Source organism: Mastigoproctus giganteus, chromosome 13 (assembly GCF_048544385.1).
Source record: "Mastigoproctus giganteus isolate SK-2022 chromosome 13, ASM4854438v1, whole genome shotgun sequence".
Lineage (NCBI taxonomy): Eukaryota > Metazoa > Arthropoda > Arachnida > Uropygi > Thelyphonidae > Mastigoproctus > Mastigoproctus giganteus.
The window spans coordinates 32,160,272-32,221,706 of NC_143587.1; the positions used below are offsets into that span (position 1 = coordinate 32,160,272).

The 61,435-nt window shown below is 37.2% G+C and overlaps 1 protein-coding gene across 1 annotated transcript; it reads left to right on the plus strand.

Moving 5' to 3' along the window:
- The first annotated feature begins 5,273 nt into the window (after positions 1-5,273).
- LOC150075926 (ubiquitin-conjugating enzyme E2-24 kDa-like) lies at positions 5,274-58,463 on the plus strand. Its single transcript, XM_090388031.1, has 6 exons — positions 5,274-5,311; positions 5,783-5,959; positions 6,432-6,482; positions 42,952-43,084; positions 53,089-53,236; positions 58,157-58,463. Exons 2-6 carry the CDS (start codon positions 5,805-5,807, stop codon positions 58,252-58,254), a joined length of 585 nt encoding a protein of 194 aa, XP_090244157.1. The 5' UTR covers positions 5,274-5,311; positions 5,783-5,804; the 3' UTR covers positions 58,255-58,463.
- Positions 58,464-61,435: the final 2,972 nt, after the last annotated feature.

Genomic DNA, 61,435 nt, shown 5'->3' on the forward strand with positions numbered 1-61,435 from the left:
CCATCCACTCGGTGGAGCTGAAACCGTGACTCATCGGAAAAGGCCAACAGTGTTAGTATTGCTGTGCAAACTGATGGCGTTGTTTGCAATGAACGGCCGCCAACATGGGTACTGTCACCAAGCGTCTGCTCTGGAGCTCAATGCGCAACAGGGTTCGCTGCACTGTCGTCTTGGAGACTTTTCAAATGGTCCAACGGTTCATTTGGATGTCCAGTTGAGCAATAGTAGCGCGCCGATTAGACCTGACCAACCGTTTCAGCCGACGTTCACCTCTTAGATTAATGGCACATGGGGCTCCACATCTGGCACGTCGGGTCGTCAAAACCGTCCAGTCTTGTTACATTTTCACCACTGCAACACGTGAGCATTTCACAACGTCCACTATTTCGGAAATGCTGGTACTGCTGGCCCGATAGCCGATGATCATGCCCTTTTCCAGGTCTGATAGGTCGCGTGCTTTTCCCATGACAGAGGCTGTTACTGTGTTCACGGATGCTGAACATCAAGCCTTATATACTTGCGGTGTGTGAACTTGACACGTTTGCTGTATGATTCGCTAGCCGTGTGTGATGTCTGCATTGGGGGGGGGGGGGGTCATAATATTGTGACTGGACTCTGTATATTAGCAAGATTCACGAACAGCCACAGAAAGACGTAAGTCTCGTAATCCATATTTCTTCAATGAGCGATCTGACAGAATACGTGCGAAAGAAAAGCTGTCGTTTTTATGAGAAAGCGAATTCAATTCAAGTCACGTTATTTATTTTTTTTATGAAAAACATGCTACGTGATATATCTGTAAATCTCCTTCGCCTCCTTGTGTCCTGAGTGGTTAAGAGCGAGAGTGCAATAGCATGCGTTCTTTGAGAGGACCAGGGTTCAAGTCCGTGACAGCTAAATACGATTAACGTTTGTATTGATGATTTATTGTAAACTCCACTGACCCGGTGGTTGAGCCGGAGTATAAACAAGAACATTTTAACAGTTTTAGCTGCCCACCCATGCAGTGGTGTATCTAAGTATCACTGTAGGGGGGGGGGGAGGCACGGCGACCAGATACAGATATCATCGTAAGGGGGGCATGGCAACCAGGCCTTAGAGTTTTTTTTTAGAACTCATCCTGCATCATTTTTCTTTAATTTCAAAATTTTGGTTAAGGGGACATATCCCCCCTCTGCTCACCCCTGAATATGCCCCTGCACCCATGATATTTAATTTGTGAATAGATCCTAATATTCCCTCATGTGTACTACAATTGATATACTCACCGTCCTCTCCATACCGGGTGGAAAAGACCTGAGTTGGAATCCAGTCAATGACTTGAGGAATTTTTATTGGCCTTTTCCACAAAATGGCTGAGTTAGTCTCAAGCGAGGGTAGCATGATTTTTCTCCTGGAAACTCGAGTTTTTCGTCCAGCAAACAGCAAATCGACCACAGAACACACGCAATTTACAGACATAATATATACGGCACAATATAGCCTAAGTTGCTGATGCACCTAAAACCCTACAGTAACAACAACAGACCCTAATGTGACATGTGGGGAGAGGTGAAGGTCCTTCAGTTAGCTGATTAGTAGAATTAATTTTAGAGGCAAGCTAAAATCATGAAAACTGAACAACAACAACAAAAATGTTAATGAACAGTAATTTTAATTTGAGAGTATATATAAAAAAAAAAAAACACTATTATATTAGGCACATGAATATTTCAATTCATATACCATGCTGTATGTCTTATGTCTGTTGATTGCATGAGTTCTATGGTCGATTTATCGGTTTTCTCGACGAAAAACCTCAGTTTCTTGGGGAAAATGATATTTATGCCTGAGACAAGCAAACTCAGCCACCGATGCGAAAAAAATCCAATAAAGTTCCTTGCGTCATAGTAGTAGTGGAATGTGATGCAAGAAAGCAGTGTATGAGCTTATGCAGCTTCAGTCAAAAAAAAAAAAAAATTCACACAACCATTCCCTCTAAATGTTTGCACAGTTCCTCCATAAATTTATGTAACCTATCAACTACCACAACAACAGATGGAAGTTTGTTGTTGTTCAGTAATTAACCACCCGCTGGCTAAAGGCAAATTTCCGCACATCTATTCTTCATCTGTCTTTCCTTAATTTGAATTAATGACCCCTTAGGTTCGTAATCTGAACAAGTAGAAGAAGCTCATCAGAATACAGCGTGCTAAACCCATTCAAGATCTTATACATCTCAATCAGATCACCGCGCAGGTGCCTAGTTTCCAGCCATTGCAATTCGCAGAACTTAAGCCTCTCGTCATAAGAGGATCCCTTCATCCCCCTCACCAACCTTGTTGCCCTTCTCTGTACACGCTCAAGCAAATCTACATCCTTCCTAAAATGAGGCCTCTAGACCTGTACGCAGTACTGAAGGCGTAGACTGACCATTGCCTTATACAGAGGGACAATCACCTCCTTTTCCCTGCTAGCAAAATTCCTATATATCATTGACAAAACACCATGACCTGCCCTGGCAGCCTCTCTGCATTGCTCAGAAAACTTCATATCTGACTGCACAATTACTCCCAGGTCTTTTTCATTTTCTACCACCCTAAGGGTAGTACCACACAGTTGGTACGTTTCTCTGGGGTTAATTCTACCCATACGCAGTACTTTGCATTTGTCAAGATTAAACTTCAGTTGCCACTTCTTAGCCCATCTGCCCAAATTTTCTAGATCCTGTTGCAGTAGCACACTGCCATTACTGTCATTAACAACCCTGCCAACCTTTGTATCATCTGCAAACTTAGACAATAAGCCTGACATACCTTCATCAATATCATTGATAAATATACAAAACAACAGTGCACTGAACACCGAACCCTGTGGGACTCCACTAATAACATTAGTCCACGAAGAGTAGCACCCATTGATTACTACCCTCTGTCTTCTCCCACTCAACCATCTTTTTATCAATTGTAGCAATTTACCCTTAATACCATTCTGCTCCAATTTGTACAGTAGTCTTCCATGCGCAACAGTGTCAAAAGCTTTCCTGAAATCGAAGTATATGATATCAAAATTATTTTTTGCATCCAGTTCCTTTGTAACCACATCATAATATCCAATCAAATTTGTCAGACAAGAATTTCTCTTAACAAGCCCATGCTGTGTCTGAATTATTGCTGCAGTCTTGTCTAGATGATCCTGCAATGCATCGTTAACCAGTGACTCCATTACTTTACCCGGAACAGAAGTTAAACTAACTAGTCTGTAATTACTCGAGTCACCCTTCGATCCCCTCTTTTGAATTGGGGATACATTTGCACATTTCCAGTCCGTGGGGACCTCTCCTGAGTCCAAGGATACTCTCATAATTATGGCTAAGGGTTTGCTTACTTCCTTTGCAGCCTCTTTTAATATAACTGGATAGATCCCATCCACCCCAGGTGCTTTTCTTATGTTTAACTTCAACAATTTCTCCTCCACTTTGCTCTCAGTTATTACAAAATCATTAAGCACCCTGCTACAATTTGATAACCTTGTGGCATTTTCAAACCTTAATAACTCCTCATGTGTGAATGTAGATGCAAAATACTCATTCAGTTTGTTTGCTCTCTGAGCAGGATCATCAACAGTCGAACCATCGATATCAAGTGGACCAATCAGATTCATCCCCTTCCTTTTAGAGTTTATATAAGTAAAGAAATCCTTGCTGTTTTTCTTAGCATCCTTTTCCAAAGATTTCTTGTAATCTGCCTTCGCCTGCCTAACCTCCTTTGTGACATGATTACAGACTAGCTTATATCTGCCATAGGCTTCTGTCCCCTGATAATTTATATGCATCCCATGCATTTTTCTTCTCTATTACGAGTCTCATTAGTTCATTTGATAACCATTTAGGCCTAAACCTTGAACAATATTTCTTAATAGGTATGAAACTTTAAGGAAGCAAAAACCCTTTCCTTTACCCCTGATGGTAATTATATCTTTAAGGAAATCCGACATCAGTACACTGTGATCACTGCCACATAGTCGTTCCTTTATCTGCAAATTCTTAATACACGAATGATCACTGCTGATAACCAGATCAAGGGTATTACAATCTCTGGTTGCCGCTGGAACATGCTGCTGCAGAAAACAATCATCCAATAAATCCACAAAAGTCTTACTAGTGGGCGAGTGATCAACCCACACGTTCCAGTCAATATCTGGGAAGTTAAAATCCCCCATTATAAGACATTATGATTTACTAGCCCACTCTATTTCTCTGTACAATTGTTCATTATACTCATTCGAGTCATCCGCGGGATTCAAACCAGGGCCGTTTCCACCCTGTTTGGGAGGACGATGACGATAACACTGTGCTACCAGTGCAGACTAGCTGAGAGAGTATACGTTTCCAAGATAAATTATTTTATCGTCAGTTAGGATAAAAAGTTTGCCAATGCTGGAACTGAAAAATATTAGCAAAAGGAAACGCCAATATTTAGCAAATTTTTTTTGTCAAAAATTTACACAGTACATGCAAGCACACACAAGTTCTGATTGGTTCTGACATTTGGATACCAGCTTAATTATTGATGTGCTTGCAGTAGTGTAATGACTACCTTGGCATTTGGAGGTACTTTTTTGAAAGTTGAACAACTAGAATTCTTTGAGCTTAATTTTAAAAAAACAGAAAGAAACCCAGTAAACTGGTCAACTGGAACAGCATTTAGTCCAGTTCAAGACTGTTCTTGCCTTACATAGTGTCAATTACTAAATTAAGTGCCGATATTTCTGAATTATGGTTTAAAATTGTATCACTGGGGTACAGGAGGAGATATGGAAATTCTTTCTTACAAAATAAAAGAACTCACAAAATGCTAAAAACTGTTATTAGATCATACACAAAAATAATATGCAACCATTCTAGTTGAAATACTAAAATGAAAAATGCGGTATTATATATATAATGTTACTCACTTATTGTAAGTTACTTAAGACAATATCTTTAACTGCATTACAGCACTGGATGAATAATGATTGTACAGTATTTAGAAATAAGTAATTCAATGAATCATAAATTGAATGCTGGGAAATTTATTAGAAAATCTCAATCCCTTCTTTCATTACTCAGAGATTTTATATTTCAGATTTACTTTTCTATAGACTCTCTAAAACATATATCAATTTATTAACACGTTATCAAGACTCTTTGTTAAAAACAATCAACAAGAGAGGTATCGTTATGACATTGTAACCGTAACCGCAGCTCCGTCGGTGACATCCCCCACATTCACCTTGACGGGGAGGGAGGGAACTCATCAGCAGGAACAGCCTTCGAACGGAAGCTTGATAGGTACTTGGGCTGGGAGATGATATTTTAGTTCATAAATTTAAAAGATTTTAGAGATAATAGGCTAAGTTGTTGTTTGTATTTCGTTAAAGAAGGTTTAATTATGCTTGTTCGCAATTCAAATTGTTTAAATAATACGTATTATTAGTGGAATTGATAGTCATATGATATATGTCTTTGTTGGGTGACTAGTGAATCCATCACTAACGAGACTAGTCCAGCGCGCCTCGCTCTATTCTAGGCCACGCGCTTTGAACCTTGAGATTGAGAACTAGGAAGGATAACGACATAACGTTGTTATTTACTTTTTATTTATTTTTTATCAGAAAACTGTTTACCTTTTTTTTTCTGTTTTGGTTCAGTTGTATAATGTACTTAGTTGCATATTTATGATATGGCTGCAAGACTCTTCAAGTAACAGTTTATCATTTTTAAAGTTACTTTTGCATAAATGTACTTCCCTTTTGTTGGCAGGCGTTTGGTCCGAAATCGGGTTATGTCGGGCGACCGCTCCCAGGCAGGACCTTCTGGCGCTAATAACCGAGGTCGGAGCACTAGTACGACGAACGCAAATCCGGAGCGCGAGAAAGAACACAAGGACGCAAAACCAAATCCTAAAATGTCCAAAGCGTTAAGCACAAGTGCTAAAAGGTAACTGTATCTTCATAACCAGTTATTTCAAATTACTTCCCTTGTTATCATTAACATTTTAATAATTTCTGACAAATCTGAAACAGCTAATTGCACTTTATTTTATTAAATAAATCTTAGACATAAATTTGGAAAAATTATGTCTAGCATAAATGCGAAGTGTACAAACTAGTTTACAGAAAAAAAAAGAGTATAATTGAATTATTTTAGAATAATCATATTTAATTAATCTTGGTAGTTATGCTTTGACTTAAATAGTAAATTTTATTTTTATTTTTTTCTTTCATGATTGAAAAATCATTAAAGAATGTAATGGGTGAGTTCTGCTTAGTAGAAAACAACCAAAGTATGATAATCTTCTTGCAAACTGTGCAACTTTCAAAATTATTACTTATTTAAATGCTATTGTAAATTATTGATTAGAACCCAAGTTATTGAACGTAAAAGTAGTAGTAATTTTGTTCTTCCATAGAATACAAAAAGAACTAGCTGAAATTACATTGGATCCACCACCGAACTGTAGGTAAGTTAAATAATATCTATACTCATTACTATTTAGCCTTTCATTCAAGTATGGTTTGAACTTAACATGCTGTTAATCTTTCTGAGAAGTAACCTTGTTTATACAAACAGGAAACTGATGTTCACTGTGTAACTATACTATATCTATACTATACAAAAGTATATGGATATGAGAAATCTTATCAACCCTTTGTCCAGCAGCATGTCAAGGAAGTTTGGCACCCAGGAAAAGATCTTGTTGCACTATTCCCTATCCTATCCCCATCATATCCAAACTTACATTTAGCATTATATCTGCACTTAGTTCCCTATCCCCATCATATCCAAACTTACATTTAGCATTATATCTGCACTTAGTTTACATTTGTAGATGTGAGAGTTGTTAATATGTAAAACTATGACAGGAAGAGAAAATTTTTCTGTTATAAAGATAGTTCACATTTATCTTTTGTCAGTTAATTTGAATTTACTATTTTCCTTAGTTATATGAAGTAGAAACTTAAATATTCTGTCCTATCTTCTTTTTCCTAAAAATTAACTAAAGAAGGGTGGAGAGTGCAGGAATTAGTTTCATGCTTAATCCCTGAAACATTAGATTTGGGTAGGAATAACATGTAACTAATTCCCACACACAGGTTAAGCTTTTTTCTTTTTGGCCAGTGCAGCAAAAGCCTGTGGCTTCCTTCCATTATATGCCTATTACTATTACAATTTATTTTGAGGAGATAGATGACAGAAAAATAAAATTTGACTATACAGAATTTCCACAGAGTAAATTACTGGAAACTAGATGTTAAAAAAATCCACTAATTCAAATTTCTGTATAATTAATATCAATAAGATAAATTTTTTGTAAACAGTTACATTTGCAGCGGGAATAAATGAACATTTTTCTTCTGGGATTAATAGTAATATTGGCATGTGATGCAAGAAAGCAAGCGTATGAGCTTATGTAGCATCAGCCAAAAATAAAAAATAAATAAATAATAATAATAAAAATAAAAAAAATTCACATAACCATTCCCTCTAAAAGTTTGTCTAGTTCCTCCTTGAATTTATTTAAGCTATCAACTTCCACAACGATAGACGGAAGTTTGTTCCAGCAGTTAACCACCTGCTGGCTGAAGGCAAATTTTCGCACATCTATTCTACAACTGTCTTTCCTCAATTTGAATTTATGCCCACTTAGGTTCATAATCTGAACAAGTGGAAGAATCCCATCAGAATTCAGCATGCTCAACCCATTCAAGGCCTTATACACCTCAATCAGATCACCTCGCAGGTGCCTAGTCTCCATCTGCTGCAATTTGCGGAACTTAAGCCTCTCTTCGTAAGAGGATCCCTTCATTCCCTTCACCAATCTTGTTGCCCTTCTCTGTACACACTCAAGCAATCCACATCCTTTCTAAAATGAAGCCTCAAGGCATGGCCTGACCATTGCCTTTTACAAAGGGATAATCACCTCCTTTTCCCTGCTAGAAAAATTCCTGTATATCATTGACAAAACCCCATGACCTGCTCTTGCAGCCTGTCTGCATTGCTCAGAAAACTTCATATCTGACTGCACAATTACTCCCATATCTTTTTCATTTTCTACCACCCTAAGTGTAGTACCACACAGTTGATACATTCCTCTGGGGTTACTTCTACCCATATGCAGTACTTCTCATTTATCAATGTTAAACTTCAGTTGCCACTTCTCAGCCCATCTGCCCAAATTTTCTAGATTCTGTTGCAGTAGCACACTGCCATTACTGTCATTAACAACCCTGCCAACCTTTGTATCATCTGCAAACTTCGACGCTACGCCTGATATACCTTCATCAATATCATTGATAAATATACAAAACAACAGTGGGCCCAACATCGAACCCTGTGGGACTCCACTAATAACATTAGTCCACGAAGAGCAGCATCCATTACCATCCTCTGTCTTCTCCCACTCAACCACCCTTTTATCCATAGTAGCAATTTACCCTTAATACCATTCTACTCCAATTTGTACAGTAGTCTTCCATTTGCAACAGTGTCAAAAGCGTTCCTGAAATCTAAGTATATGATATTAAAATTATTTTTTGCATCCAGTTCCTTTGTATCCACATCATAGTATCCAATCAAATTTGCCAGACAAGACTTTCCCTTAACAAACCCATGCTGTGTCTGAATTGTTGCTGCAGTCTTGTCTAGATGATCCTGCAATGCATCTTTAATCAGTGACTCCATTATTTTACCTGGAACAGAAGTTAAACTAACTGGTCTGTAATTACTCTTGGGCTGTTAGAATTCTCTTAAGTGCCCACATTCTCCTGTTCATTCAGTGATGAAATATTGTGTGGTATTTACTTATTTTTTTAAATGAGAGAGAGAGATAGACTAATGCTAGCTTGCAGACATGATAGCTTGCTTGCCCTCATGGGTAGCACATCTGGTATAATCATCATACTCCCCACACTGGGTGGAAAAGACTACAGAATGAATCCCAATGACACGAAGAATTTTTATGGGCCTTTTTTGCAATGTGGCTGCATTATTGTTATCATCAGCCATATGGTGCAAGGAAGCCCGAGGCTTATGCTGCACCAGCCGAAGGGGGAAAAAAAAAACCAGAGAGTGTGTGTGTGTCAGTCACCAAGAAGGAGATACTCTGTGTGTGCCAAGCCCATACTCACCAGATGTGAGCCCCTGGGGTTAAATTTAGTCGATCTCAGGTGAGGGTAGTGGGTTTTTCCTCACGAAAACTTCCCCCCCCCTCATCAAATAGCAAATTGACCACAGAATATGCAGACATATATATATAGCACAATATGGCCTAAGTTGCTAATGTGCCTAAAATCCTACAACAAACAAACATAGCTTGCTTGTATGAATGTTGCACATTTGAGTGTTCAAACCAAGACCTGTCCTTAGGTGATTGTAACAGGTGCAATGCACTTGGGTCCTGGACTGAAAAGGGCCCCTAGTCCCAATAAACTTTTGTCAAAATGATTGGGGGCCCAATCAATCCAGGCAGGAACAACATTAATTCTTGCATCTAGGCTCTCTGAGCTCTAGGACTGGCCTAGTTCAAACTGCTATTAAAAATACACAGCCCATTATATTTTTAACTAAGTATTATATGTGGCTGCATGATAACAAGGTTGTTAAGGCTTCTCTTGACATGTAGCTATACTGGAACATAAGGATGAATTCGTTCTTTTTAATTGAAAAACATTGACATGTAGCTATACTGGAACATAAGGATGAATTCGTTCTTTTTAATTGAAAAACATTGCAGTAATTCCAACATTTGCACTTTATACAGCAGCTCACACTCGTGCTTAACACTACTCTTTTAAACCTGATATTATCAAGAGTAGGCCTTTTAAATGGAATGCTAATCAGGATAATACATGCAGAAGGCAGTTAGCACATATATGCGACATTAGCAATGCATATGAAGAACTAGAATGGCATTCTGGTATCCATACTGAGCCTTTATCAAGAGTTAAAATGTTTGTACAGTGTCCACATAAAGTATATAGTTGTACTCTTCAAGCACTACACTACATGGCGCCTCTGTAGCCAGGTGGGCGGGAGCAGCAGTGCGTAGCACACGCTTCTTGATTAGACTGGGGTTCGAGCCAGTGACCACCAAATACAGAGGATGCAGAAAGGTCAGGGAATGACCACCACATATCTCTGGAGCAATATGGCCTTAGTTGCTAATGCTCCTAAAAACCAAATGACAAACACTACACTACATGCCATTGCTGTTCTTTATTCTAAATACAGTGAGAATTTGTGATTTCCTCACTAAATTTTCACTGCCTCTATTCAAAATATTGGATTGCATACAGAGATTTTATGATTTCAGCAGCATCCTGAAGCATAATGTTGATTGTTTCATGTGTATCAGGATTGTAGTCAAGCAACAGTGTCCTGAGAAAACTATACCACATTGTGATTTCCTATGTCACATGTGAATTAACCTTTTTGAGGGTCAGTTCCAATATTAAGTAAACCATAGATCAATCAACTCTAGTGCCCTAGTGGTATGAATCTGTCAGCCATCCTTGGCCTGTTTGTTTTCAATATAGGGGGTGTAAGATCTTGCAATCTATGGCATATATTATTAACTGCCTAGAATCTTCCTAGAAACTCCTACTAGAATCTGCTCAAGGAAGCTGGAATGGCTTCTGGCTACTTAAATAAGTAAACACTGTACAGGAAGTCCTCATTGTTGCATTAATTCATTGCCTCTTGTCTATCATGTACACACCATGATCTCTCATATTGCTGTTAAATTGGTTTATTTTGTGTATTTATTGAAAATTTTTCAAAATTTATAAATTTCATTACAATCTTAAAGTTACTTTTAATTAAATATTTTCAAGAATAACTGAAAAATAAAAAGCTTAAAATTCTTCAAATCTTCAGATGTTTTAACACCATTCTTACAGTTATTAATGAAATTAATAGAAGTTCTTAAAGAAATTTACATATGCATGTAAAGCAAGAATTTGGTAAAATTGATAGTGAAGAAGCTTTAAATTTTTTGTTACAAAGAGAAAGAAAAGCAAATAAAACAACCAAAAATTAGTTTTTTCTTTAAGAATAATGAGACTGCAGTATCCAAGTCCTTGCAGAAATAGTGGTGACGTTTTTGTTTAATTATAGCTTATATTACACATAGTTTATACTAAGAAGAAAAACAGTTGGCAACTCGAGAACATGAATTATGATGGAGGGAGGGTCAAGAAATGCACAGAGTGAGGAGGGGGAGTTGAGCTGGCAATTGTTTTTTTCCTTAATATTTTTATAGTTTATTAAAAATGATAAATGTAATGTTAAGGAACACTGTTTTTTATTTACGTAAATTTTGTTTTTGCCTTTGGAACATATCATTCGTGCAATTCATGTCATATGCAAGTCAATACTTGTGGAGGTTGATTGGCCCCTTGTTGTTCGTTGCAATCCTAGGAACACAACTATGATGAACAACAAGGACTTCCTATACACCATTTCTCTAAGTAGCCAAAATTCCAGTAAATATATATATATATATATATATACAGTAAAACCTTATAATTGTGACAGTCGAAAATCTGAAATTCTCAAATATCCAGCACACTTTTTGAAAATTTTATATTTAAAAAAAAAAAAAAATGTACTTCAAGTGTTATCAGCTATTGTAATTTCTATACGACCATCAGGACATGACTATAGCTTCCTGAATCTACACATTTTCTGATTTCTGCCAAACTTTGTGTCGGATGTAATGCTAGAAATAATTTCCGCATATTTGTTATATACAGGCTGGCCTCGATTAACGTGATTAATTCTTCCTGTGAGTGCATCGTCACTAGTAGCCTCGTCAGCTCAGTCTGCTGACGAGGCTACTAGTGACGGTCGTGTTCCAAGCCGCTAAGTGGATTTTTCTTATTTATTGATTTGAAATTATTGTTTTTCTAAAACTTTTGATTTAAATTTAGTAGTATAACATTATTTTGTGATTTTTTGATTAATTTGGTGTATTTATTCTTTACTCGGCCTTGTAAAAGTATCGGTAAGGGTTTCCACGTGTTCGTAACTACCGCTACCGTTATTAACTTTCCCGCCATTGTGATACCGTACTAGATATACCGTAGGTTATATACCGTACTAGATAGCGTTAGTTGAACTTTGTTAGCAGTTAAATTGTACGTTTAAATAAATACATATAACGACTTAGATTACAAACGTAATATAATTAATAACATAACATAATTAATTAATAAATTAATAGAATCATGACTCAGACCAGAGCAGCAAAGCAAAAGGCTCAAGCTAATGAAAGTGCTGTGGCTCAGAGCAGAACTGAGGGGGACAGTTGTCCTCTGACTCACAGCCTTATAAAATGCACTGTTTGCTTGATGTTTGCAGAGCAATCGGGTACGGGACATGATACTGCCAAGGGGGATGTCTTTGTGTGTGCGCGATGCAAGGAGTGTATCGATATCAGGCAACAACTCGGCGTTCTTTTGGGCCTATATGAGAGCTTGAAGGACAGGGTGGATGCCCTCGAAGAAACTAAATTGAGGGGCCCATCAAGCTCTCAGCTGCCCACATCAACGCCAGAGCTTGCACTTGGGCATCGCGTGACACAGAGACAACCCCCAAGGCAGAATGCGCTGGTCCCGAAGGAACTAGTAGTTGTTGGTGACTCTATTGTCAGGGAAACGGGGAACATGCTTTGTAAAAAAGATAGGTGGAACAGGACCAGGGTATGTCTGCCAGGGGCAAAGGTTGATGACGTTGTAGAGCGAATATCACCTTTTAAGGGCACAAAAGGTGATATAGTTGTGCACGTTGGCACTAATAATATTAAGAGTAGGAGACCGGCAGAATTACTTAACAAGTACAGGTCACTGTTGAACAAAAGCCAAGAATTAGGGTTGAATTTGAAAGTGTCTGCAATTCTGCCCAGACACGATAGGAGGGAGTATATGATGAGAGCCTTGTCGATCAATTCGGCCCTGGAAAGATTGTGCAAGGCTCAAGGGGTAGAATTTTTTTCAGCCTGGACTGTACTTGTTAACAGGAGAGATTGCTTCTACAGGGATGGGATACACTTAAATAGAAAGGGTGCAAGAATATTTGCTGATGCTATCGAGGCAGTGTTAGGTGGGTCGGAAAACTGCTAGCTTGGGGGGAGACAAAGACCAATAGATTGACAGTAGCCACTGGCAGAGGTGAAAGAGATTCTTGCACTGCTTCTATTAGAATGAGCAGAAGCCTGAAAAACAAGATGCATGGTATTTCAGAGACTGCTGGGAGCCATTGTGGTACAAGTAAACATATGGGTTGTGTTAGGGTAGCTAAGAATAGAAACAGGTGCAGGTATACTTGCGTGTACACCAATGCTAGGAGTTTAGTAAATAAATTTGATGAATTTCAGGTATTGCTCAAAACATCAAAGGCAGATATTGTTGGGGTTTTAGAGACGTGGTGTCACACAGATATAAGGGATGCGGAACTGCAATTTGGGGAGTACAACGTCTACAGAAAGGATAGACAGGATAGGAAGGGGGGAGGTGTTATGCTATTAGTTAAGAAACACATAAAAACCAAGGAAGTGAAGCCAGTCGACATCGCTGGACAGTGCAGTGTGGAGTCAGTTTGGTGTGACATAAACATTGGGAGATCAAAATTGAGAGTAGGAGTGTGCTATAGGCCTAATGACTCTGATGAGTATAATAAGGAACTGTACAGGGAAATAGAGTGGGCCAGTAAATCAGAGTGTCTTATAATGGGAGATTTTAATTTCCCAGATATTGACTGGAATTTGGGGGCTGGATACTCACACACTAGCAGGGCTTTTGTGGATTTATTGGATGATTGTTTTCTACATCAGCATGTTCTGGAGGCAACTAGAGGGAGTAATACTCTTGATTTGATTATCAGCAGTGATTCTTCATGCATTAAGAATCTGCAGATAAATGAACCACTAGGTGGCAGTGATCACAGTGTGCTGAAGTGGGATTTACTCAAAGAGGTAACTACCATTAGGGGTAAAGGGAAGGGAAGGGTTATTGCTTCCGTAAAGGCGACTACGATGGACTGAGACAGTATTTAAATTCTATACAGTGGGTCCAACTGATGATGTTACCAACAGCAAATTCAAAATGGGAAGCATTCAAAGAACTTATCTTGGAAGCTACTAGGCTTTACATACCAACTAAGAAATATTATTCAAGGTTTAGGCCAAAATGGATGTCAGATGAACTAAGGAGGCATATGGCAGAGAAGAAAAATGCATGGGATACTTACAAATTAACACATGACACAGAAGCCTATGATAGATACAAGTTGATATGCAACCAAGTTACAAAGGAGGTTAGGCAGGCGAAGGCAGATTACGAGAAATCCTTGGCAAGGGATGCAAAGAAAAACAGCAAAGAGTTCTTTACTTATGTAAACTCTAGAAGGAAAGGGATGAATCAGATTGGTCCACTTGATATTGATGGGTCAAGTGTTGATGATCCTGCTCAGGTGGCTAACAAACTAAATGAATATTTTGCATCGACATTCACACATGAGGAGTTATTCAGCGAGGGGAATGCCAGAGGTGTATTCATCTCTAGCAGTAAGTTACAGAATCTTGAAATAACTGGGAGTAAAGTGGAGGAGAAACTGTTGAAGATAAACACAAGAAAGGCACCCGGGGTGGATGGGATCTATCCAGTTATATTAAAGGAGGCAGCAAAGGAAGTAAGCAAACCCTTAGCCATAATTATGAGAGCTTCCTTGGACTCAGGGGAGGTACCCATAGACTGGAAATGTGCAAATGTGACCCCAATTCACAAAGGAGGATCAAAGGCTGACACAAGTAATTATAGACCTGTGAGCTTGACTTCTGTTCCAGGAAAATTAATGGAGGCACTGGTTAAAGACGCACTGCAGGATCATTTAGACAAGACTTCAGTTATAGCTCAGACACAGCATGGTTTTGTTAAGGGGAAGTCTTGCCTGACCAACTTGATTGGATACTATGATGCAGTCACAAAAGAACTGGATGCAGGGAATAACTTTGATATTATATACTTGGATCTTAGAAAGGCTTTTGATACTGTTGCACATGGAAGACTGCTACACAAATTGGAGCAGTGTGACATTGGAGGCAAATTGCTGCTATGGATAAAGGGGTGGTTGAGGGGGAGAAGACAGAGAGTGGTAATCAATGGACACTGCTCATCGTGGACTGATGTTATTAGTGGAGTCCCTCAGGGCTCAGTGTTGGGTCCATTATTGTTTTCTGTATTTATAAATGATATTGATGATGGTATATCGGGATTAATGTCCAAGTTTGCAGACGATACAAAGGTTGGCAGGGTTGTCAAGGACACTACTGACACTATGCTTCTGCAACAGGATCTGGAAAGGTTGAGCAGATGGGCTGAGAGGTGGCAAATGAAGTTTAACATTGACAAATGTAAAGTACTACACATGGGAAACAGCAACCCCAGGCGCCTCCGTAGCCAGGTGGGAAGGAGCAGCAGTGCGTAGCACACGCTTCTTGATTAGACCGGGGTTCGAGCCCGTCACCACCAAATACGGAGGATGCGGAAAGGTTAAGGAATGACCACCGCATATCCTGGAGCAATATGGCCTTAGTTGCTAATGCTCCTAAAAACCAAACAACAACAACAGCAACCCCAGAGCAACGTATCAACTCTATGGTACAACACTGACAGTGGTAGAGAATGAAAGGGACTTGGGGGTGGTTGTGCAGGCAGATATGAAGTGAGGTGATTATTCCATTGTATAAGGCGATGGTCAGGCCACACCTAGAGTACTGCATACAGGTCTGGAGGCCTCATTTCAAGAAGGATGTAGAGCTGCTGGAACGAGTACAGAGAAGGGCAACAAGATTAGTGAATGGAACAAAGGGGTGCTCTTACGAAGAAAGGCTTAAGTTTTGCAAATTACAGTGTCTGGAGACTAGGCACCAGCGAGGTGATCTGATAGAGGTGTATAAAGCCTTGAATGGTTTAAGCATGCTCAATGCTGATGGGATTCTTCCTCTAGCTCAGAATAATCACCTGAGAGGGCATAAATTCAAATTGAGGAAAGACAGATGTAGGATAGACGTGCGGAAATTTGCCTTTAGCCAGCGGGTGGTTGGTTGGTGGAACAGACTTCCATCCCTTGTGGTGGAGGTTGATAGCCTAAATAAGTTTAAGGCTCAGCTGGACAGGTATTTTGTACGAACAGAGGGGTGAAGTGGAAGTGGTTTTTTTTTTTTTTTTTTTTTTGGCTGATGCTGCATAAGCTTGCTTTCTTGCATCAAATGCCTCTACTAATGCTAATGCATTGCACAGAACGAAAACGTGTTAATTGAATATAATAAATAGGAAAAATTATAATTGGTCCTTGACCTTCTAGAATGTCCATAAAGAATTTTAAAAATACCTTTTAAATAACTTTTTAACTGTATACAATGTAAAAGATAGTGAAAATAATTATGGAATTAAATGTTTATTGCATAAAACAGCGGTTCCCAAACTGTGCGCTGCAGAATATTTTAAATTTTCAAGGGAAACAGTAATACTCGACATCTGTCGGACACTGTGCGAACTATTAGCTCGAGGTAGTTCACGGTTTCAACATTTCCTATTAAGTTGTTTGGACCTAACTAAACAGAACTGTTAGGTATTTCTTTTGGTCTAGGTGCCCTGTGAAAAAATTACTGAAACACTAAGGGCCCCATGAACCAAGAATGTTTGGTAACCTCTGACATAAAATACACAATGAAGAAATGACTGTTGCAGAAATATTTGAACAGTGTTGACTTTCTCTTTTCATCAATCAATTTCCAATAGCCGACAACAATCTTCCCTGGGCCCTGGCGAAATAAATATCGCAGAGAACCTGATACCTTTTGTTTGAGGTTCTCTGCAATACGAAAGATTTCATCTAGTTCTTTTACTGTTATCTCCTTCGCTGTAACATTTTCATCAGGCTCATTTAAAAATTTGAATTTTTAAATGCAAGTCTGCATTGACTTTATTAGCGGGAGACAAACAAGCAACATGTCTTCTTCCGCTGGTTGATGAAACACACTGAGGCAGGCAGCAGGCAAACATTTTGTTTATTGCCTGTCCGACATGCGGTAAGGTTAACGTGCAATTCAGATCTTTTCAACTATCGCATAAAAAAAAAAAAAAAAAGATCGCATTAACTGGAAATTTGCATGAGGAAAGGTGGTATCATTTTTTTCAAATAGCAGTAACTGAAAAGTGTTAATTGAATTCGCGTTATGTGAGGCCTGGCTATATATATTTCTGAGTTGTGAAATTTGCAATTAATTATGACATATTGCTCACTTTGAAAAACCTTTCTATACCTGATGATGCTTGCAGGATGTACTGTTTGAGAGGCAGTATATGTTGGGTAGAGTTAGGAACAACTGACAAGTGGAGTTTGGTAAAAATGCCCCCTAGGTTGGGATTGAATAACATCAATAAATTGTTGATATGGAGTTGAATTTTTAAAATACTAGTCAATCACATGAGAGCAAGAGTTTATTCACATTAAAAGGCGTGCTACTTAAGGAAACTATAGCAGAGTTTCTCACATTTGTATATAATTTATAGTTGCCACTACAACTATAAATTATATACAAAATTATATACAAATTATATACACGATTTCCAAAGTTTTACTTTGGAAATCGTGTTACTAAATATATTTTATAGCAGAAATGCATACTAGAGCCATATGGCCTGCTATACATAGTAAATATATAGATAAATACATGCTGATACCAGAGCATTACAGCTGCTGTCATAAACTAGCTCAGTACTCTGTAGTGGCTGTAAGGGTCTAGGCTAGTGGCGGGTGACATCTTTCTTTTCGAATTTTTTTGATGGTCATAACAATCGATTGATAATGACAACTATGTAGTGTTATTACCGATTGTGTAGTGTCAACTATGTACTAAATTAAAAAAATCATTCACAAATCTTTATTTTTAAATTTAATTCTAAATAAATTTATTTATATACGTGTAGTAATAATATTTAATGATACATTTTTTTAAATATAATTTTTAATAATGAATTGTAAGGATTTTTCATGGCTTCCTTGATGCTGAATTTCTTTAGAAAGGTTTACTAAATCTTGTTGGTATTTTGTTACTTTTAACTGCACACACTTCTTGTCTCTTGTTAACCTGCTTCGTAATGGATTTAACATTTCATTTGAAAAATATTTTTGTCTGCGCATATAGGAAGAACCAAATGCAGATAAAATGGAAATTGAAATCATTTTTTTCATACAGCAAAATTTTGCTGGAAGTGAAGCCCAACATTCAGATATTACTTTTAATTTTTTTCTAATTCATGGTGCAATTCTTTGAATTTAGTTATCCACAAAGCTGAACTTGAATTTTGTTAATTCCATCTGCAAATTTTTTAAAATGAATTAAAATGTTCGGCTGTGGGTCAGGCAAATCATGCTGGCATGTCACTGTCTGACCCACAGGTCATAGGTTGACGACCATTTGTCTAGGCTCTTGTAACATTATTGTGAAATTGTTTGAATTTGTTTATTTATATTTTTAATATTTTTATTTTGTTGCTCAGGAAATTTTATCAAGGTGATAATTTATAGAACTATACTATAATATTATTGTTGCAGTGTCTTCATCACTAGCAATTGTGCAGCAGTTCTCTGCAATATTATTTTAACTATTTGAATAGACAATTTTCTAAGTCTTAATGTATCTGGATTTATGAGGTTCATAAATCTGGAAACATTGAGACTGCTCTATGCAGTTATGGTTGGATGGGCAACTGTACAATGCAAATATTTAGTGTTTATTTTTCAATTTTTAAGAGCAATATGCTCTATAAACATAAGTTGCATTAAATGTAATTTCAAGGGTTACAGCTAGCTGAGGATTGTTTATATGGGTTAAGTGGCGGAAACTTTAAATCGGCCATTTATTGATATTGTAGGTCTCGCTAACCATCTTCAGTCTTAATTTATAAAAAAATATTAATTTAATAGTTAATATTAGTAAAGGCCAGAAGATGCAGGTAGCCAAGCTTTGTTTCACTGGACAAAGAAAAAAAAAGTGCCCTGCTCTTTGCTAAAAGATGTTGAATGTAGCTGTTAGCCTCAACCACTTAGTGATGAGGTACTATATTCTAGTGGTTGACAACATACTCTCTACACACAAATTTCCCAAGTTCCAGTCTGTTAGTTTCCCCTAATATTTTGTATTTATGACCACCAGTTTTTGTCCTATTTAGTGATCCTCATAAATAGTTATGAGATTCATTAAAAGTAAATAAGGCACCTGGAGTTGATAGGATGTGTACAATTATTTAAAAGAAGCAGCAAAAGAGGCAAAAACCCCTAGACATAATTATGCAGGCACTCTTGGATTCAGGGGAGGTGCTTGTAGATGGAGATGTACAAATGTCTCCCCAGTTTCAGCCATCACCCTTTAACCTCCCCCAGAGGGCAGGTCAAAGGGTGAAGTGTGTAATTCTGTAAGCTTTACTTCTGTTCCAAGTCAAATAATGGAGTCACTGGTTAAAGAATAATGCAGTTATACAGCAATCACAGCATGGATTTTTTAAGGAGCAATATTGTCAGATCAATCTGATTTGATATTATTATAAGGTAGTAACAAAGGAACTGGATGTAAAAAAGAAGTTTTGATATCATATGCTTAATTTCAGAAAACCTTTTGAAATACTGTTCCACATGAAGAACTGCTGTACAGATTACAGCAGTAACATTAATGGCAAGTTACTGTTATGGATAAAGGGATGGTTGTGTGGGAGAAGACAGAGTGGTTATCAGTGGGCACTGCTTTTCTTGGACTAATGTTATTAGTGGACTGTCCCAAGTGCTGGGCCCATTGTTGTTTTCAATATATTTATTAATGAAGGCATATCAGGCTGAATGTCTTAAGTTTGCAGTGGAACAAAGGTTGGCAGGATTTTAATGGCAGTAGTCAGGGTATGCTACTGCATCAAGATCTAAAAATTTATGTAGATGGGTTGAGTAGTGGCAATTGAAGTCTGACAAATGCAAGGTACTGTATATGAGCAGCAGTAACCCCATATTATGTACACTGAAAGGATAAAATTCATGGAATATCTGGTTCCTGGGCAATGCGGCGCTGTCACCCCTCTCGCTAGCGGACGAACCCACCACAGGTATATAGGTACACTGCAACACTCCATTCACGTAGACGGTAATTCGATGTCAGTATGGATAAACATTGTGAGTTAACAAACTTTGAAAAAGGGATGATAGTGGGTTGCTACTACTTCCGTGATAGCAACGCATGGGTTGCTATCACGGAAGTGGTACAGAAATTGCACTATCCCCATTCAACAGTATCAAAAGTGTATCAGGAATATGCCATTGCTGGAATAACATCTTATCGTGGAGAAAGGTGGTGGATGAACTTGTGCTGGAATAACATCTTATTGTGGACAGTGCTGTGGGTGGAGAAAGGTGGTGGATGAACTTGGCCGTCGACGTCAGTCTCGCATTGTTTCAGCAACTGGAGAGCGACAGTGGCACAAATCACCACTGACTTCAAGGGAGGAGCCAGAAACATCTCTGTCAAGACCATCAGGCGATCATTAGCCACAATAGGTTATGGGAGCTGCCGAGTCACCAGTCCCATTACTAATGCCATGACACAACTCTATGCCTCAACTGAGTGAAAGAACATTGGCACTGGGCTTTGGATGATTGGAGGTGGATCTCCTGGTTCAATGAGTCATGTTTATGGTTATTTCAAGCAGATGGAAGGGCATGTGTCTGGCGGAAACCGCACGAAGCTATGCACCCATCATGTCAACGAGAAACTGTTCAGGCAGTTGGACGGTTGGTAGTGGTTTGGGGCGTGTTCAACTGGCACATGTTGGGACCTCTGGTATGTCTAGATGCATTGCATCTGAATGGTCCAGGTTGTGTCCATCCTTGCAGACTATCTGCATCCCTTCAGGGTCATCGTGCACCTACAGAGCCGTGGTGACTAGAACATGATTTGAAGAGCATTCCACTGATTTTACCACCATGGAATGGCCTCCTGTTCACCGGACATGAACCCTGTGGAGTATCTTTGGGATGCTGTGGAAAGGCCCGTTCGAGCTCTGGATGCTCCTCCCAGGAATGCGATGGAATTATGGATAGCGGTGCAGCAAGCATGGATGGAAATACCTGTGGAATACTTTCGTGAACTAGTGGACTCAATGCCTCACCATGTGACTTCCCTTATCCAGGCGAAAGGTGGGCCTACCCATTACTAGGTAGGTATCCCATGATTTCTGTCCACTCAGTGTATCTGTGCGGTACCACACACAAAGTAGTAGTAGTAGAGAATGAAAATTGTTCAGTCTCATATGAAGTTCTCCGAGCCTTCAGACAGCATGGGATAAAGAGATAATTATTCTGCTGTGTAAAGCAATGGTAAGGCCACATCTTGACTACTGTTCACTGGTCTGAAAATTCCATTTTAGGAAGGATGAGGATCTGTTGGAACAGGTGCAGAGAAAAGCAGTGAGATTTTTGAGAGGAACAAAACAGTACTCTTACCAAGAAAAACTTCAATTCTATAAATTGCAGCGTCTGGTAACTAGATACCTGTAAAATGATCTGATCGAGGTATTTAAGAGTTTGAATGGATTGAGAAGCTAGGCATCCTTAAGCTAACTGAGACAGTGCACATGTGGGAGCACAAATTTAAATCATGGTAGGATAGATGTGCAGAAATTTGCTTTTAACCAGAGGGAAGCTGATTTTTGCGGAAGTGGTTAGTTTGAATAAATTTATGGAAGAATTAGACATTATTAATGGGAAGGATGGACAGGTGAAGTGTGAATTTTTTTCCCCTTTTTTTGGCTTGTGCTTATATAAGCTTGCTTCCTTGCATCATTTGCCAATACTGATACTTAAAAGGGACTCGCATTGAATTTTGCCCCTCTCCTCCCATTTGCTTGTCATCCTTTAATCAGGTATATCCATAGTAACTGTTCAAGCTTGTGAAGTTGCTAGCCTGTCATTCATTGGTTTCATTACCTCCTTTTATTTAAAGTATGGTACTAAGAACTATAGGTATTAGAACCTATAGTACTTAGTACCGTGCATGGGTTGGAGGTTGAGAAGACAAAAGAAGATATTTGTTGACATTAGACTTGAACTATAGACTAATTTTCAGGAAATACATATGAAGGAAGGTTGTTCCAGTAAATGGCAGTTGAATGAATAAATGAGGAAGATGAAAAGTTGGTTCTGTGGATTTGAAGTTGGACAGTAAATGGATGTTGGTTGGTGGCGGCACGTTCAGACTGTTTTGAAAGAGAGAGCAGAAATTATAGAGCCCAATTCAGAAGAACAGTGTCCATGGAATAAAAAGGCATGCAGCAGAAACAGAGAGTGTAGAGACTCTGTTAGAGATGAGTCATTAATTAACCTAACTGCCCTCTTCTGAATGGAATCTGTGCCTCCGTGGGAAGGAGCAGCAGTGCGGAGCACTTGCTTCTTGATTAGACCGGGGTTCGAGCCCATCACCACCAAATACGGAAGATGCGGAAAGGTCAGGGAATGACCACCGCATATCCCGGAGCAATATGGCCTTAGTTGCTAATGCTCCTAAAAAAAAAAAAAATAACTGAATGGAATCTAGAAGCCTGAGAGAAGTTTTGGTGAAACCACCCCAGATGTGGGAACAAATATTCCATGGTAGGGCGGATTTGCGATTTATATAGAGCAGGGGTGGCCAACTTAGTTTGTGATGCGATCTACTTTTTTTCTTCAAAATGTGCCACGATCTACCATCTCAAGGATTTCATTGCACATGGTTAATAAAGTTAATCAACACATAATGAAAAATGTTATTTATAAATTTTAAAATTAAATACACTTCAGAATTCTTATTTTAATGTCATGCGTATTTAAATTTTTAATTTATGTGAAGTTTGTGCCTTCAGGTAATCTGCCAAGCTTTCAAAATCGGGATATACTGTGATAAGGCCAACTGTAAAGAATCTTCTGTATGCAAGACCGTAAGAGTAGAGCGATTCTTCATCTTTGTTTTTTTTCAAATGCGAAAAGGCCGATTCACATAGATATGTGGAACCAAAACAGGAATTAACAAGTTCACTGCATTTTTTTACATTTGGGTACTTTTCTCAGCAATCATATTTCCAAAAGTCTTTTTCTGATGATCTGGCTTTTAGGAAGATATCGTTTCGCAATGTAATAATTTCATTTTCAAGTAATATTTTCTCCATGTGAAAAATCTCAGCTTTGTTTTTTCTGTAATTTGTTCCATATCTAAGTCGACATTTAAATGGATAAGAAATATATTGAATAATGTCTTCAATTGTTTTAAAATCACTGAATCTGGTTTCAAAATCATCCGCAACTTTCTCAATTTCAGAAACATTTTTCAGTATTAAATTCAAAAACAGGATATTTTTGCAAATGATCTTGCATCTTTGCAAAATGATCGTTTTTTTTTTTTTTTTTCTTTGAGATCCTTAGTCATTGCCAAAACTTGATATTTATATGCAAAAATACTACTAATCATGTCACCCACATTTTTATATTTTCCTTGTAATTCCAAATTCAGATCACTTAATTTACTGGTAAAATCTGCCAAAAAAAATCAGATCACACAACCACTCCGTATCTTGTAGCTGCTGATAATCATCTCCCCTCTGATCAACAAAATTTTAAATTTAATTCAGCAAATTTTGAAATCTCTGTAGAAACTTACTCCGACTCAGCCACCTCACATCTGTGTGTGATATCAGATCTGGTTCATTTTTATCGAGTCGCATTTTGAAAAGTCTCCTTTGAAGAGATAGTTTTCTGATGGAATTCACAATTTTGAAAGCTATGTCCATGACACTTTTAGTATTTAAGTATTTAATCTTTTGCTAGCTAACACATGTTAGCCAGTAAAATATTGATACAGTACTGTGGTAACGCAAAAATTCTGGGAATTCATCATCCTTTTGAAAAAGGATTTACAATCTAATTTACTTTAGATTGTAAATTAGATGTAAATTTTGTCACAATGCGATGAATCCGTTAAGATGCCCTGTCATTGCTTTAACTCCACCTGTTGTTATTGATGCAAGCATAAATAGTGGTAATTTATTGTTTTCAATAAAATTTTTGAATGTGTTAAATATATCAAGACCTCTGTGTTTTTCTTTTAACAAAACCATACTCAGCAATTCTTCTCTAGTGACAGAATCATCGAAACCCAGACGAATAAAAACGAGCAATTGAGCTGTATCACTGATGTCTTTAGATTAATCCAGTTGTAAAGAACAGTACACAAAATTAGCAATATGAGCATGCAATTATTCACTCGCATTTTTACTCATTTTTTTTTGATGCGTCGCATCACAGTATTTCGAGATAATTGCAGATCTTGAAGAGCACTTTTATTTAATTTTTTTTCTTAAAATTTTCAAAAAGAGAATCTGTTATTTCTAAAAATGAGTCTTTGATGAATTGACCATTAGAAAATGGTTTGTATTTTTTTGCAAGAAGATGACTCTTTAAATGATGCAATAGTTACTGCTTTAGATTGTAAATTAGATGTCATGAAGAAATTTTGTTGTGCAAATAATCTGGATTTAATTTCTTTTAATTTATTTTTTCTAAGGTCATTATTAGGCAGAAAAACCTATTAGTAATTACCATGGAGTGTGCTGAAGTGCCTTTATAAATTTCCTTTTTTTGGGTATGGCCACGGAAGCATTGCAAATCAAACAACAACATTTTTCTTTTATCATTAGAAAAAAGTATTCTAGTTCCCACCCTTGATGAAAATGATATGTTTTACTCTTTTTCGAGGTGCCTCCATAGCCAGGTGGGCAGGAGTGGCAGTGCGTAGCACACGCTTCTTGATTAGACGGGGGTTCGAGCCCATGACCGCCAGATACACAGGATGCGGAAAGGTCGGGGGAATGACCACCACATATCCCTGGTCGGAGCAATATGGCCTTAGTTGCTAATGCTCCTAAAAACCAAATAACAAACAACTCTTTTTTGTAGTATTCATTTTAAGTCAAATATTAAAGTAATGTATAAGTACTGTCCGGTTATTAATATTAAGTAAGCTAAATAAGGATTTGACGCATACACTATGCTCTCCTCAACGAAACTGCTTGAATTTTTACTAAACAAGCGCACTGGCTGTGCAGAAACAAGAGTAGTCATGTGGTTCAATGGATTTGTAATAAGCGTATGCCTAGTGTTGGGGGAAAGATGCCTCCGGTGGTTTCCCACATCTGCACCATATGAACTCTGTGGAGACAAACAGTATCACTGTGAAAGCCAGAAAAATTTTTTGTGTTGTAAATGAAGTATTGTGCTGGGTTCTGTTGGGGGTCCTGGCTTTTGGCTCCAGGTCCCCCGGTGGGACCCCACGTTGCCCGCACACACCACTAGGAGGTAGCCAGGCTGCCCATAATTCTTTGGCTAGTCTCCTCCAGGTCGCCTGAGCTTCCTGGAAAGAAACCAAAAAAAAAAAATATATATATATATATATATAGGGTACAGGGAGTACAAGATGTACCGGAGAGGGTAAAGGAAAGGAGGTATAGACAGAGCGACGGAGGATGTAAGGGAAGGCATCCTCTGCAGGTTGGGTGGGAATTCTCCCGCCTAAGCGGAAGTAGAAAAAGAGGGCCCTCGAGAGGGTGGAAAGACAACCATGTATCAAGAGAGACACGGATGAAACAATTCAAGCGACCTGAGTGTCGAGTTCAGTAGCTAGAAGTGGTCACAATCTAGGTGAAGATGTTTAGTATATGAGAAAAGGGTATTATCAATGTGCATCAGTTCCAGGATGTTGCACCAGTGATCTTCTTATGGTGAAGAGATCATGGGCGAAGGCAGAGAAAGCATGGTACTGGTCTTCCTCATTGATCAGAAAATGTTAATTTCCTCGAGGCAAGGCATGTATTTTTGATATGAGCAATGTTTGTAGGTCCTCGTAGAGCGGGTAAGCATAAAATAGGTGATCCCAGTCTTTGTTATCACCACAAAGACAGCGAGGGTCATATACGATGTTTATAGAGGCAAGTTTGTGATTTATGGATCCATGGCCTGTAATCAGGAAAGTGGTATATAACCCTGGGCTGTACCATGATAGAGCTTTAGGGTAGATCTGGGCTATTTTAGGTAAGAATTTTTTAGTGATGGTATGCAGTGGGACGCATAATAATAATATTTATATTTAATAATAATAATATAATTTTATAATAATAATATTTAGATTTTGACTAATCTGTTTTTTATATATATTTAAAATACGTTGCGATCGACTGGTTGGCCACCCCTGGTATAGAGTTGTTGTTGTTGTTTGATTTTTAGGAGCATTAGCAAGTAAGGCCATATTGCTCCGGGATATGCGATGGTCATTCCCTGACCTTTCCGCATCCCCCGTGTTTGGTATAGAGTGAACAGCTGTTTGGAAGTAAGGTAATGCCGAAAGCGATAGAGAAAACAAAGTGTTTTTTTTTTTTAGATGCAGAGGAAGCAATATTTGTAACATGCTTGTGCCAAGAGATATTAGAAGTCAAGGTAATCCCTAAAAGAGATATATCATCTTGCCTAGAAATCGGAGTGTCACCAAAGATAAGCATAGGAACAGAAGAATCCTTTTTGCGAGATATAAGACAGGAGTGAGTTTTAGAAGGATTGAAGTCAGTTAAGTCCTTGTACCACTGGAGAGTTACCTGGAGATAGGCATTTAAGGATTTGGTAGCAGATATTTGAGAAGTTGAAGCTGATTGAGCAGGGAAAGGTTTCTCAAACTGGAAAGTAGAATGCAATGTGCTATCATCAGCAAAACTATGGATAGAATTTCCAGTCAATGGAAGAATGTCATTAATAACAAGAGGAAAAGAGTAGGGAGAAAGAACTGAACCTTGGGGGACACGAGCATTAGTGGAGAAGTTAGAAGACAGAGAGCCATCTACCATCACCCTCAATGAGCGGTCAGAGAGAAAACTGGATAACCCATTACAAAAAACAGTTGGCAAACCATAAGGTGGAAGCTTGTTTAGAAGACCTACACTGTGCTGCCACTTTATTAGGTACACCTGCCTAGTAGCGTGTTGAGCCTCCTTTAGCCTTCAAAATAGCCTGAATTCGTTTAGGCATGGATTCAACAAGATGCTGAAAACATTGTGTAAGAATGGAGTACCATGCAGACATTTATGTCATGCAATTCATTCGATAGAGGTGTAGGCCTGCAGCGAACAGCTCTTTCCAGCTCATCCCAAAGATGTTCAATAAGATTGAGATCTGTGGACTGAGTGGACCACAGTGGACTGAGATCAGTGCAGCAAAGAAAAGTCATTGTCATGTTCCTGGAACCATTCAGTAGTGATCCGGGCTTTGTGCACCAGTGCATTATCCTGCTGGAAGTAACCATCTGACAGGATAAACTGTCAACATGAACGGATGCACTTGGTCAGCAACGATGTTTAGGTACGATGTGGCATTCAGATGTGAATCTATGGGTATCAGTGGACCCACCATGTGCCAAGAAAACATTCCCCACACCATAACACTGCTCCCACTACCTTGCACAGTACTGTTAGACATAACGGGTCCGTGGATTCATGTTGTTTTCACCAAATTCTGAGCCTTCCATCAACATGATGCACCAGGAACTTTGACTTGTGAGACCAAGCAACTGTTTTCCAATCCTTGATAGTCCAGTGCTGGTGTTGCTCTGTCCACAGGAGGCGTGCTCTCTTGTTCTTTATTGATAACAAAGGTACGCGAAGTGGCCATTGGCTGTTGTAGCCCATTTGCGACAAAGTGTGACTAGTGGTCCGTTGCGATATTTTGTTCTGTGCACCAAGGTTGTATTCTGACGTGATGTGTGACATTGTGGCCCATCTGTTTGCTTGTACAATTCTAGCCATCCTCCTCTGACCTCTCATGAACAAGCTATTTTCTTCCACAGGAGTGCCGTTGAGAGGATGTTTTGTGTTCGTTGCACCCTTGAAACTGTGGTGCGTGAAAAGTTCAGAACTGCTGTTTCAGAGATGCTTTGTCCAGCACGTCTTGCACCTACTACCATGCCACATTATAGAAGTCCGTTAGATCACTGCTTTTCCCCATTCTTGCTACGGTTTGTATGCTTAACTGATACTAGAAAGGTTGTTCTGCAGCATTTATATCCACAACTGTGATCATGTGACTTGCAACGTTGTGGGACAAACCATTTGTGTGCACAGCAGGGATGTACCTAATAAAGTGGCAGCACAGTGTATATGCCAAACATGACCGAAAGCCTTTGAGATGTCAAATGCGACTGCTTGTGTTTCACCAAATTTTTCCATTGAATTTGTGCATAAATGGGTAACATAAGCCAGAATATCGATTCCATGTGTCGATCCTATGGATCGACACATGGAATCGATACTGGCAATCGTTGATCAGACGGAAGGTTTCTAGATGTTTAAGAGTTGGCAGTTAATTGATTTCTCCATTACTTTAGAAAGAGTAGAAGTAATTGCAGTGGGATAATAATGGATGGGAAGGATTTGTCACCCTTTTTAGGAACTGGCTGGATATGAGCAAATTTCCAAGCAGAATGGAAAAAATACCTTTGGAATAAGAAAGTGTAAAAAGGCTGCAAAGAACAGGAGTAAGTTCAGGAGCACAGGTTTTGAGAACAAGTGAAGAAATACTATCAAGATCTGGAGCTTCCTTAGCATCAAGATTCGTCAAAATCCTTCTGACATCCTTTTGATGGAAGACCACAGGAGGCATTGAATGGATCATGCTGGGAATGGCAGGAGGTGTTTTACCAAGATCATTAATACATGAGTTAGAAGAAAAATGGGATGCTAGCAGGCCAGCTTTATCCTTGGCTGAAGTGACAATAGAACCATCTTGTTTTGAGAGAGGTGTGAGCAGATATTGGCAAGAGACCAGAATGCTCGACTACCATTAGGGCAAGAAGCAAGTTTTCTACTCGGTCATCTTGTGGACAAAGGGATGGTTGACCTTTTGGTTTCTCAGTTCACATTTGGACTTTGGTAGCTTCCCACTCAAACCCTCAAGGAGAGTGTAAATTTGACTTTGACTAATGCCATTAACCAATTTCAGTTCTATGCAACCCCTTCCCTGCTTCTGCTAGGAGTTCCTCCTGAACCCTTAAAGTCTCCTTCTCATCAAGCAAGGACCTTGACATCAACAAGGACCTGTCTATCTGTTCTGTTCAAATGTATGCCATCCCTGCAAAATAAATTCTTTCTACCAACTGCTACACTGATAAAAATCCTTTCTTCCCAAAAGCTTTGAAGGTCTAGAGTTAATTGGACAAAGCTTATATCATGTAGTCCCTCCTGTTGTGCCTGGGCAGGATTCTAGGCACAATTATATTTTTCTCTAATGACATTTTTTGTCTCGACTCTGCTATACTTTTCAACCAGGTCCTCACTTTTTTATTTTCATTAGCATTCACACAAATAAACAAAACTCTGTTAGTTCTCTTGAACTGATAAATAGTTAGTTGCACCAGACAGACATTATAGCTGTGTTTCACATGTCTTTATTGAAAAAATATGTTCTCACCTTTCTTCACAGTTGAATGTCCTATTCATATTTAGGGCCTAATCAAAAATACATCCCATTGCATATCATTAGTTAATTAAGAAACTGATTCACACACACACACACACACACACACACACACACACACACACACACACACACACACACACACACACACACACACACACAGTGCTACTTTGTAGTATACTTAAAAGTATTATTATAATATGATTTATGCATGAACGTATCTGTTTCAAAGTAGTAACTATTTATAGTAGCCAACATGAAAGTTGAAGAAGACACATGTAATTGAGAAAAATTCAACCAACCACTTTGAAACTTAAAAGGATGTTATGCATTATTTGCTCATGTCACAGTGACTATTTCCATTGTTCACGTCTCAATAGTGATGAACTTAACTTCCTCTATTTAATACAGTCGGACCTCTATATAACAAAATTGATCGTTCCCTTGAAAAAATTCGTTATACAGAAATATGACCTTTTCAACAATGAAAAATACTGTAAATTCAGAAATATAGTAAAAGATGGGAAAGTGGGAATGAATAAATTTTCTAACATTTTTTAAAACAATTTATTAATGCATACATATTAAGAATGACTACTTACATGATGCCCACAATTTATTAGTACACTTTTAAGAATTGTGTCATAAAATATTTGGTTGTTTTTTTGTTGTACACCCTTCATAAAAATGTTCACATTTGTTTAAACTTTAACCACTCAGATATATTTTCTGTTACATTTTCTTCCCACTGAAATCATCGACGCAAAGTCTCAAATGCTGCCAACATTTGATATTTGGTAGATTTAATATTACCCACGTTTTCATCCAACTCATCATCAATATTGCCACTAATTCTTTAAATATGCTCCAAAATGTTGGACTCGCTCGGGTATTCAGCTACTATGGCATCATTATGAACTCCTAAAAATTCATCAAGAACAATTTCTCCGCTGATCAAAATTCGCTTGGGGAACTCTTCCCAAGATTGCTTAATGTCTTCTAGTAGTTCATCCCTCTCATCTCTGTTAATTAGCATTTTAGCAAAACATGCTTTTGTGAAACAATTCTTAATCATTGTTTCCGTCACATCTTGACTCCTCACTTTTGCCGACTGATATGCACATCCACAAATCTATAACAGAATCTATAGGTTGGTTAGTTTCTATTCTTAGCAGGGACAGCTTGTCAATAGGCACTGCAGCACCCCCCCAGCTATTTAAATCTAGATATACAGTGAACGGAGTTATATGAAATTTTGTGAAGAACAATGCAACGCAATGAATATTTTTATTAACAGGACCCACATTTGGTATGTGCATCCTCTATTTCCAGTAATCATTTCAATAATAAACAAATAAAAACACGAAATTGTTTCCAACTTTGAAGTTTAATTAACCGTAGGCCTCGCTGTGCACCAGGCAGTGACACATTTTGCATTCCAGTGAATATCTGGTAGTTGGTTGCCAATATACATTTTTTTTAGGTGAAACGAATCAAAGTCGTAAAGCACGCAGTGCAGATTTAATCGCTTACCATGATGGGTGTGTAGCCACAATGTTAGTGTCTTTTTTGTTATTTGCCCGAATTCCTATTAAGTAACTAAATAATATCAGTGTTAAGTCAATACTCAACATTCAACAGTGTAATTATGTGATTACAGCTTAATTGCAAATTGAGCTTGAACTTGGTAAGTTGAAGTTATATTATGAGGTGATGTGCAAGTAAAACATTATTTCTACGACACATCATTTTGTGAAATTTGACTCGATCATGGCCTACGTGCTTCCCCATGAAGTAAATTGCATGACAGTGAATAAACTTCAGAAACTTAGTTTTTTACAATTATCTCTCCAAGAAAAAAATGTGATTAAAAAAGAAGGCTGCCCCACATCAAAGATTCAAATTTCTCATCGGGGAATAAGTAATAATAAGAAATATATTCGCAGTTTTAAAACTGAATGGTACCAAAGGAAAAGTTGGCTTTGTGGTTGTGAAGTTAAAAATGCATTGTTTTGTTTGTTTTCCATGTTTACTGTTCGGAGGTGACTTAATGTGGAAAAAAGTGGCTTTACAAACATAAACAGAATGAAAGAAAAAACTCTAAGACATGAGAGTTCAAAGAAACATATTGATAATGTGATTTCACTATTGCTTTTAGGAAGCGTAAAAATTAAAGAACAGCTTAGTGCGGCCTACAGACTTTCAATCTGCAAACATAACAGAAAAGTTACCAAGAATCCTGAGGTATTATCTAAAATAATAGACTGCATTAAATTTTGTGGACAGTTTGAAATTCCTTTACGTGGACATGACGAAAAAGACGATTCTAAAAATCCAAGAGTATTCAGAGGATTAATAAATTTCGCCTGTACATTAGATTCCAATTTAAAGAACCATTTATAAAGTAATGCAGCATTTAAAGGCATTTCAAAAACTATTCAGAATGATATTCTTGACTGTTTGTTGCAAATGAAATATGAAATAAATAAAAAGGGATGAAATAAAAAGAGAAATTAAAGAAGCTTCATTCGTAGCTGTCATTGGCTGATGACACAACAGATGTTTCAGAACATTTACAAATGGTAATTGTTCTGAGATATGAACTGAATGGAGACATTTTTGAACGTTTTTGGGGCTTTTTCACTCTGGAAAACCAAATGGCAGACTGAATATCGAAGTGCATTCTAGATCAGTTAGACATAATCCTCGAAGGAAATACTCAAAAACTGGTTGCTCAAACATTTGATGGCGCAAGTGTGAAGAAAGGGAGAGTTCAGTCTAAAATAAAAGAAGTGTTCAAAAATGCACATTTTCACTGCTATGCACGCCAACTGAATCTGATGATGAGAAATGCAGCAAGTACTCGAGATTCAAGAATATTCTTTTCGAACCTCATGTCGATACCAACATTTTTCTTGAGATCACCACAGTGTCTCTGTTCTCAGAAAGCATATGGACAGCAGTGTTGCCTGACCTTCCCCTACAAGATGGAACTTCAATATATGCACCGTGAACAGCATTTATGAAAATTTTGAATCCTTAAAGTGCATGGAGGAACTACAAGCGACAGCAAACGCAGATAAGATGATTTCAGAAGCAACTAGAATTTTGCACAACTTGAGTAACGAAAAATTCGAGTTCTGGTTAGAACTTTACCATCAGATAATGCCTCACGTGGAAGTTATTTATAAACAAATGCAATCTCGAGAAATTGAGGCAGTTAAAATACATGAATATATAGGAAACTTTAAGAATGCCATTCTCAAAATCAGGAATTCAATGTATTGTGAAAATCCTTCAAAAACACTCATGATTGAAGCGAAGAAAGTATGCGACTATTAGTGTTGACATAGGTGAGAGGTATTCTTTTACAAAGCAATTAATTGCTTGCTGCTAAATTGTTTAACAAGGAGAACTTTATTTTTTGTACGAAAATGTCCATGGAAGAGGTATGGGAGACTACTGAGGCATATCCCATGATTGAAAGAGAAAAACTTATGGAATTACAAGTTTTCTGTAGCAGACATAATCTACAAAATTATTGCAAATTTAACTGACTTGCTGAAATTTATCTCAGAAAATAATCTAGCTGAAGTTCTTGGTTAACTTACAAAACCCTAAAAGTTCTTTTGACCATTCCAATGACTACCTCAACCTGAATGCTGCCATTCAACATTAAAAAGAATGTTGACAAAAGACAAAAGCTTGGTCAACAGTGCAATTTGAATGAAAAGGTTATTAATCTATTTTCAACAAATAAAAACCAAAGAATGGATTTTTTTAAAATAAAAGTTCAAGTCTGTTAATGATAAATTTCCAGTTAATGTTTTGTAGTATTTTTAACTTGCTTATTATTATTACTGTGTATGTCTACCTGTCTTATAACCAAGGCAATTTAATGTAACTTTAAGATGCAGCACCCCCAAACATTAGAGTCACGAGCTGCCACTGATTCTCGGTATAATTTTTTTCAGTATGTACCTTTGATAGTGTATTTTCAAATTCTTGATAATGCCTTAGTCCGTTGGCTGCAGTTTAGACGAGGTATTCAGAGGGAAGAAAACAAGCTTCGCATGTGTAAGTTTCAAAATTACCGAGTGAAGGTAGGCAGGGCAGTTGTTGGCAATCAACGCGGTTTTTCTGTTTTATTTCATCATCTTTCTATCAAAATTTAAAAACCACTGCTCAAAAATTTCGCTTGTCATTCAAGGTTTTTTGTTTTAGTTGTAGTCCAACTCTAATGACTTTACTCCTTTGAAACATTGGGGTTATTTACTTTTGCCTATTACCAAAAGCTTTAGTTTTTCATTACCAGTCTTATTTGCAACCAAGAATGTAATTCTCTCCTTATTATTTTTACCGCCTAAACATTTATTACCTTTAAAAGTCAGTGTCTTGTTCGGTAAACACATAAAAAATAGACGTTTCATCAAAGTTGAATATGTCTTTGGACTCGTAGTCGTCCATAATTTTATTTCAAAACTGTTTCTTTCCAATGGGTATACTCTTTTTTTATTGCAACTCCACTTTCATCAGAAATAACTTTTTCGAGCAAGCCATGATGCTCTTTAAATTTGTCCAGTCAACCAGAACTGGCTTGGAATGTTTTGTCCCACAGAAAAGATGCATACTCCATAGCCTTTTCTTTTATCAATACCCCTGATATCGGCATGTTTTTGTCTCAAATCAACTTCATCCATTTACATCTTCCCAAAGGCATAATTTTGCATGCTTCCAACTGGGTCACGTTTCCTCAAACAGTTTGAGAATCGAAACAGGGTTTTTCAGAATAGTTGGCACATTACTGGCAGGGACATCAAATTTTAAAGAGATTTCTTTTTTTTTTTAATGCCCTGATCTACACTATTAAGCACTTCCACTTTTTCACACTACACTCAAGGATTTCCTCTTAGACATTGTATGGTTACTTGCAGCAATTAAAACAAAGCTGAAATTAGGGACCACTTGTAGTTACCATTTTCAAATTCCAATGCAGACTTGCATTTAAAAATTCAAATTTTTAAATGAGCCAGATGAAAATGTTAACTGCAAAAGAGATGACGGTAAAAGAACTAGATGAAATCTTTCGTATCACAGAACCTCAAACAAAAGGTTTGAGGTTCTCTGCGATATTTATTTCACCAGGGCCCCAGAGAAAATTGTTGTCGGCTGTCGGAAATTGATTGATGAAAAGAGAAAGTTAACGCTGTTCAAATATTTCCGCAACAGTCATTTCTTTGTGTATTTTATGTTAGAGGTTCCCAAACTTTCACGGGGCCCTTAGTGTTTCAGTAATTTTTTCACAGGGCACCTAGACCAAAAGAAATACCTTAACAGTTCCGTTTATTAAGTAGTTAGGTCCAAACAACTTAATAAGAAATGTTGTAACTGTGAACTACCTCAAGCTAATAGTTCATGCGGTGTCCGTCAGATGTCGAGTATCGCTGTATTTCCCTCAAAAATTTAAAATATTCGGCAGCGCACAGTTTGGGAACCACTGTTTTATGCAATAAACATTTAATTCCATAATTATTTTCATTATCTTTTACATTGTATACAGTTAAAAAGTTATTTAAAAGGTATTTTTAAAATTCTTTATGGACATTCCAGAAGGTCAAGGACCAATTATAATTTTTCCTATTGATTATTATATTCGATTAATGCATTTCTGTTTTGCGCAATGCGCTTGCGGGACGAATTAATCGTGTTAATCGAGGCCAGCCTGTACATTAAAATAATTTTCCTACTAGTGATATTTATTCAGCCAATAGGAGAAGAGAGAGATGCGGGTTACGTGATAATATGTAACAAATACAAAAATACGTAACAGAAGCTTGTTTTACTGTAGTAAAACAAGCTTCTGTTACGTATGTAACGTATTTATTTAAATAAACTAAATGCAACAAAGCATAATATTTTAAGATTCTATATCTACATAATATCGGTGTAGATACACCATACAAAACTCTTAAAGAAAAACTACGATCATAGTGTGAAAGGCACCCACCAATGAAAAGCCAACTAGCTTTGAAACGGTGCTGTCTGGGTGGTGGCACCGCTGAGAATAAGTAACAATAGTCTTCTGTATTAGTGAAATGTTACTTATTCAAGGTAGTGCAATACTTGGTAACTCGTGAAGGATGAGCACAATATGAGATATAGATGAAATGATGCCTTTATTATATAGATATATTAATGTAGTTATGTATTCATAACTGAGGAAGAGAGACACACAGTGTCGAAAGCTTCTGTAAATATTTAAATTTATTTTATCAAAAGAAGTGAGAGCAGGGGGTGAAGCCCCGTAGTTATTTATTATTATTATTTTTTTACACCTGCCACATACCATTACTGGGTTAATTCATGCAACGTGTTCTGCTAAGGTGACCACCTTTTCACTTCTGGGTTGCAGGACGCTCCAGCAATGTCTGCAGTATTCTGGTATGGGGGGGGGGTTATGGCAGTAATGTACAGTACCAAGTTTTGCTGTTGTAGCAGTTTAATTTTAGTTTACATGTGATAATTATTATTACAAAGTACATATTATTTAAAAGATTTTTCATATTGGACTTTAAAATGTAAGGATTAGGAATTTCTTTAAGAAAACAAAAATAGTACAAGAGCTAAAATATTTTTATTTAATAAATAAAATACAGAAAGTTAAAACTGGTATACATATAAAAGTGAAATATATTGTTGCATTTTATAAATAATCAAAATTATCATTTTATCAGTTTTGGTTCATTATTTGAATTTAAAAACATACTTTTGTTTGACTTTGCTGCTTTTAGGATATCCTTTTCCTTAAGCACAAATGTGTAAAAGTCCATATATTTATAATTCATCTTTACTACAGATTCACTTTTTATTAAGTTTATGATGCTCTTATTGCATTCATTTCTCCAATAGCAGTTCATAATTGAGAAAACTTGCTCTATGTAAGCATTGCACACAGGAACAGAAGTACAAATGAGAGTAATTGTGCAACATTTGAAAGGCCACTGTCTACCACCAGAACTATATGACACCATTTGTCACTAACAGAAAGAGTTTGCTTGGATTCGTTGTTCAGAAACAATACAAGTGTAGGCTTTATTATACAAAATTCTTATAGTATAAACCAGAACTGCAATACTCAATACATTCTACGTTGATTTCAATATTTGTAAAAGATTAAGAGAAGTTTACCTCCATATGATATGTAGGGTGACATAGGGTGACCACCTGTTTCGGGACAGGTGGTCACCCTATGTTTCCCCCACCCCCTTTTGTCTACTGAGTGCATCATGAATAGAACAAACTTTATTTGCAAAAAGATCTAAACCTGCCAAACACTTCCTCATTCACCGGTGCCTCCATAGCCAGGTGGGAAGAAGCAGCAGTGCGTAGCACATGCTTCTTGATTAGACCTGGGTTCGAGCCCATCACCACCAAATACGGAAGATGCAGAAAGGTCAGGGAATGACCACCGCATATCCCCGGAGCAATATGGCCTTAGTTGCTAATGCTCCTAAAAACCAAAATAACATAACAACCTCATTCACCAATGTATGTGATTTCAGTTTCAATCTACATGATGTCCATTTTCACCTATAATCTGTCTAGCCACATTTAACTTTTTCAAAGTCTCTGTTTTCAGTTGCCTCAACCACTGCTTATCTCAGTTTCCCTATTTATTCATTCTGTGATTCCTTTTGCTTGAAAAGTGGTACCATGGATACCAGACAATTGTGATATTGCTATATTTTTATCCTGAATGACCTTAGCATATTTATTGAAAAACCAAGGTTTAGATAAATAATAAGATTTTAGAGTGAATGCAGAATACAGGATTTCATCCCTACAAGAATAATTTTGCTGACACAATCTGAGCAGGCATTAGTATCAGAAGATTTAATGGAAAGAAATCATACAGGTTATCCCATTTTGCATTGCTATAATGTCAAATGACATAAAGTTTAGAATGGCAGTGAGTGAGTGAGAGAGTGTGTGTGTGTGTGTGTGTGTGTGTGTGTGTGTGTGTGTGTGTGTGTGTGTGTGTGTGGTGAGAATTGGTTGGTATTCCGGTAGAGAGATGAACCAGATGTGTGGAGTCATTAGTAATCACAAAATCCTCAGCATTTTGACCAGCTAGATTCTTGTAACTAGAGAAGCCAGCTGGAGTTGTGAATATTAAAATCTCCAAGGAAAATTGCTTCACTATTAGGAAAGTTAGAGTAGAGAAAATCGAACTTCAAAGAAATGAAATCAAAACATTGAGTGATAGAGGCAACAGATGACTTTTACAGAATGGGATAAAGAGATTTTAAGCCAGAGGAAATTTCAATTAAGCTTTGTTTTCTGCTTACATCAGAGCTCACAAAAATTGTAAAACAATTATTAATCAATCCTGACTTTATTTTGAACAAGCTAAGAGTAAAAAACTTGCTTCCTTTTCAAATAGTAATCGATCATTCTGTGGTCTCTTGCCAAACTAATCTGCTGTCCATCTATACCACTACCTCTGTTACAACCCAATGGTTCTATTGCATGCTGAGCTGAAGATAAAGTCGGCTTACTAGCATCCTGCCTTTTTTTTTTTTTTTTTTTAACTCTTATATCAACATTCAAATAAATTGTCTCCTACCATACCTGATACACTCCACTCAATGCCTCCTATGGTCTTCTGACAGAAATATGTCAGAAGAATTCTGAACAATCTTGATGCCAAGAAGGCACCAGTCTCAATGGCATTTCTCCTCTTGTTCTCAAAACCTGTGCTCCTGAGCTTGTTGCCCCTTTTTCTATTTTCTGATTTCACTAGTGTTTTGCTCCTGCTTAGAAATTTACTCATATCTAGCTAGTTTCTAAAAGTAATAGAGAAATCTATTTACTGCCAATTGTTAAACTATCTTGACCTTCCATCCGATCAATGATTGTCACTGTGGATTCTATTAGTGCTTTATTTTATTTATTTGTTGTTATTTGGTTTTTTTTAGGAGCATTAGCAACTAAGGCCATATTGCTCCGGAGATATGCAGTGGTCATTCCCTGACCTTTCCGCATCCTCCGTATTTGATGGTCACGGGCTCAAATCCCGGTCTAATCAAGAAGTGTGTGCTACGCACTGCTGCTCCTGCCCACCTGGCTACGGAGGCTCCTTCTATTAGTGCTTAAGCCAACATATCACTGGTGATATGTTGGCTTAAGTTACTCATCTTTGAACGGATTTGATGGAAAAGCATGGTGAAACTCAGTTTTCCTTCCCTTTTATTTCTAAGCCTTTTGATTGTGTTTTGCATAATTTAAACAAGCTCTACTCATTTTATGGATTGTCAAATGTTTTTGCAATTTGGTATACAGTTTCCTCACTGATTACTTATTAATGGTGATAATAGACTTCTGTCTTCTTATTTCTCCACTAATTTGACTTCTTATTTCTTCAGGGTGTTTGCAAAGGTTCTTTCTCACACTCGTTTTCTCTTGTATATTAATATCCTTGTTCCCCTGAGTGAAAATTCTGTCCATTGATGATATATTCCACCTTCCCTACTACTATATTCACTATATTCCACCTTCCAGTTTGAGAAAGTCTGCCATGCACAAACAGCAACATCTCAGATATCCACCACCACCAATTCCTTAAATGCCAGTCTCTAAGGTTATTCTCCAATGGATATATGTTCAAGTATATTTTTTTATACTAGAAAAATAGGCAGCATATCGGAAGAAAAAGGTGCTTTGAGTAAAAAACCTTTTTTTCCCTAAAAAAAAATATACAAAAATTGGCATATGCCTATTTTTGTATTTTTTGCCTATTTCTGTTCTTCTGAATTGGCTTCTATAATTCCCACTCTCTCTTTCAAAACAGTCCGAACACTTGCCGCCACCAGCCAACATCCATTTACTGTCCAACTTCGAACTCACAGAACCAATTTTTCATCTTCCTCGTTTATTCATTCAACTGCTGTTTTCTGGAACAACCTTCCTTCATACGTATTTCCTGAAATTTACAGTCTACAGGAGTTCAAGCCTAATGTCAACAAATATTTTCTTTCATCTTCTCAACCTCCAACCCAATCACGGTACTAAGTACTATCCGTTCTAATACCTCTCATGTTTTGGCATTTTCATTAAAAAAAAAAATATATCCCCAGTAATTTTGAGGGAGGCTGCTAGGGAGTGTATTGAACCACTGAAGTTAATTATGAGGGCATTTCTGAACTCCGGAGACATTCTTTTGGATTGGAGAAGTGCCAACGTATCACCAATGCATAAAGGTGGTTTGCTCAGGAATTGTATGCTTCATTTATCTCTTTAACTGTTTCCGATGCATTTAAGCCCTGTCTGACACAATGATGAACCATATACCACTGTTCGATCTGTATGTCCGACATGATACTTGCTTCAAAACGATCATCAGTGACACGCAGCTAAAAAAAACTCTCGCACAACACTAGCTCGACAAGTGCTGGCAATGCGCACACAGAGTCTTCTCTGTGGCGATCAGAGAGAGCACCTCTAGCAGCAGTTATGGAAAGTTTGCACGGTAAACATAAAATCTTACACCACTTCACAAATTAAATGCTCACCCCTCATATATCTAGGCTTTGCTTATAAATGACTATATATATATATATATCTGTTAAGTTAATTAAAAGTGTTTGCATACATTTTTGGAGAATGTATATGTCTTGTAATGTGTATTTGTTGTGTCAGCTATGGTATTAAAAAGACTTTTTCTATAACATTCATACTTTTTAAATCGGACATGAAATTTAATTTTTATAACCTAAATTCCAAAACTGGTGGTCTCTATTTTGATACTGCCAGTTTTTGGACAGTAAATTGCATAATCTGACCAAGCATGAATTATTGAAAAATTTTATATATCCTAAAAAGATAATTTTTTATATTTGAAGTACAGAATAATGTTCTTAATTCATGTGGTTATTTACTTACCAAAATGCATTTTTGCTTATATATTCTTTGTTGGTTGTGAAGTTGACAGCAAATATCTTACATTGTAGGTGATATATATTATACTGTATGTATAAATACAGTATTATGTGTCATGCATAGTTCTCTTCCTTGATCTACTGTAAAAAGTGTTTTACAATAGAAAACTTCCTGACAGGAACCATTTTAATTGGAAAGTTCAGCTTAACTTCATCATATATTATGTTCATGCATTTTGTTCACAACTGTTACATGGGCCTATAGTGTTTCTCAGGAGCAACTTCTGGACTGTAAGCATACAGCAAATAACAACTTCAGTAAACTAAAGCCCCATTTCCATTGTCCACAATTTTTATATACCAATTACTTGAGGCCTCATTTCAAGAAGGATGTAGAGCTGCTGGAACGAGTACAGAGAAGGGCAACAAGATTAGTGAATGGAACAAAGGGGTGCTCTTATGAAGAAAGGCTTAAGTTTTGCAAATTACAGTGTCTGGAGACTAGGCACCAGCGAGGTGATCTGATAGAGGTGTATAAAGCCTTGAATGGTTTAAGCATGCTCAATGCTGATGGGATTCTTCCTCTAGCTCAGAAAAATCACCTGAGAGGGCATAAATTCAAATTGAGGAAAGACAGATGTAGGATAGATGTGAGGAAATTTGCCTTTAGCCAGCGGGTGGTTGGTTGGTGGAACAGACTTCCATCCCTTGTGGTGGAGGTTGATAGCCTAAATAAGTTTAAGGCTCAGCTGGACAGGTATTTGGAACGAACAGAGGGGTGAAGTAGAAGTGGGGTTTTTTTTTGGCTGATGCTGCATAAGCTTGCTTTCTTGCATCAAATGCCTCTACTAATGCTAATGCTAATTACTTTATTTTCAGTTATTAATTTGTGCTCATTTCTTACAACTTGCATACAAGAATTTCTCAGCAAGGTTTGATCAATGAGCTTGTCAGTAAAGCTTTGGACAGTTTGTTGATTTTCAGACTCCATGATATGTCTCTTATTGATTACTTCTACTAAAAAGTGATTATTTACTATCATTAACACTGTATATAATAAGCAAATTTAATTTAAAATAAAAACTTTATACGTTGCATATAGGACTTTAATAGGCTTTAATTTTTCCTAAATGCACTTATTCTAGTGCCTCATATGGTTTTCTCCATATGTGCATTCTTTCATTGCTGTTGAAATGCATAAATCAAGACTCTTCAGACCACATTATTTGTCTCCAATCATCCTGTGTATATCCTTTGCATTCTTGGCACCAGTGCAGCATATTTTAAGGTTGAGTGTCTCAGATCAGTAGCTTCCACAAAGTTCTATCCCCTAGTGCATTCTTGTGGGGTTCTCTGCATGGCATGGTTATTGATGCCTTGTGATATTCTCACATTAAATGCAGAGATTAATGGTTCTACCATTTGGTGGCAATTATACTTGATAATCCACTCCTGAAATTGGACATCTTGCTCCATCACCTTACATTTTCAGCCACAGTTGCATCTGTTCACAGATGTTTACTGGTCATTTTCCCATTCATTAAAGGCTAAAATGACACTAGTCTTTGAGCACTTAAGTGCATTTGTCTTTTGCTGTAGTACCTAATAAATGTACACTGACTAATCATACTTCTTTGAAAGACATCTTGATGTGGGTAGGTCACTTTCCTGCATACTACCTATGTGATCTTTCATTTACATATTTTTGCATCACTTGTTTAATGTAGTCTTAAACCTTCATTGTCCTAATAAAGTGGCCAGACAGTGTCTATGAAAGGATAGCATTATACAGCTTTATTGCCAAGTGTCAGCTGGTGTTTATATTGTACAGCAGCAGCACAATAACTAAAATGGCAACTTCAGAAGCCACTCCCAAGTTCTAGAGTTCTGCATTCTGGATCGGAAATGCTAGATTGTATGTAGAAAATAACTAGGTATAGTAAACTCAGTTTTTGCTCATTCTTACTGTTGATTAATTTTTGGCTTTTAATTCATTTCTTTTATGTGTTTAATTTTTGCTAATCTTTCTTGCTTATGTGCATACTACCTATGTGATCTTTCATTTACATATTTTTGCATCACTTGTTTAATGTAGTCTTAAACCTTCATTGTCTTAATAAAGTGGCCAGACAGTGTCTATGAAAGGATAGCATTATACAGCTTTATTGCCAAGTGTCAGCTGGTGTTTATATTGTACAGCAGCAGCACAATAACTAAAATGGCAACTTCAGAAGCCACTCCCAAGTTCTAGAGTTCTGGATTGGAAATGCTAGATTGTATGTAGAAAATTACTAGGTATAGTAAACTCAGTTTTTGCTAATTCTTACTGTTGATTAATTTTTGGCTTTTAATTCATTTCTTTTATGTGTTTAATTTTTGCTAATCTTTCTTGCTTATGTGTATTACTTTTAGTGCTGGACCCAAAGGCGATAATTTATATGAATGGGTATCAACAATCTTAGGACCTCCAGGTTCAGTATATGAAGGTGGAGTGTTCTTCTTGGATATACATTTTTCTCCTGAATATCCTTTCAAGCCACCAAAGGTATTTTAATATTAAATTAATACTTGTTATTTAAGCACTTTCTCAAAGCAGATTTGCAAATCTTTGAAAGACTTTTTCTTCAGCAATATAAATATGTTAAGTTTTTATACAAAATTTTTGAAAGATATGATTAAAACATTTTTACCATGTAATATCTGTAGGTGACTTTAATTAATTTTATATTATAAATTTTAGTATCTTTGAAATTTTATTCCTATCTACTAATGTTGAGGTATATGATGCAAGAAAGCAAGCTTATACAGCATCAGCAAAAAAAAAAAAAAAAAAACTCTTCCCATTTCACCCATCCAGTCACTCCAAATGTTTGTGTGGTTCGGTCTTAAACTTATTTAAGCTATCAACTTCCACAGCAACAGATGGAAGTCTGTTCCAGCAATCAACCACCCACGGGTTAAAAGCTAACTTCCATACATCTATTCTCCAACTGTCTTTCCTCGGTTTGAATCGATGTCCCCCTCAGGTTCGTAATCTGAGCAAGCAGAAGAATCCCATCAGCATTGAACCTGCTAAAACCATTCAAGGTCTTATACACCTCAATCAGATCACCTCACAGGTCCCTATTCTCGAGACGCTACAACTTGCAGAACTTAAGCCTTCCTTGGAAAGAGCAGCCCTTTGTTCCTCTCACCAATCTTGTTGCCCTTCTTTGTACACATTCTAGCAACTCTACATCCTTCCTAGAATGAGGCCTCCAGACCTGTACACAGCACTCAAGGTGTGGCGTGACCATTGCCTTATACAAAGGGATAACCACCACCTTGTCTCTGCTAGCAAAATTCCTATATATCATTGACAAGACTCATGACCTGCTCTGGAAGCCTGTCTGCACTGCTCAGAGAACTTCATATCTGATTGCACAATTACCCCCGGGCCTTTTTCATTCTCCACTTCCCTGAGTGTAGTACCTCACAGTCGGTACATTTCTCTTGGATTACTTCTGCCCATGTGCAGTACTTTGCATTTGTCAATGTTAAAATTCAGTTGCCACTTCTCAGCCCTTCTGCCTAACTTTTCTAGATCCTGTTGAAGTAGCATACTATCTTTACTGTCATTAACAACCCTGCCAACCTTTGTATCATTTGCAAACTTGGACACTAAGCCCAATATACCTTCATCGGCATCATTGATAAATACACAAAACAAAGAGGGGCCCAACAGCGAACCCTGGGGGAACTCCACTAATAACATTAGTCCATGAAGAGCAGTGTCCATAGATTACCACTCTCTGTCTTCTCCCGCTCAACCGACCCTTTATCCATTGTAGTAACTTGCCCTTAATGCCACACTGCTCCAATTGGTACAGCAATTTTCCACGTGTAACAGTAACAAAAGCTTTCCTGAAATCCAAGTGTATGATATCAAAATTATTTTTTGCATCCAGTTCCTTTGTAAGCACATCATAGTATCCAATCAAATTTGTGAAACCCTCTTAACAAACCCATGCTGTGTCTGAACTATTACTGCCTTCTTGTCTAGATGATTCTGCAATGCTTCTTTAACCAGTGACTCCATTATTTTACCTGGAACAAAAGTTAAACTAACAGGTCTATAATTATTTGTGTCGCCCTTTGAACCCACTTTGTGAATTGGGGATACATTTTCACATCTCCAGTCCATGGTGACCTCCCCTAAATCTAAGGATGCTCTCATAATTATGGCTAAGGGTTTGCTTACTTCCCTTGCTGCCTACTTCAATATAACTGGATAGATTCCATCCACCCCAGGTACCTTTTTTGTTTAACTTCAACGATTTCTTCTCCACTTTGCTGTGCAATATTACAAAATCATTTAGCTCCGTGTTAGAGTTTAGTAAACTTGTATCCTCCCCTTCCTTTCAGAATTCCTCATGTGTGAATGTAGATGCGCAAAATACTCATTCAGTTTGTCAGCTATCTGAGCAGGATCATCAGTGGTTGAACCATCAATATCAAGTGGACCAATCTAATTCATCTCCTTCCTTCTAGAGTTTACATAAGTAGTCTTTGTTGTTTTTCTTTGCATCCTTTGCCAAAGATTTCTTGTAATCAGACTTCACTTATATCTACCGTATATCTTTACTTATATCTACCGTCGGCTTCTGTTTCGGCTGATAATTTATATACATCCCATCTTTTTCTTCTCTGCCATGAGCCTCTTTAGTTCATCTGACATCCATTTAGGTCTAAATCTTGAACAGTATTTCTTAGTTGGTATGAAAAGCCTAGTAGCTTCCAAGATTAATTCCTTGATGACTTCCCATTTAGAATTTTCTGTTGCTAACATCATCAGTTAATCCCACTATATAGAATTTAAAAACTGCGAGTCCACTATAGTTACCTTTACGATAGGGGAACCCTTCCCTTTACCCTCGATGGTAGTTACATCTTTAGGAAATCCCTAATCGGTACACTGTGATCACTGTCACCTATTGGTTACTTTATCTGTAAACTCTTAATGCATGAATAATCATTGTTGATAATCAGATAAAGAGTATTGTTGCCCCTTGAATGCGTTGCTGTAGAAAACAGTCATCCAATAAATCAACAAAAGTCTTGCTAGCATGTGAGTGACCACTCACAAGTTCCAGTTGATGTCTGGAAAGTTAAAATCTCCCATTACTAGACATTGACTTACTGGCCCACTATTTCGCTGCACAATTTTTCGTTGTACTCATCAGAGTCATTAGGCCTCTAACCCGCTCCTCTCATTTTCCCTTTCCCAGTGTTTGTCACACCGATCTGACTCAACATTGCACTGTCTATCACTGTCAACTGGATGCACTTCCTTAGATTTTGTGTGTTTCTTAACTAACAGCATAACCCCTCCTCTCTATCTTCTCTGTACTCGTTGTACTCCCCAAATTCCAATTCTGCACTGCTTATATCTGTATGACACCATGTCTCTGATATCCCAACAATATCTGCCTTTGATGTCTTCAGCGGCACTTCAGAATCTTCAAATTTATTTACTATACTTCTAGCATTGGTGTACGTGCAAGTATACATGCACCTGTTCTTACTCTTAGTTACCCTGACACAGCCCACGTATTTACTTGTTCCATGATGACTCCCAGCAATGTTTGAAATCTCCCAGCTGCTTTCTAGGCTGCTGCTCATTCTGATAGAAGCAGTGCAAGAATCACTTTCGCCTCTGCTGTGGCTACTGTTAATCTTTCAGTCTGTGAATCCCCAAGCTAGCTAGCAGTTTTCCGACCTACCTAACATTGCCTTTATAGCATCAGCAAATATTCTTGCATCCTTTCTATTTAAGTGTATCCATTCCCTGTAGAAGCATTCTCTCCTGTTGGCAAGCACAGACCACACCAAAAAAAAATTGTACCCCACAAGCCTTGCACAATGGATCGGCGGCTCCCATAACCTATTGCAGCTAATGATTGCCTAGTCTTGGTGGAGAGATTTCTGGCACGTCCCTCGTTGAAGTCGGTGGTGATTTCTGCCACTGTCTCTCTCCGGTTGGCTGAAATAATATGAGACCGATGTCAACAGTCACATTCATTCACCACCTTTCTCTGCCACAGCACTGTCCAACAGGATAGTGCAATTTCTGTACCACCTCTGCAATAGAGTGACCCGTGCATTGACATCCACTATTATCCCTCTTGCAAAGCTAGTTAACTCACAATTTTTATCCATATTGACATCGAATTACCGTCTATGTGAATGCAGTGTACTTATATGCTTGCCAAGTAGTGGATTCGTCCACTAGCAAGAGGGGTGACAGCATCGTGTTTCCCAGAAACCCCAAGAATTCAGCGAATCCTTTCAGCATACAGGTCAATGTTGAAAAAAAAGTCCTGAGTTAGGGTTAAATTTTATTTATTTATTTATATATTTTTTTTGTTATTTTATTTTTTTTTTTTTTAGGAGCATTAGCAACTGAGGCCATATTGCTCCTGGATATGCGGTGGTCATTCACTGACCTTTCCGCAATCTCCGTATTTGGTGGTGAGGGGCTTGTACCCTGGTCTAATCAAGAAGCGTGTGCTAAGCACTGCTGCTCCTTCCCACCTGGCTACTGAGGTGCGGTTAAATTTGAAGGTTTCTGCAATTCTGCCCAGACACGATAGGAGGGAGTATATGATGAGAGCCTTTTCAATCAATTTAGCCCTGGGGAGATTGCTAACACCACGACACAGGACTCTACACCTGAACTGGGTGAAAGAACATCGGCACTGGACCATGGATGATTGGAGATGAGTCTCCTTGTCTGATGAGTCCTGTTTCCAGTTATTTTGAGCGGATGGGAAGGTGTGTATCTAGCAGAAACTGCATGAAGCCATGCACCCGTCATCTAAATAAGGAACTGTTCAGATTGGTGGATGGTCGGGTGTGTTCAACTGGCACACGTTGAAACCTCTGGTACGTTTACACACGTGTCTGAACAGTTCAGGTTACGTGTCCATCCTTGCAGACCATCTGCATCCTTTCATGGTCATCTTGGCAATGGACTCTTCCAGCAGGTCAGTGCACCTCCCCACAGAGCCATGCTGACTAGAACATGGTTCAAAGAGCATTCCGCAGAGTTTACCACCATGGAATGGCTTCACCGTACATGAATGCTGTGGAGCATCTTTGGGATTTGTGATGGAATTATGGACAGCGGTGCAGAAAGCATGGATGGAAATACATGCAGAGCGCTTTCGTGAACTAGTGGACTCAATGTCTTGCCATGTGTCTGCACTTATCCGGGCGAGAGGTGGGTCTATGTGTTACTAGGTAGGTATCCCATGATTTCTGTCCACTCGGTGTACTTGTTAAGTATATCTGCAGATCTTACTCTTACGGTCATTAGTGCCAACGTGTACAACAGTATCACCTTTTGTGCTCTTAAAATATGATATCTGCCCTACAACATCATCAATTTTTGCCCCTAGCAGACATACCCTGGTCCTGTTCCACCTATCCTTTTTTGCATAATATATTCCCAGTCTCCCTGACAATAGAGTCACCAACAATAACTAGCTCTCCTGTGGGACCAGTGCATGCTGCCTTGGTGATTGGCTCTGCATTGCTTGATGCAGAGGAGTGAGCTGTGGCATTGAGTTGGGTAGCTGAGAGCTTGATGGGCCCCTCATATTAATTTCTTCAAGAGCACTACCCTACAGCTCAAACTCTCATAGACTCCAATCAGAATGCTGAGTTGGCACCTGATTTCTTCACGCTGTCTGCACCTAGCACACACACAAAGACCTCCTCCTGGCTAGATCATGTCGTGTTCCAGAAAGGTCTGCAACCATGTCAGATTTCGCACATTTTTTTAGACTGTGATACATTGGAGAATTACCCCCTTCAGATCTTCCCCGAGCCACGGCACTCTACTACTTTGTGCTTGTTGCTTTTCTGCTCTAGTCTGGGTCATGATTCTGTTTAAGTACAATTTAATGAACAATGAAATTTTAATAAGATTAATAAATTTTTTTGATTAATTGATAATACTATACTGAACTAACAGATTCCTAATACAGTGGTACATATTACGCTATCTAGTTTTATGTTGTAACTTATACTATCAAGTTCGGGATATATGTTGCTAATATATGTTGTATCGATCTAATATACAATAACAATGGCAGAAAGTTTCAAACGGTACAATGCTCTACGGATACTAAGTATTAACTTGCAACTTATAGGTAGTGCAAAGGCATAATACATCTTATATTATGAACCAAATCACGAGTTGCCTTACTTTTGCACTTCAAATAAATAGCATCACTCTGTTAAGAAAAGTATAATGCAATTTATTTATACAGGCACTCCCCGGCTTACGTAATACTCAACTTATGGAAATTTGGCTTTACGTAAGTTTTTGCTGGCTGGTGCAAACTTAAAAAAATCATGGAAATCTATTTTGCATCCCATAGGAATAAATGTATACCCATAGGTATCAGAAAAATATCGTAATGTTAAACCCAATAACACATTTATTTATTTTTTTTGGTAATTCGTTCCAAGACCTTGGAAGTTGAAATTTTCACTATATAACTAAGCTATTTATCTCTCTAAAAAGGTAATTTTTATAATGGAAATTCACTATGTGTTCATTGTTATCATATGTTCCGTTATAAGAATCAATTTTGAATGCCTTCGTGGTATTTTTCTAAAACACATTTCTGGAGGTCACTACCATAAAACAATAAAAACAATTTGCACTTTCCGGTTTATTGGGCTTTTCTGTTAGTGCAATCTATTATATACAGGTAGTAAACTTGATCTTATTGCATTTGCGATAATACCGATAACTGAAATTCTGTGAGTTTTTACGTTACGGTATTATGGTGAAATGAGTTCCCCTTCACTAAAATCTTCAATCATATAAAAAACATAAATAAATTTTCAGAATATTCTCTTCATTCCTATTTACTTATTATAATGGTGAAGGGAAAGGGATCAACGGAAAGTGCAAGTGCTGGCAGTTGCTAGGAAATGAAACAAAATTGATTTAGAAATGAAGATGATTAATTAAGAACAAAATCTGTCAAAGTCTGTCATCTATTGCACGGAATTATGTCTCACTGCTTCAACCGTGAATACTATTTTAAGGGACAGTGTGCATATAAAAGAACATGTTAAAGGATCAATGCATTTAAGATCAACGGTGATCACAAAATAGTGTTCAGTTGCTATATCGAAGATGGAAAAGCTATTAATAATATGGATGGAAAATCAGATTCAGAAGCAAGTGCCCCTGAGTCCAATGTCCATTCAAGCAAAAGCAAGTATTTAAGAAGATACAAAGGGTACTAGGAAAGTTTTGCAATGTGACGCAACAATGAATCACAGGAAGCTGCTTGTTGTTGCATGTTGAGACATGTTCATACGTGCATAGTAGCCGCCGCGCCAAGTCGATGGGCTCAGTTATTCATTAGTAGTGAGAGTGTAAAGTGCTTGCAATGGCATCGTGGTCACGAAATGAGATAAGGACAGTTTTGCGGTATAATTTCGTGCGTGGTTTAACCATAGACCAGTGCTTAGAAGAAATGACTCTTGCACTAGATGATGATTGTCCACATCGTGCAACGATATTCAGGTGGTATAGAGAATTCCAAAGGGGAAATTTCACTCTGGAGGATTCTGAGAGGCAGGGAAGGCCACGAACGTCAGTTACGGAGGAAAACGTTACTGCTGTGAGGAAAATGCTTGACGAAAACAGGCGAGTGACCTACCAACAGATAGAGGATACTTTGGGCCTAAATGCACCAGCAATTCGTTCGATTCTGCAAGATCATTTGCACGTGAAGAAACTTTGTTCTCTCTGGGTGCCGCATCAACTGACTGAAGAGCAGATGACACGACGTGTGACTTGGTGCCGGGAGATGTTAAAAAAGTTTGATAAGGGACAATCTCGGTATGTGAACAACATCGTGACAGGTGACGAGACTTGGCTGTACTATTACGATCTGCCGACCAAGGCTCAAAACAAAGTTTGGGTCTTTGATGATGATGACACACCCGTAATTGTCAGAAAATCCCAATCTGTAAAGAAGAAAATGATAGCTGTATTTTGCAAATCGAGTGGAATTGTGGAACATGTCGTTTTGGACACGCAGAAGACAGTCACAGCTAAGTGGTATACCGAACAATGCCTGCCTAAAGTCATTGGATCTATGAAGAACCTGCGGCCAAAGTCAAGAATGGACACCTGGTACCTCCATCACGATAATGCTCCAGCCACCGCGCCAAAGCCTGCACCGAATATTTGACCATGACAGGACTGAAACTTCTCGAGCACCCTCCCTACAGTCCAGACCTTGCTCCTTGCGACTTTGCACTGTTCCCGCATGTGAAAATGAAGCTAAAAGGGAGTCGGTTTTCCAGTGATGAGGACCTTCTACGGGCTTGGGACAATGAGTGTGCTTTACTCCCTAGTGAAACTTGGCAGAACTGGTTTAAAGATTGGTTTCGGAGGATGGAGAGGTGTATTGAATGTAGAGGAAATTACTTTGAAAAAATTAAATAAACAAAGCTGTATTGCAAAACTTTCCTAGTACCCTTTGTATTAAGGATAAGTACGGTGAACCCCAAGCCAAGTTCGTGGCAAGCAATGGGTGGTTTACTAGGGTCAAGCATCATGCTTGTTTCCAAAACATTAAAGTATGCAGTGAAGTCACCAGTGCCGATGCATATAACATATGCATATGTTATATATAGGGGTCTGCAGAGGTTTTTTTGATTTTTGAAGGGGTCCGGGAACTTTTTTGGATTTTTGAAAGGGTCTGTAGATCTCATTAGCTTGGGAACCACTGAGCTAAAGAGTTCATTCTGGCAGCGATGGTCGAAAGGTAAAACTTGCTGATGTTATGCCTGTCTCCTCTCTCTTTTTCAATTTTATAATTTTGAAATTTTTGTAATTTTTCCTGCACATGAGATTAAAAAAAATTGAATAAATAATTCTATTTACATGTTTGTCGTACATCTCTTTTTTTTTTTTTTCTTCAATCAAATTCGGCGCACATAGTTGCAAGTGCTGCATAAGCATTTTGGGAAATTCCTACTTACATAAAATTCGACTTATGTAGAGTTCCGTGGAACACAACCCTTACTTGAGTTGGGGAGTGGCTGTACTTAATGGGGCATCATTGGGTATTTAAATGTCCTCGGTGTGGGAGATGACATCTCAGTTAACATAACTACCAGCTTTTCTAAATTTTTCTTATATTTGCAAAATAAGTCTTATGATTTACAAGAAGCTTTTTATACAAATTCCAGTCAAGTTTCTAATATTTATTTCCACGTGTACATGGAAATATATCACTACTGCTATACCGTTGTTTTTTTCTACACAAACACTTGGTTAGAAAAGTGTTACAGTTGCTGTTCTTCAGAGCTGTGTGGAAAAAGGTCTACGTTCAAATCCCATTAAGACAAGGAATTTTTTTTCAAACGGTAGCCAAGTAGCCTTACAAGGATGAAAGTTTAATAACCCTCCTTTTTTTTTTTTTTTTTTTTTGTTAGTTGTTGATGCACCGGCTTCTGTGGCCATAATGCACCTCCCAAGGTTTTTGCATTTTCTACTCTGATCCAAGCCCGAGGCGGGATTCAAACCTGCGACCTTTGGGTTGCCAGGCAGGCACTTTACCCACCCGGCTAGCCCAGTCGGCAGATAAGCCCTCCTCCCTCAGCACCCAATATTTATGTACTTTGCATAAAAAAGTGGCGCCTCTGTAGCCAGGTGGGAAGGAGCAGCAGTGCATAGCACACGCTTCTTGATTAGACCGGGGTTCGAGCCCGTCGCCACCAAATATGAAGGATGCGGAAAGGTCAGGGAATGACCACCGCATATCCCGGAGCAATATGGCCTTAGTTGCTAATGCTCCTAAAAACCAAACAACAAACAAACAAACTTTGCATAAAGAAACAAACATATAGCATCCATCATGCCAATTGGGACTTTTTTGATGCTGCTGCAAATGCTGAGGATGATGGTATGATGCAAGGACTGTTATGATCTGTTACAGGTATTCTTTGATATAAACCATGCAGGGTGTGCCATCACTGTTTGAATTATCTCTGATAATCGTGGATTTTTGTTCAGTTACCACCTGATAGAACTGTTGATTGCCTCGTGTTAATGTTCATCTGGTAACCTCAGAATATGGATTATGGGTGCCTTATTGTGGCTAACACCTTTATATAGTTCTTGTAGCACAGCCCATATGAGTGGTATTTACCATGTACCCATCTTGTTTCAAATAACCAATAAAAACGTTTATAAAAAAAATTATATTTTTGTTATATAAAGAGAAAATGTATTATTTTTGTTATATAATTCGAATATTTTTCTTTAAAAGATCATTACAGAAATAGTTCACTTGGTAGGGCCTATAAGTTTTGTATTCCAACACAAAGTTATGTTTATCATCCAGTAAAACACTATCTAGTTGTTTTACTGCTTATATTTTGATATATGTAACTCTTATTTCTTATAAAATAACAGCAGAATTTTGTTTGTTCTTTTTTTGTAAAGCAGTTTTCTTTTTACAAAAGGTGACATTCCGTACTCGTATTTACCATTGTAATATCAACAGTCAAGGTGTCATTTGTTTGGACATACTGAAGGATAACTGGAGTCCTGCTTTGACCATATCTAAAGTTTTACTATCAATTTGTTCCTTGTTAACGGACTGCAATCCAGGTAATACAATAAATAACTTAATAAATTTCATTATTATTATTTTCCTATGTACAAAAGGGAGGGAAAATGCAGCATTTCGGCTGCATCTGATTTTTTGGTGTTATAAGATGTACTTTTTTTTTATTTTTTTTTTATGAAAATCCCAAACACAAGAGGAATTAGAACCTATAGTACTTAGTACCATGCATGGTTAAAGATTGAGAAGATGAAAGAAGATACTTGTTGACATTAGACTTGAACTTTTGTAGATTTTAGTTTTCAGGAAATATATATATGAAGAAAGGTTGTTCCAGAAAACGGAAGTTGCATGAATAAATGAGGAAGAAGAAAAGTTGGTTCTGTGAGTTTGAAGTTGGCTAGTTGTGGCAAATGTTTGGACTGCTTTGAGAGAGAGAGAGAGAGAGAGAGAGAGAGAGAGAGAGAGAGAGAGAGAGAGAGAGAGAGAGAGAGAGAGAGAGAGAGAGAGAGAGAGAGAGAGAGAGAGAGAGAGAGAGAGAGAGAGAGAGAGAGAGAAGCCAATTCTGAAGAACGGTGCCCATGGAAGTATCTATAGAAAAGACATGCAGCAGAAACAGAGCATGAGTCATTAATTAACCTAACTGCCCCAGATGTGCCAACAGTATTCCATGGTAAGGCAGATTTGTGAGTTGTACAGAGTGAATAGCTGTTTGGAAGAAAAGTAATGACAAAGAGTGAAAGAGAAAACCCAGTTTTTTAGATGCAGAGGAAGCAATATTTGTAATGTGCTTATGCCAAGAGAGAGAGTAGGAGTCAGGGTAATCCCCAATAGAGTGTATGATCTTGCCTAGGTTGGTTATTTGGTTTTTAGGAGCATTAGCAACTAAAGGCCATATTGCTCCAGGATATGCGGTGATCATTCCCTGACCTTTCCGCATCCTCCGTATTTGGTGGTGACGGGCTCGAACCCTGGTCTAATCAAGAAGCGTGTGCTACGCACTGCTGCTGCTCCTTCCCACCTGGCTACTGAGGTGCCCGATCTTGCCTAGAAATTGGAGTGTCATCGAAGATAAGCATAGGATCAGAAGAATCCTTTTGCAAGATATAAGACAGGACTGAGATTTTGAAGGATTGAAATCAACTAAGTTATCTTTGCTTCACTGGAGAATTACCTGGAGATCAGCATTTAAGGAATTGGTAGTAGATATTTGAGAAGTTGAAACTGTTTGAGCAGGGCAAGGTTTTTCAAACTGGAAGGTGGAATGCAATGTGCTACCATCGGCAAAACTATGGATAGGATTTCCAGTCAATAGAAGGTCATTAATATACAAGAGGAATAGAGTGGGAGAAAGAACTGAATCTTGAGAACACTAGCATTGGTGGAGAGGTTAGAAGAAGAAAGTTAGTCATCTGCGGGGGGGGGGGGGGGAGAGAACGAACTGGATATCCAATTACAAAAACAGTTGGCAAACCATAAGATGGAAGCATACTTAGAAGACCTATATGCCAAACACAATGAAATGCCTTTGAAATGTCAAGATCAACTGCTTGAGTTTCACCAAACTTTTCCATTGAATTTGTCCATACATGGGTAACATAAGCCAGAATATCACCAGTGGAGATTGACACTGATGGAATCCGTACTGGTGATCGTTGATCAGATGGATGGTTTCTAGATAGTTTAAGAGTTGGTGGTTAATTGATTTTTTTCATTACTTTCGAAAGAGTACAAGTAAGTGCAATGGGATGATAATTGGATGGGAGGGATTTGTCACCCTTTTTATGAACTGGCTTGATATGAGCAAAGTTCCAAGCAGGAATAAGAAAGTGAAAAAAGGCAACAGAAAACAAGAGAAAGTTCAGGAGCACAGCAAATTTAACTGACTGCAACTGTCAAATTCATGTGATCTTTGCCTGCCTGTGTTGCATCACTTCCAGTCCAATCAGGCATTGGTTACATTTGTTTTATGCATTATTTCATGATCAGTTGTACATGTAACTACTGGAGTGTAAAGCTATTTTAAAAATATATTGACACATTCCATATGTTAAGTTTATGAAATGACACCACAGGCAATTAAGTGAATTGAGTGGGCACTTTCTGGGTATAGCAAAGCACTTCTATACCAAATAAATAATACTTTAAGATGATAGAAGAATTTGTTGATTGTCCCTAGAAGATCACAGAAGAACTAAAAATATAAAAGAAATTTTAGAAACATCTGGAGTGATTGTTACTGACATAATAGTTATGAAAAAATTGCAAAAAATGATTTACAGACAAAAAAACCTAGAAAGAAGCCCTTTCTCAAAACAGGCTTCAACATGTTTGGCTTGGGAGCAGAAGTCTAAGCAGCAGATGATTGAGCAGCAGTAGTTTAGAGTGACAAGACATGTACAACTATTTCCATATATGGCAGTGATATGATGTTTCAGGTGTGTGTTGATGACCTGGTGAAGACTTGTTATTGGAATGCACAATTGCAACAATGAAACATCTGATTAGTGTTGTGGTGTAGGATTATATAAGAATGTGTATTGAGGGATGTGTTGGATAACTGCATCTTATCAACACTATATTAAATGCAAAATAATACCAGTTCTCCAACAGAACTGCTCTCATCACTCGCTGACTTATCCCCTGGTACCATGACTCTTTAAGCAGGATGATGCACCTTTCCATACAGCCAAAACCCAGAATGAAATGGCTGAAAGACCATAATATAAATTAGCTCTATGTATGAGATCCTGTTGAAAATGGTCATCGCTTAAAATTATTGTTGCCTGCCAGAATCCCAGCAATAAATGGTGATTGATAGAGGCCATCATTTAGTGTCATCGCACTTGAAGAACTATGACATTTAGTTCATTCTCTGTCAGGATGGATTGAAACTTTTAAACAAAAGAGGCTTCCCAACAAAATTATTAATACAAACGAAGTTTTACACTCGATTACTCACTTAAGAGATTTTATGATTGTCCACATTATTTTTAATAAATGTATTTTGTATTCCAGTTTGTTTTTAAGTTCTTTTAAAAAAGAGATCTATTAAATTCCAACTGATGTGATATTTTCTTTATTTTTTTACAACATAATCTGCAGCTAAAATGGCCACAGATTATGCTAGTCCTACAGTCCAGTCCATACCACAAGTGTTTAATGAAATTGAAGCTCAAGCTCAGATCTGAACTAGTCCAGGTTTTTAACATCATTGTCCACAAATCAGACCTGCATGACTTAGTATTGTGGTGATATGATGCAAGGAAATCAAGCTTGTATAGCAAAAGCCAAAAAAAAAATAAATAAATAATGATAATAATAAATAAATAAAATTTAACTGAAAGTAAAAAAATAAAATGAAGTAACAAATGCCACCCTTCTCACTTTATTATCTATTTCTTTCAAGTTCTGTCCCTCCTTAAATTTAGATAAACTTCCAACCTCTGCAACAGTAGGTGGGAGTTTATACCAATAGTCAATCACTCTGAATAAAAGAAAATTTTTGGGTAACTAATCTGCAGTTAGCCTCCAATTTAAATTTATGCCATCTTGCATGTATCACATGACTAAGCATAAAAATTTGCTTGGCATTTAGCTTACTAAAAAATTTCAAGGCCTTAAAACATGCCACACTGTCATACTGACATGGCTTGCTTCTGCAGTACTTCTATAGAAGTGAGCCCTAAACATCTACTTGGACATTGTCAAAGTATCACCTACAGTTTTCCATCTTTGAATAACATCCGCCACATTGGATTTTGGGAAGCACAGACAAATTGCAGTGGCATGCGCAAAAAAGATAACAATGTGACTTCCAACCACAGAAAAAGTGAGTTCCAATCCATGACCCACACTGGTTTTGACATACTATTGCTACTGCATAGCATGCCCATGTGATTTATATCACATAGGCATGCAGTATGAATAGTGTACTGTGTCAGTCCCTGAGCTGATGCACAGGGACTGGCACAGTACACTATTCATCGAGAGGTGTCCAAATCTTTTGGTTGTTTTGTGTGTGCAGTGCAGTGCAGTACAGTACAGTACAGTACAGTAGTTTATTCAATAAAACTCTTTAGAGTGAAAAAACTTCCTCATATACCTTTACAATTTTATATAGCACACTGACACTAATTAGAAACTCCTACTACTGATGATCATAACTTAATGTTATCTGCTCTGATTTAATGGTTTGAAGTACTGAAAAACTATAGTTTATGCCAGTTTATTTCTATAGCACTATTTATGCTCAGTTGAATATACTATTATAATTATACAAAGAAATGCTTACTCATGATGCTGAGTTTTGGTACTAAAATTACTACTAGCAACAGCTGTTTATACAACCAGGTGTAACTTTTGAATTATTTTCCTGGAAAACCCAGCTGAAGATGAAGTAAAATTATCTGCAAGGTATTTATATTAATTATTTTTTTAGTGTATAAGGAAACTTACTTGATGTTTTTATGAGGACTGAATGCACTTGGTGTAATAGTTGATATCTCATGTGAGCATACTAGAAAACCCTTCTTTTTTTGTGAAGTCAGTTATACTTTGAGTCATAAGTATGTTAGCTATTCTGTGCGTGTCAGCTATGAAAAGCTTGGTATGACATCATTCTTTTGGCAACAGATGTCATTTCTCCACTTACTTGTGATTACTCATATGTTAGTGAAAAAAGGGATTTCTTAGAGATAGATCAGAGGAGTTAATATATAAGTTAAGTAGCTAGCAGTGTTTCCTGATCCAGCAGATTTTGCTGGTGCAAATGAAATTATGTTGTTCAGTTTTGTATAAAAACCCACCAAAAAAATTTCCAGCTTCAAATATCAGAAGAGAGCAGATTTTTCTATGTTCATGTCTTTCAATCTGATTTATAGTTTTGAACAGTTTTGCACAATTTTCTGTATTTTGTATAAAAAAATTAATTCTCCTTTAATTTATTATTTATTTCTTTATAGCTGATCCCCTGGTGGGAAGTATTGCTACTCAGTATCTTCAGCATAGAGAAGAACATGACAGAATTGCTAGGCTCTGGACTAAACGATATGCAACATAAAATCACTGGTACCTAGACTTGCATGTTATACCATATTCCCGTCTTCATATTCTATAACTTTTATGTAATAATATTTTAATATTGTGAAGATTTCTCCTTTATTGTCAGTACAGTTGCATTTGTTTCAGCTTAGATGAGAGATCAGCCATAAGGAAGTATAGATATGAAAGGAAGAGAAATGTATCTGCTTGCATGTGAACAATTTGTAGGTTATCTTTTTTTTTTCTTTTTTTTTTTGTACAAATAAGGAGCTTCCTTAGAGATTTGCACCTGAAATTTTTATTTAATTGGGTTTTCTAAATTTTTTAAAGTATCTAAGTGTAAAAAATGAGATGAGAGATTAAATTCATAATATTAAAAGAGTGAGAGCTTGATGTGTCCTTTATTATTTTTTATGTTATGTACTGTTTGTGCCAAAATTATATTCTCAGATAACTTTTATAGTACCTTATTTACATGTATATTAAATGAATATCTGCAGTCACATTTGCATACTGTATATTTCCTATTCTTTCCACCTGTTTTAAGCAGAATTCTAGTATAATAAAATACATCAGAAAATAAGTATTTTAAATAAAGTATGTTGGTTATCCTTTGAAATTTCAATGTTTTCTGTTGTATTGAAGGTGTGTTGTGATGAAATGTATGTTGTGTATCTTCCTTCATAGATTTAACTGGATGGTTAATGTTTTGTAATTCAGTGATAATCAGTATATTAAAATTGTGAAGTGTCTCTCTTTCATCCTCTCTGTGAGAAAGGGCTACTAGTTATCTTCATTAGATCAATTAATCTTTCCAGCAGTACATGTGATAAGTGTTCTTCTGTGTATAAATATCACTAACCTTGTTTTATTTTCAAAATCTTAAAGTTTGTATGCGATTCTTTATAATGGGCATACATAGCAAGAAAAAGATTTTATTGAATAGATTTTCAGCGCACGTTGCAACAACTTTCATATTTTAAAAGAAAATTATGTGGTGAAATTGCCATAGGAAATAGAATTAATGCACCCATTGAATTTAGTATTGGTTAAACATATTTGTACTGTTTTCTTTCTCTCTATCCTTTTATAAATTAATTTACATGTCAATAATCATTATCTAGATGCTTGGTTATAACTGATGTAAAACTTACATCAGTTATAACCAAGCATAAGTTGCTGATTTTGCTCATTATAAGCATAAGTTTCTGATGTAATATATATATATATTTTTTTTTTAAATGTCCAAATTATATCTTATTGGTCAGTTCCAAATTGAATTACTATTAAAAAGTTGTCACCTTTTTATTTCTTGTGGGTGTGTATGTGATAGAATTGGGATAAAACATTTGGTCCAAATTTTCATATTTAAAACTCTTTAAATTCAGTGAACTATATTGTAAATCAGTAATATGTTACTAAGCTTTAAATTCAGTGAGTAGCGACATCAGAAATTTTTAAATTTGAGAATTTGCCATTTCTTTTAGGCCAGTAAAATTTTATTGAGCCGGTAAAACTAATAGAAATATCGAACCTCAGTATTTTCAAGCTAGTTCTTGGGTGTTTTTAAAATGTAATGTTCCATTGCATGGTAGTTTTGATAGGTGATCGACTGTGTGGTATACTTCTCTGAATAAGAGGCGGTGGTAGTCAGTATGTCGTAAATAGCAAACTTTGCTAATTTTTTGAAGAGCAAATAAAGAAAGACAGAGGCTCACTTAAATGAATATTCTAATAATTAAAATAATGTTAAAGTTGCAGATTATACTTGTTAATTCCCTTTGTACTGTGCAAGGGTTTGCTAGTGAAATATATTATGGTGTAAAGTATATTAAAATATTTAATCTACTTATACACTAGTTAACTTCATATGTATTTTGTTATTGGAATTGCTTACCAGCACCTATGAAGAAAAAAAAAATAGCACTTTCAGGAAGTTTTTTTTTTTTTTTCACTACAATGAATAAAACTGCCTTATTTTTTTTATTTAATGTTACAGAAATTAAAGAGCAATATTAAAAGAAATTTTCAAGTTAAGCTTATTTAGTCGAAATGTGAACTTTGTATACATTTCACAGGTGTGTGTGTGTGTGTGGATAGACAAAAGTTCACATTTTAATACCCACTTTGCAAAGGCTCTCTTTTTTAAATAACCTAAGACAGCTGTGTGGATTTGTACATTTTACTGATTTTAAAGCATTTAATTTTAATGTGTTTTCCAGTGAGTTGTACTGGAAAACACATTTAGAACTAGTGCAATACAAACTTTCAAATCTGGAAACTCCAACACCTAGGACATTCCAATCTGGAATAGTGCATTAAATTGTGTCAGTAGTCACACAGGAGTCTGATAGATCTCAAAAGTTGCAGCTTTTAGTGAGAGCATATATGAATATTTCTCATTGATATTTTTTTTTTTGGTTAGTAATAACATAAGCACTGCAAAACTATAGGAAATAGAAAAATAAAAATGTATCCTAATTTTTACACACAGCATTATAAGGGTTATAATTCAGCTAAAAATATTTTTTGTGAACGCTTAACAAACCAAAGAAGGGCAATTAAACGGTTTTCAAAAGCTTGTTTAAATAAAAATAAATTAGTTAAACAGTAGCATTTTTGGTGTTACTCATAAAATTCTTTGTGCCCTATACTAGCTGCATGAGAATTACCAAGGTGTTACCTATTTCTAATGGGGAAACATGAGTGCTGTGAATGAATAGTGATTCAAGATTTATGTTAAAACACAGTCATAACTTCCAAAGCCATAAATCAATTAAAACAGCAGAAACAAAACATTCACCAGTAGAGGCATAATACTTGATTGATTCAAAACTCTTAAGCTTGTTCAGTTTCAATCTTAGTATTGTTCTGCATTGTTTCAGAGACTGAAGTGCCACTCTCATTATTTTTCTTTTTTTTTTTTTTCATGATCATTATTAAAGGATTTAATAAAATGCACAACATGCAAAATTAGGATGGATAAAGGAAAACAAACTGATATAAATTGCTGAATGAATTTATTATATTTATTATTAATTCTGATGTTTGCATTTTTTTTTTTTTTTTAATTTGGAATTACGGTAAATTTCAAAAATAAGATGTGAAAATTTTAAGAAATAAAATAATTTGATTAAATATAAAGATTGCAATGGTAGAAACACATATGAAGGAATATGGAAACTGCCTGCATGTTATTT

Bases quoted from the DNA above. Each gene is read 5' to 3' on its own strand.
- LOC150075926 (XM_090388031.1), top strand. From the start codon at position 5,805: ATGTCGGGCGACCGCTCCCAGGCAGGACCTTCTGGCGCTAATAACCGA. The intron at 5,960-6,431 runs GTAACTGTATCT...GTTCTTCCATAG, and splicing joins TTAAGCACAAGTGCTAAAAG to AATACAAAAAGAACTAGCTG. The intron at 43,085-53,088 runs GTATTTTAATAT...TTTTTACAAAAG, and splicing joins ATCCTTTCAAGCCACCAAAG to GTGACATTCCGTACTCGTAT.